We start from the raw sequence: 68,674 nt of genomic DNA on the forward strand, positions 1-68,674 counted from the left end.
AGTGAGGAATTTGCTAGACCTTGAGGATTTTGCTGAGTTTGACTTCCAGCAAATATCAGGATAGTTGAAGTCGCCCATCACTACTACATCTCTCTTTTCTGACTGTGTGGTCATCTGTTCTAGAAAGATATCATCCAATTCCTCAGTCTGACTTGGGGGTCTGTAGTAGACTCCCACCGTAACACCCCTGTTGTTTCCCTCCCCTTTGATTCTTATCCAGATGCTCTCCACCTGGCTTCCATGACTGATGTCCAGGATCTCTTCACTGGTGTAAATATCTCTGGCATATAGTGCTATTCCTCCTCCTTTCCTATTTCTCTTAATAAGGTTATACCCCTCTATTTCCACATTCCAATCATGAGACTCATCCCACCAGGTTTCAGTGATGCCTATTATATCATATTTGCTTTGTTGTACTAGGAGTTCGAGTTCATCTTGCTTATTTCCCATGGTCTGTGCATTAGTGTAGAGACATCGCAGACCATGGTTCCCTTTTACTCGCTGCCTGTGCAAGTTTTTTTGCCTCCCACTGTTGGGTCCTTGCACTGTTTGCCTTGTTTCCTCTATGTCAGTTTGACTATTTTCGCCATCCCTTTCGCCTTCCTTAATATTGTCTCCCTTCCCCTCGGAACTCAGTTTAAAGCTCTCCTGATCAAGTTCTTGAGACTGTTGGCAAAAACATTTCTTTCAACTGGCGTGAGATGCAACCCGTCTGTTGCAAGAAGTCCCTCCTCATGGAACCGCAGCCCATGATCGAAGAATCCAAATCCTTCTTGGCGGCACCATCTGCGAAGCCAGTTGTTAACATCTGCTATTTTCCTCTCCCTTCCTGGACCATGCCCTTCAACTGGCAGAAGAGACGAGATGACAACCTGTACATCCATTCCTTTCAGCTTCCTACCAAGCGCCTCGTAATCCCTTTTGATGTTCTGAATGCTGTGTCTTGCAGTATCATTAGTTCCCACGTGGACCAAAAGGAAGGGGTATTGGTCAGTAGGCTTGACCAGTCTTGTCAGCCTCTCTGTCACATCACGGATCTTTGCACCTGGAAGACAACACACCTCTCGAGACATCTTGTCAGGCCTACAAATCACTGCTTCTGTACCCCTCAGCAAGGAATCCCCCACTACGACCACACGCCTCCTCCGAGGCTTAGCAGCGACTGTTCCCTCGGGTGGGACTCTCAGGCTCCCCTGCTCTGTCCCTGAAGTCTGTCCATGCTGCTCTTCTTCATCTTCCTTGATAAAGGAAAGAGCTTCGAATCGATTCTCTAGCTGCAAGCTCCCTGAACAATTCCTTCTTGGCTTACTTCTCTTTGTGACATTCCTCCAGCTGTCTGCCTCCTCTGTTTGGCAAGTGACCTCTTCCACCCTAGCATCTTCCTCTGCGTGGTACTCATCCAAGATGGTTAGTTCTATTGTGTCCAGGAAATCCTCTTGTTCCCTAATCTGCTGAAGTGTAGCTACTCTGGACTCCAGCTGCTGCACTTTCTCCTCCAAGAGTGCTACCAACTTGCACTTGGTGCATGTGAAGTTCTCCACTTCTGTAGGCAAGAAGAGAAACATCCCACAAGAGTTGCAGGTGACTGCGGCAGATCCCTCGTTGTCCATACTGCAAAGTCTTTAGTAGTAAATATAACAGTCAATCTACTGGGAATACTTCTTTAAAGGAATGTACTGGCTGCTATCTTACACTTAAAGGGAAGGTTCTGTTTCAATATCTGATTCTAACCTGATGCCACTTGAGCAGAGTTGTTGAGTTAAAGAAAATGAATGGAAGGTGGTATATAAAGCTAGTCTGCTAGCTCCGCCCCCTTGTGACTCACAGATGTGACTCACAGAAGCTCCGCCCCTTCAGCAACGAGCACACGGTCTCAAGCACACGGTCTCAAAAAGGCTGCCAAGCAGCTCCTCTCCTTCTCCTCTCTCTGGCTGGACTGGTAACCTTGGCTTCTATTTTGCCTTTGCTTCACCAGGACCTTTGGTTTGCGACGGTGGACTTAAAGGACGTTTATTTCCATGTGGGGATAAGGGAGCCCCACCGCAGATTTCTCGCCTTCGCCATCGGTTCCGTCGCTTACCACTACAATGTGCTCCCATTTGGCTTGGCCACAGCTCCACGAGTCTTTACAAAGTGCATGGCCCCAGTGATAGCCTACCTCCATCGGATGGGCTTCAGCGTTTTTCCGTACCTAGACGATTGGCTGCTGACAGCCCCGTCAAGACAAGAGCTCCAGAACGCAATTCATTTCACTCTGCGCCTCTTGTCAGACTTGGGACTGGTAGTCAATCTAGAGAAATCCCACTTGACCCCATCCAAGCAGGTCCGTTTCATCGGCTCCGTTCTCGACTCCGAAGAGTCTACCGCCTACCTCCCTCTGGACCGCTTCCAGACTTTGTTGACTGCGGTGCGCGCCGTCCACTCGCACAGGAGAGTCAAGGCCAGGGACATCCAGGTTGCCTTGGGCCACATGGCGTTCACTATGTTCGTGACTCCTTGGGCACGGTTGCGTCTCAGGCCGCTTCAGTCTTGGTTCCTGTCCGTCTTCGACCCCTTGACAGACTCCCCAAACAGATGGCTCACTCTGCCGAGGCCCATGACTGCCTCTCTCGGATGGTGGCTAGACTCCCAAAACGTGTGCGTAGGTATGCCCTTTGTCCAGCCTCAGCCGCAAATGACCCTGACGACGGATGCGTCGATGGAAGGCTGGGGCGCTCATCTCCTGGACTTGTGTGTGAGGGAAAAGTGGTCACAACAAGAATGTGCTCTCCACATCAACGCACTGGAGATGCTGGCTGTTGAGAAGGCTTTGAAAGCTTTCGAATCCACCGTCACAGGCAAGGTGCTTCTGCTCAGGACCGACAACACTACGATGATGTACTATGTCAACAAGCAGGGAGGCACCAAGTCCAAAACTCTCCTGAACATCACTTTGAGCATCTGGGACTGGTGCATTCAGAGAGACATCCTCCTCCAGGTGATTCACCTGCCAGGGGACGAAAACACCTTAGCAGATCAACTCAGCAGAACCTCAACCTGCCACGAATGGAGGCTTCATCCAGAGACAGTCGGAGACCTGTTCTACCGGTGGGGAGCCCCCCAGATCGACCTATTTGCAACAGCCTCCAACAGACATTGTCCCCAGTTCTGTTCTCGGATGCGACACGAGAGTTCCCTCGGAGATGCATTCGCCTTCGATTGGTCCCGGGAAGTGATCTACGCCTTTCCCCTGTTTCCGTTGCTGACCAGAGTGGTGTCCAAGATGTCGAGAGATGGCGTCGATGCGATTCTCATCACCCCGTGGTGGCTGAGACAGCCGTGGTTTCCGCTGCTCCTTCGCCTCTCCAACAACGAGTTTCTCCGACTGGAACCGAGGCCGGACCTTCTCACCCTCCAGGAGGGGAGAGTTCGGCATCCCGACATCGACTCGTTGCCAATGGTGGCTTGGAGGCTCCGGCGTTGACGTCGTTGCCCCCTTCGGTACAGAGGGTGATCCGTGCTGCGCATAAGCCTGCAACCCAGAAGTCCTGTGCCTCCAAATGGAAAAGGTTCCTTTCGTTCCTCGCTGAAAGGGATCTGTCCCCACATTGCATCACTGTGCCAGTGGTGCTTGATTTTTTGATGTCGTTGGTGGATGCAGGACTGTGCCTCGCATCCATCAAGTGTTATCTTTCTGCTATTTGTTCACATTTTCAGTATGATGGTTTGCCTTCCTTTTTCAGGGACCCTCTTGTAAAGAACTTTTTAAAAGGTTGCAATAACCTACATCCCCAGGTTTCGGCCCCTGCCCCGGCTTGGAGCTTGGAGGTTGTGCTGTCTGCCCTCCAGTCCAAGCCCTTTGAGCCCTTGGCCACAACGGACCTAAGACTTTTAACTTGGAAGACTGTCTTCCTGGTGGCCATCACCTCTGCTCGCCGGGCAGGAGAACTTTGTGCCCTGCGGAGGGATGAACCTTTCCTCCGGTTCCACAAGGACAAGGTGGTGCTCCGGACTGATATCACCTTCCTCCCTAAGGTAGTTTCCTCCTTTCACATGTGTCAGGACATTGTGTTGCCGACCTTGGCTTCGAACCCATCCACTGTGGAGGAACGCAGCCTCCATACGCTGGACGTTCGGAGAGCTTTGACTTTCTACTTAGATAGAACTATGGGTTCGAGTCATTCCGAAAGACTTTTTCAGTGCTATTCGGAACCAAGAAAGGGTTTACTGGTGTCGCCCCAAAGACTCTCGAAATGGGTGGCTAACACTATCCATCTCTGCTATGAACTGTCAGGGAAACCGACACCGGCCAGGGTGCGCTCGCATGCGACCAGGGCGGTTGCAGCATCCTCTGCCTTTCTGTCTGGCATCTCCCTAGCTGATGTTTGCAAAGCGGCTGTTTGGTCCCAGCCATTGACTTTTATAAAGCATTATAGAATGGACAGCCGTTGGGAGGGCTGTGTTGGTTTCTGGGTTGCATTGATTGCTTTATTACTGTGTGTTGTGCCATGTTTATGCAGAGGGTACTGTGTTGAATTGGTCTATAATGTGTTCACTTGTGTTCACTTCCAGTGGGGTTGGTCTTGCATGACCTTACATTCCCTCCTCAGGTTCTGCAGGGTTATTATTCAGTTGAACTGTGATTTATGCTTGCACAATGCCAATGGGTATGGCCGTGCGTGACCTTACATGCCCTTCTTATGCCTTGCAATGTTATGCCTGCATTTGATCTGCTGTGCAAAAAACAGGACTGACTCTTTTATGGTTCAGTTTTATTGTTATAATAAAATTACCTTTGGTTTACCATAGCTTTGGTTTCAGGACACTCCCTCCGCTGCATACCTAAGCTTGTCAGTCTAAACCCATTTGTATGATTCACAGAGACCACGAAGAAGAAGGACAGGTTACTCACCTGTAACGGTATTTCTTTGAGTGGTCATCTGCGAATACATACAAATCCTGCCCATCCTCCCCTCGGTGTCCTGCTCACTTTGGCTCTGTCTTGCATTGCCTACTTGGCGGGAAAAATTTTTGGAACTGGGGAAAAGAGCGGGAACCGGGGCTTTATAGGAGGGGGGCGGGGTTACTGCCAAAAAGTTTCTATAGGTTGCAAAGTGTACTTTGCCCAGTGATTCTAGAAATATCCAAACAGCACTGCGCAGGCACAGTGAAACCCATTTGTATGTATTCGCAGATGACCACTCGAAGAAATACCGTTACAGGTGAGTAACCTGTCCTTCCCAGGATTCCCTAGGGCAGTTAAAGCAGTCTCAGACTGGAGTATTTCTGCAGTGTGTTTTGGACTTTAAGTCTACTTCCTGAGATGGAAACATTTGGATTCGCCTGAGGAAGTAGAGTGAAGTCTAGGAAAGCTCCTGCTGCTGCTGCTCACTTCTTGCTTTCAGTCTCAAGGTGCTGCAAGATCTCTCTTTTTTAGTGTCTTGTTTGTGAGGGATCCCTGCCTGACTGCTATCTCTCAGAGCAATCACTGCAACAACTAGGTGTGTGTGTGCCTGTGTCTCTGTGTGTGTGTCATTGAGAAACCCACAACTTCCAGGGTTCGGGCTCCCATGATGGGGGCAGACCCTGGCTACTGCCTCCGGAGGGCCCTTAGGTCAGCCCCAGACAGTGGGGCAGCTGAGCATGTGCAGAGGGCCCTTCGCGCCCCACAGGAGAGGGGCCTACATCATCATCATCATCATCGATTTATTGATGTTCCGCTTTTTCCTGGTGGAATCAAAGCGGACGAGAAAAGAAAGGTATCAGATACAAAAAGCTAGCCTCCCGCCAATTGCAGCAGAACAGACAGAAGGACAGACGATTACACCAGAAGCAAGAAGGAAGAAGGAAGCAGAACCCGAAGCACAGGACTGGGCAGGAGAGAGAGAGAGGCCTCTGCCTGGCTTTATATAAAACCTCCCAAAATAGGCCGACCCGCCTGCCCTCCGAGGGAGGATGGAAGCCCTTCCTGTTCGGGGAGGAGGAGGAACAAGAGGGCGCCCGGGGGAGAGGGAGGGCTACCAGGAGGACCTCCTCCTCCTCGGGTCCCGGGTCCGGCGGGGGCCCTTCTTCCAGGGAAATGGGGGCCAGGCGGACGAGGCCTGTAACGTGGGAATGATGGGGCACGCAGCTGGGAAACAGACCCCCCGGGAACTGTCTGGGGAAGGGGCTTTGGGGGGCCTCCTCCGCGGCAGGAAGCGCCATGGCCAGAGCCAGGTAAGCAGCCAGGATGACTTCGGGGGGGGGGGTTGTTATTACTGTTATTGTACTTTACTTATATGGCGCTGTACAGACAAACAATGAAATCGATAAACAATTAAACCTGCCAATGGCAGATCTTCCACAAAATACCTAGAAAACACTAGATAATAATACAAGAGAGAATGAGATACAAAGAAGCAGATACAAAACCATCAAAGATCCAATCAAACCTCAGAGAAGGCCGAGACAAACAGTCCGAGCCCCTTCTGCTCCCGGACTTCCCTTTCCCCTTTGGGAAAATCCCTCCTGAAACCCAAGAGCTGCTTCAAGGATGGAGAGACTTGTCGCTGGGCATTTGCTGCTGATGCTGCTCCCGAATGGAAAGGAATGGAGCCCTGTTTTCATTTCATGTGTACTTAATTTAAATGGTTCATTATAATAGCCAGCCTTTCTTCCGCAATGGGATTCATTCAAGGCGGGTTGCTGCTGTCGAAGCCAGCAAGAATGACAACAAGGACAACAACACAACAACAATAATATTAGCAGTAGATGATGATGATGATGAATATTAGCAGTAGATGATGATGATGATGATGATTAATATTAGCAGTAGATGATGATGATGATGATGATGAATATTAGCAGTAGATGATGATGATGATGAATATTAGCAGTAGATGATGATGATGATGATGAATATTAGCAGTAGATGATGATGATGATGAATATTAGCAGTAGATGATGATGATGATGATGAATATTAGCAGTAGATGATGATGATGATGAATATTAGCAGTAGATGATGATGATGATGACCCACACTGAGGCGGGGAGACATCTTGTTGTGGGCCTTCAAGCCCTCTACAACTTTTGGCGACCCTCTCCTACGGTTCTTCTTGGCAGGATGAGGATGAGAAAGTGTAACTTGTCCAAGGTCACACGGTGTGTTTCCATGGCCAAGCTTGGGATTTGAACCCTAGTCTCCAGTCATAGTCTAAGACTCAGATGGAAACAGACCAGATGTTTGGGCAGACACACCTCTGGGAGGAAGCCATCACATGTGGCCTTCCGTGACCCTGGGGGTCCTATGAGGGCCATGGCTAGCTCTGCCAGTGCCACCTTTGCCCCCAGGTGGGTTATTGGCCGCTGTGGGCTTCTCTCCCTGCCTGTCCACCCAAAGGGCCCCTTCTGCTCCTCACAGCCCCGTTGGCACTATGGAGTCCATGATGAAGCAGCACAGGAGCATTGGACTGGCAGGGTAGTTTTGGCCCAAAGGTGGGCATGTACCTGGTGGCTTCTGGGCTGACAGTCAGGCTGGCTTTTCACTGACAAAAGCTGCACAGTAGGCAGGTATTCATTGGTGTAGGTATTCACCCATGAGACTTCTTCTTCTTCGTGGTCTCTGCGAATCATACAAATGGGTTTTACTGCGCCTGCGCAGTGCTGTTCGGAACCTTCTGGAATCACTGGGCAAAGTTCACTTTGCAACATATAGAAACTTTTTGGCGGTAACTCCGCCCACCCGTTATAAGGCCCCTGCCTTCCCGCTCTTTTCCCCAGTTCCTTTTTTCTGCCACGCTAGTTGCTGTTTGGAACTTCGCTCTTGCTCATTTCGGATTTCACTGGTACTTTGACTCGGACTGTTTGACTTCGGCTTTTCCGTCTTCCTCGTTAATCTGACCTCGGACTGTTTTTGGACTTCACTTCTTCCTTGACCCCTCAGGATGTCTCCGCCGTTTAAAAAGTGTGACATCTGCGGAGGAAAGGTTCCTGTTCAGGACCCTCACTCTTCTTGCCTCTTCTGCCTGGGCCGGGACCACGACCCCAGGGTCTGCAGCCTTTGTAAGTCGATGTCTTCCCAGGCCCGCAAAAATCGGGAGTCGCGGCTGACGTCCGCTATTGCCCAGGGCAAGATTCGGGAAGGGGACTCTCGGCCTGCCTCGGCCCCTTCGGCCTCTGCTCCAGCTCCCCAGGCTCGTAGCGGCCCTTCAAGTGCGCTCCCTTCTACTTCGCTGGTGCAAGACTTGGAGAGTTCGGACGCTGCTCGTCTGCCGGTCCGTGGCTCCACTAAGCCCAATGCCGCTCCCAAACCCTCAAAGCACCCCCGTCTACCGGGGTCGGTGGGTTCAGATTCTGCTCCCAGCCGCAACGAGGGAGTTCCCTCCGAAACATCGGGGAGGCCCCGGGCGTCTTTGGAGAAGAAGTCCTCCTCGGGATCCTCCAGCTCCAAGAGGGCCAAGTCCAAGTCCGGATCGTCGGACCAATCCAGGCCGGTCGGGTCCGATGACCCCGCACCGAGGAGCTCCGTCTCCGAGGAGCCCTCGGGCTCGAGGGACTCCACCGCTCGTACCAAGGATCGTGCCGGCCGTGCGGCTACCATCTCGGAGTCCCCGATCCAATTCTTTCCTCCGGATGCGCCGTCTCATCACAAGTCTGCCAAGAAGAGGCAGCCTCAGCCGGACGCGGCTTCATCTTCTTCGGCTAAGAAGGCTAAGTCAACTTCTAAGCCCAGCTCTCACTCAGGCTCCCCCTCCAAGAAGCGCTCGGACGACGCATCCGTTTCCCGAAAATCCCACCGTGAGTCCCGCCGTGACCGCCCGCGTCCCGGCTCTCTGAGACTCACTGACCCTTTGGCCACACCAATGGTAAACAACCATCCGCCCGCGAGGGACCTTGACCATCCTCCGGCGAGGGCCCACGACCGGGACGCCACCACCCAGGCTGTGCCAGCCCAGGCACAATTGGCTTCGACAACGCTTCCCTTTCTTCTTTCGGATGACGAGGACGTTGCCGACCATCCGCCAAGATCTCCCTCTCCAGCTTCGCTGGCTTCACGTTCTCCGGCTCAAACCCTTGACCCTCAGTATTACTATGATTCGGAGACTGATCAATTCTTTCTTCCAGTCCCTAGAGAGGTGGCTCTAGCCAAGCCTGCCCGAAGTCGGGACCGTCCTCGTGATTGTGACCAGCCTCGGGACCAGGAACGCCACCGCCATGGGCACACCGATCGACCAGGCCCATCGATGGCGATTCCATCTCTTGGTGCAAACAGGCCTGCGGAACACCCCAGACCGTATGCCACTGTGGACCTGATGGCGTCAGATTCTGAACCCGAGCCCGTAGCCTCAGAATATTCTTCGGGTGAGGACGACCGGGCCCAGAACTCTCCACAGCTTCTGCATCATCCTGAGGCAGCCTCGCCTACGGACGACGTTAGGTCGTTTCTTGAGCATGTCATCAAGATGTCCAGGGCTCTGGACATTGACCTTGCATTCCCTGAAGAAGAGGCCAAGGACCCCCTCGAGCGCAGGGTTCGCAGTCGGGCCCATTCAATACCTTTGGTCCCATTCATGCCGTCCCTAGAGGCCCTGGTCAGACGCTCGTGGGACTGTCCTTCCTCACTCTTAGGCCCACCGCGCAAGATTGAGTCCCTTTACAAGGTTTCGGCTCCGGCGGCACCATGGCTCACCTCCCACCCCCGACAGAATTCAGCCATTGTTGAGGGTGCTCAACAAACCGCAACTCAACGTCAGGCGGCGGTACCGTTTGATAAGGAGGCCAAGAAGATCGATGCCTTAGCCAGGAAGGCATATGCGGCCGCGGCTCTCGTGGTGAAAGCAACCAACTACACCGCGTGTATGGGGGCCTATATACAAACCCTTATGGAGGGCATTTCCCCTATCGTGCCCGACGTTCCGGACGAAGCCCAGCGGACCCTCACTGAAATTAGAGATGAGACCCACTCCATCGGCGCATGGCTCATCACTGCATCCAGGAACGTTGTAGAGTGCTCGGGCAGAGCCATGGCGGCTTCTATCGCCCTAAGGAGGCACGCCTGGTTGTGGGGATCGGACCTCAATGCCAGCGTCAGGTCCACCATCGAGGACATGCCGATAGATGATTCGGGCCTCTTCCATGCCGAGACGGATGACAAGCTGAACCGAAAGTTCAGGCTGAAGGCGGCGGCGAGAAAGCATGGTATGTCTGCCCCCGCCCCGGCTCCCTTCCGTAGGAGGTTCCGCCCTTGGCAACAGCAGCAGGGTCAATTCAACAGGTCCTCCTACCAGGACCGGCAGTTTCAACAACAGGGCTCTCAGCGTCAGAGATATCCGTCCCAGTCCCCATCATCCTCTGGCCGCCGCAATCAGTCTTCCCGGTACCGCAGGAACCGACGGCAAGACCCTGACCAATCCAAAAAGAGGGCATGAAACCTCCCCACGCACTTCGCCTCTCCTAGATGCTTCTTGGACATTCTTAGGCCCTTTGTCAACATATGGGCTTCCATCTCCTCCGACTCTTGGGTGCTAAACATCATCCGTAGGGGCTACACCCTCGAGTTCGAAGAGCTCCCGTCCACCGGAGCTTTCATTTCCACCCCACCCTCGGACACCCTTCTCGACGAAGTGCGCGCCTTAATGGACAAAGGGGCTATCTCCCCTCTATCCCCTGATTTCTTCCATACGGCCTTTTTCTCCAGGTACTTCACGGTACCGAAGGCCGACGGTGGCATTACACCAATTCTGGACTTGAGAGACTTAAACCTCTTCCTCCAATATCGCCGGTTTCGTATGGTAACCCTGGCCTCCATTTTGCCTCTTCTACACCAGGGCCTATGGTTCGCGACGATCGATTTGAAGGACGCCTACTTCCACATCGGAATTCGGGAGTCCCACCGGAGATTCCTCGCCTTCGCCGTCGGCGCCGACGCTTACCATTACAATGTGCTCCCGTTCGGTCTTGCCACAGCTCCACGGGTCTTCACAAAGTGCATGGCCCCGGTGGTAGCTTATCTCCACCAAAGGGGCTACAGAGTCTTCCCTTATTTAGACGACTGGCTGTTTGTCGCGGACTCCCAGCAGGACCTCCAGGAGGCAATTGCTTTCGCCACCCGGCTGCTGGACTCTCTCGGGCTGGTGATCAACAGAGAGAAGTCACAGTTCACTCCGTCCAGACAGGTCAAATTTATCGGAGCCATCCTCGACTCCGAAAGATGCTCCGCCTTCCTTCCGGCAGACCGATTCCAAGCACTGGTGACATCACTGAGCCCCTGCATCTCCCACAGAAGAGTGAGAGCCAGGGACGTCCAGATCGCCCTGGGACACATGGCGTCGACGACCTTCGTGACACCGTGGTAGAGACTTCGCCTACGCCCACTCCAGGCTTGGTTTCTGTCGGTCTTCTCTCCGATGGAGGATTCCCCGTCCAGATGGTTAACGGTACCGAGGCCGGTGGCCGCCTCCCTGAGTTGGTGGCTGGACGAGCACAACGTGTGCGCGGGGATGCCCTTTCACCAACCGCAGCCACAAGTGACGTTGACAACCGATGCGTCCCTAGAGGGCTGGGGCGCCCATCTCCTCGACCTAGTTGTCAAGGACAAATGGTCAGACTCAGACAGTCTCCTTCACATCAATGCCCTAGAGATGCTCGTGGTCGAAAAGGCTCTGAGAGCTTTCGAATCCGCGGTGACAGGCAGGGTGGTACTTCTGAGAACGGACAACACTACGGTGATGTATTACATCAACAAGCAGGGTGGCACCAAGTCAAGGACTCTCCTCGAGATTACCCTGCGCATCTGGGACTGGTGCATACAGAGGCAGGTCCTCCTTCAGGCGATCCACCTGCCAGGGGAGGACAACGACTTGGCAGACCACCTCAGCAGATCACCCTCGGTGTGCCACGAATGGAGGCTCCATCCGGAAACGGTCAGCGTCTTGTTCGACAGGTGGGGAACCCCCCGGATCAACCTCTTCGCTACCGGCTGGAACAGCCACTGTCCCCAGTTCTGCTCCAGGAGGCCAATGACCGGATCCCTCGGAGACGCATTCGCCTTCCTGTGGTCGGGGGAGCTCCTTTATGCCTTTCCCCCCTTCCCCCTCATCATCAGGGTGGTCTCCAAGATGATGCTAGACCATACGGACGCGATCTTGATCACGCCATGGTGGCCGAGACAGCCTTGGTTCGCATCCCTTCTGCATCTTTCCAGGAGGTACTTCCTTCGCCTCGAGCCTTGCCCGGACCTGCTGTCGATCCGGGACGGATCCTTCATCCGGACATCGACAGCCTGCCGCTGGTGGCTTGGAGAATCCTACCCTGACCGCCCTCCCGGAGGCTGTGAGGTCGGTAATCCTGGCTGCAAGGAAACCTTCTACTCAGCGTTCCTACGCCTTCAAGTGGAGGAAATTTTGCCTCTTCCTTGAACAAAAGGGCTTGTCTCCTGCACAGGTGTCCACTCCAGTAGTGCTGGAGTTTTTGTTGGCGCTTTTGGATGGAGGGCTTTCCCTCACATCCATCAAATGCTATCTGTCTGCCATCTGTGCCAAATACCAGTTCGGGGGGAGGGTGTCTTTCTTCAAGGATCCCTTGGTGAAGGGGTTCCTGAAGGGTTGTGCCAACCTTTATCCTCCTGTCTCGGTACCAACACTGGCTTGGAGCTTGGAGTCGGTACTGTCCGCCCTCCAATCCAAGCCTTTTGAACCGATGGCCACAGCGGACTTGAGACTATTGACTTGGAAGACCGCTTTTCTTGTGGCCATCACCTCTGCCCGCCGTGCGGGCGAACTCTGTGCTTTACGGAGGGACCAGCCTTTCCTGAGGTTCCACAGGGACAAGGTGGTTCTCCGTACGGACATTACCTTCCTGCCTAAGGTGGTGTCCGCTTTCCACATGTGCCAGGACATTGTGTTGCCCACTCTCGCGTCCAACCCGACGTCGGATGAGGAGCGGCGCCTGCACTCTCTTGATGTCAGGAGAGCACTGGCATTCTACCTTGACAGAACTGCTGCCTCCAGTCGGTCCGAGAGACTTTTCCAATGCTACTCGGAACCAAAGAAGGGGTTGCCTGTGTCTGCGCAGAGGTTGTCCAAATGGGTGGCTGGTACCATCCACCTCTGCTATGAACTGTTAGGCAAGCCTCTCCCTGGTAGGGTTCGGTCCCATTCCACGAGGTCGATGGCAGCATCCTCTGCATTCCTGTCAGGGATCCCCCTGGAGGATGTCTGCAAGGCTGCTGTCTGGTCCCAACCTCTGACTTTTATAAAACATTACAGGTTGGACACCAGAGCCATCCGAGACGCAGCTTTCGGGAGGGCTGTGTTGGTTTCAGGGCTGCATTGATTGCACTACTGATTTGTGTTTTATACTTGTACAGTTGACACTGTTGATATTGTTGAATGTTGGTATGCACAAATCTTAAGGGTTCGGTCTTGCATGACCTCTGTTCCCTTCTCAGGTTTAGCAACGTCGTTGTCATTTGCTCTGTGCATGAACTAAAAGGACTGACTTTTATGGTTCAAGGTGTTTATTGTAATAAATATACCTTTGGTTTACCATAGCTATGGTCTCAGGACACTCCCTCCGCCGCATACCTAAGCTTGTCAGTCTAAACCCATTTGTATGATTCGCAGAGACCACGAAGAAGAAGGACAGGTTGCTTACCTGTAACGGTATTTCTTCGAGTGGTCATCTGCGAATACATACAAATCCCACCCGTCCGTCCCTTCAGTGTCCTGCTCACTTTGGCTCTCTTCCATCGCCTGCTTGGCGGAAAAATTGCGGAACTGGGGAAAAGAGCGGGAAGGCAGGGGCCTTATAACGGGTGGGCGGAGTTACCGCCAAAAAGTTTCTATATGTTGCAAAGTGAACTTTGCCCAGTGATTCCAGAAGGTTCCGAACAGCACTGCGCAGGCGCAGTAAAACCCATTTGTATGTATTCGCAGATGACCACTCGAAGAAATACCGTTACAGGTAAGCAACCTGTCCTTCTGATGGCTACTTCATTTCCCCCCCCCCCCCCCCAGTCCAAACAGAACCAAAACCCACTTCAGTGCCAAGGATGCCTAGGTGGTGGGTCTCTGCCCCTTCCCTTCTCCTCTTCTCCAGTTTGCCTCCTGGCTTGGCCTCGGAAGAGAACGTGCCTCTGACCATGCACAGAGTGTTTAGCAGAACAGAACACGTCCTGGCAGCCTAAAAATGCTCCCAGTGCTGATAAACTTCACACCCGATCAGCACCACAGTGCCAGACTCACTTTTTCCGTCTTTGCTGTCCCAGAGCAAATGAAGCCTGAGGAGGAGCCTCTGCCCTAGAAGACCTCCAGGCTCCATTTACACAAATGTGGTTCATACAGAGGGCTCCAGGTTCTCATAAGCATTGCCACCCAACAGCCCTGGAGGGTAGGACTCTCCTGGTGTGCTCTGGCCTGGGGGGGGGGGGGAAGGTGTCTTTCCCTAGCAGGAGGTTGGCACCCCCAAGAAAAAAAAACCGGGCACAAGCAAGAGGCCATATCCAACTTTCAGTGCAGTTTTAAGTAATACTGAGTTTCACTGTTTTTTTTACTGTCAAGTCCTTAAGTTCATCTGTCAGTCAGTCTTACTGGGAGTGCCAGTTTGTAAAGAAAAGGAGGGTATAAAACAAAATGTTTATTTATTTATTCTTATGTATTTATTTCATTTGTATGCTGCCTTTCTCACAGAAAGGGGCCCAAGGCAAATAAAAATACTGTGCTTTAGAATATTTATTTATAGAAATGGACAAATAGATTTAAAAAACAAATTACAACAAAAGCAATGAAAAAGATCAAATAAAAACAATATAAAATCACATACAGTACCCACCCCAAGGAAAGCAGCCCTTTCTTCACCTGGTGTTGGCCTTTCGAGGGTCAGTGGCAAAGGCCAGACTTCCCAAGCCTCCCCCCTCCACTGCTTTTGCCCAGCTTCCAAGCCTCATTTCCAGCCCCCAGCCCCAGCTATTACTCTCTCTTGCTTCTGTGCCTCCCTCTCTCCCCCGCCTCTCAGTTCCCTTTGGGGGGATGTGGTGGACTTGGCCATACAAGGGCTGGTGAGCCACCATCCCACCATTTCCTGGGGGATGGATCTGATTTCCACCAGCCGCTTTCCTGCCAGGACTCTGCTCCCTTCTCAGGCCTCTCAACTATTGCAGCCAAAAGGACTGGCTGGCCGGCCAGGGGACTCCCCTTGTGCCTGGGGGACAGTGTCCCTCCCCCCAGCTTCTGGGAACAAACCACATTCATCCACAGCAGCAGGTAGATGTTTGATTTACTCAGAGAGGCCCACACTAAATGCTGTTCTTGTTCCTTGCCCCCAAAGGACAGATACAACACTCCCCCCACTTCGGCTTTACTGAGGAAAGGCCTTCTTGGTGGCTGCTCTGAGCCTTTATTGGGACTCCCTTCTCCATCGTCCTTTCTTTCCCCATTCTGGGGAATTCTGGGCTAATAAGGATGGAGTGTTCTCTGAAGAAGGTGTTTTGAAAATAGTTTTTTGTGGGTTTTTTGGGCTCTGTGGCCATGTTCTTGAAGAGTTTCTTCCTGTTGTTTTGCCAGCATCTGTGGCTGGCATCTTCAGAGAATGCAGGCATGGAAGAAAGTGGGGTATGTGAAGTCAAAAGCATCTCTGAAGATGCCAGCCACAGCTACTGGCAAAACGTCAGGAAGAAACTCTTCTAGAATATGGCCACAGAGCCCAAAAAACCCACAAAAAACTATGGATGCCGGCCACGAAAGCCTTCGACTTCACATTATTTTGAAAATGTTTTACACTGGGATCTTAATCCTGTTTTAATCTTGTTTCATGCTTTAATTGTAATATTTAAAGCTATAAAATAAATAAACCAACCAATAGTCATGCCCATCAAGACATTCTATCAGAGACTCAGCCCTTCTTGCTTTCCAAAGTATGTGTGAGCAGCTTACTCCCTGAAATAACTTTGCGAAAGCTCAAAGGTGCGTGTCTGCTCATGCATCCTTGTTCTGGGACTTGGATCATCGTTTGCAAACTCCTTTTGCAATTCTTTGCAGGTGCTGCGTAGACAAAGTCTGGTGTGGCAGCACTTTGCATGTACAAGACTATACAAATGTTTGGGGCAGGATTTGCCAGTTGATAAGGATCCCAGAGAATGAGAAGAGCCACGTGGGTAAGAGGCGAACCACGAACCACGACAAGTCTCCGTGGCAAAGGCAAGCAGCCACGACTGCTGTGGTTAAAAAAAATACCTAATCATTTTGGGAACTTGTTGCATTTGGCTTTTCCTGGAAGAGTTACTGGAAAATAAGAAGGGAGGGGAGTATAGCTGTTTGGAAAGCGCTTTTCAATTGGAAACCACAAGGGGTGGTTGAAAAGCACAAGGAAGACCATAGAAGAATGGACTGGGAGTGTCTTTCCCCTCCCTGGGCTTTTGGTCCCTCAGGGCCACTAAGGCCTATTCCAGGTGTCCAGGGGAGGAGAAGCTGCCCCATCGTGGCCTCCCCAGGGTAGGGTCGAATACGATAGGATAAAATAGGATAGGGTAGAATAGGAGCTTCTCCTTCTGGGCTGAACAATGCCTGGCGGGCTTTGCCTCCAGGTCAGGCATTCGCTTTTGCTTCTGCCCAAGAGTTAAAAATGGAAACAGCGCTTTTCTTTCTTTAAAGAAGCCAAGCCCCAAATAAGGCCATGCCCAAGTGCTCCAGATTCCTCCTCTGACTCGGCTTCGGCTTATCTCTTGGGAAGGTTGCCTGCCAAAGGCCTGGGGGGGCACGTGATGGCCACTCCTGGTGGGGGGCCCCAATCCGGGAAGGGTTTAAAAGGGGCCTGCTGAGCCCAGAGCCCCATTTGCCTGCCTGATAGTTGGAGGCCACCTTCCTCTTGGGTCTTCTTGAAGTGACGTACAGTTCCTTTCTGCGGCAACGATGGAGGCCATCAAGAAGAAGATGCAAATGCTGAAGCTGGACAAGGAGAATGCCATTGACCGCGCCGAGCAGGCCGAGGCTGACAAGAAGGCTGCTGAGGACAAATGCAAGCAGGTTAGGGGGTAGAAGGGGGCATGGGGCACAGGGCCACTAGGTGGTATGCCTATGGGGCATTCGGCTGGCATTCTTGATGCCGACATAAATATTGGTCCCTGTTAATATCCACCATTGATCATTCTGAGTGTGCCTGGAAGGCTTTCCCTGCATGCTGCTGACACTCCCCCTGTAGTCCTCAGAGCAGCCCTGCAGAATAGGACAACATAATTAGGAGAGCCAGAGTGGTGGAGTGGTATGGACATGGGACTATGAGAGCAGAGTTTGAATCCCAGCTTGGCCATGGAAACCCACTGGGTGACCTTGGGCAAATCACACTCTCTTAGCCCCAGAAGAATGACACAGGGAACAAATCTTGCTAAGAAAGCCCTGTTGTAGGTTCATTTTAGGGTCTCCATAAATTTGAAATGAAGGAACACACCGACAAACAGATTTGGGTTTGAGGCTTGTGTAGATCATGTCCCATCTTGAGATGTTCCTGACACAGTCCCTGGGCCCCCACATTGTCTGGTGTCAAATCCTGAGAAGTGATCTTTGGTTACAATGCCCCATGAGATGGGCCACAAACTCCTGAGCAGCCAAAGAATGTCTGAATTTTAAATACTGGCTATGAGAAGTGTCCTATATGGGCAAAGACAGATGTCGTGCCAACATTACGAGCTTCCTCCAGTACAGTGAGCCGGACAGCCCAGAGAAGAGAGTCCTTACAAAATTGCCCCCACCCCATTTCCCCCAAAAGAGGCAGCTGGAGGACAGAAGAGGAGCCTGGATGAAGTCATGCATTGAATAGGCCCAAAAAAGATTAGCAGGTGCTTAGCTGGACTCCCCAGAGGGGGACGCAGGGCATGGCTCCCCCACCTGGGCTTAGCGCTGACCTTTTGGGCATCGCTCAGGAGCGGATGTGTGCTGGGCAGCCTTCTTTCTCCTCTGGGCAACTCTCCAACCTCCAAGAATTAGGGGTAGGATAGTCTTCTGGGGTTGCCCCCCATGTGTTGGTGGACTGCACTTCCCAGCATTCCTTCCAGATGCCATAGTTACAAATGAGGAATGCTGGGAGCCAGAGTCCACCAGCACCAGGGCTGAAGGGGGCTGGCTTTGGGGGCCCTGGACAGTTTGGGCCCCAGAGCTGGGAGATGCTTCTCCGGTCTCTGGGCCCCTCTCTGTCAACAGGAGAGCCAAGGGCTGGCTCTCATCAGCCTATTCCGCCCCCCACCACCCGCTCGGGATCATTCTCCCAGGAGGACAGTTTCCTGGTCATCTGCGTGGATATAAATAACCGAAAGAGCTCAGGATTTATATGGGGAAAGGGCCAGAGAGCCAGCCAGGCATAGAGCTGTGAAATTCCTGCCTAGCTGAGATAAGGGATGAGCCTTGGGGCAGCAGAGAGCCTTGGGGCAGCAGAGCCTGGGGAGGGGGAGGGACACAGGAGCCCTCCCCTCCCCCGCTGTCCAACATCCATTTTGAGAAGGCTTCCCATGATGCCCAGGAAAGGATGGCTGGCTGGGAAGGATGAGGGACCCAGAAACTCCTCAGATTTTCCAAAAGAGGCCAGCCGCGAGGGTGGAGAGCGGCCTCCCCGATGGGGTATTGAGAGGGCCTTATTCAGGGGGCACCCATGGTGGACATAAGCCCCCCTTCTCTCTTTCTGCCACCCTTCAGGTGGAGGATGAGCTTGCGACGATGCAGAAGAAGCTGAAGGGGACAGAGGATGAGCTGGATAAATACTCAGAGGCACTGAAGGATGCCCAAGAGAAGCTCGAGCAGGCCGAGAAGAAGGCCACTGATGTAAGGATGGATGGGGGGAGTGGAGAAGCCCCCCAAGACTGAGAGAGAGGGAAGGGACGCTGAGTCCTCAAGCAGGAGGAGGAGGCTGGGCTGGTTCTCTGTTCATACTCAGAAGCCCTCTTGCCATTCCCCAACAAGGGGCAGGGTGGCTCCTTTTGAGGGGTCATGGACCCTACCTGCCCAGGCCCAGGAGGTGATGGAGAAGGAGGAGGATGGCTGTAGGCAGCTGCCAAAAGAGGCCAAGGATCACAGGTGTGGGAACTGCATGCCCGTGGGTACCTCCCTCATCCAGGACATTTTGGGGACTACAGGTCTCATCCATGTGCACTCCTTCACTCGTGCCCAGCGGTGTGCCAGGCAGTATCTCTCCCTTCGTTGGGCAGGTGACGGTGGCACAAGATCTGCCCAGACGGAAGAGACTTGTTCCCTCCCCCCCATTCACTCTCCTCCTCCTGTCCTTCACTATATCTCCCAGGTTCTGGGGGGTCCTGCTCTTGGGATCCCCTCCCCCCGGGCCTACCAGGTGAGGTTGGCTTTGGATCCAGGGGAGGGAGGATCTCCTGGATGGGATCTTCCTGGGGTCTCCCCCTTGACCTCTCATCCTCCAACTGGGTCTTCCTCCTCAGGCGGAGTCAGATGTGGCCTCGCTGAACCGCCGGATCCAGCTGGTGGAGGAAGAGCTGGACCGTGCCCAGGAGCGTCTGGCCACCGCCCTCCAGAAGCTGGAGGAAGCCGAGAAGGCAGCCGATGAGAGTGAGAGGTGAGATCGGTGGGATGGGAGAGGAATGGGATGCAGCAGAGCAAGGGTGGGGGAGATGAGAGTATGCTTCTTCCTGGCCAGGACCTGGACCCTCAACTCTCCCCATCTGTCCCCACAGGGGCATGAAGGTGATCGAGAACCGGGCCATGAAGGACGAGGAGAAGATGGAGATCCAGGAGATGCAGCTCAAGGAGGCCAAGCACATCGCCGAGGAGGCTGACCGCAAGTACGAGGAGGTGAGCCTCCACTTGAGCAGTCAAGGCCTTTGCTAGGCATCCCTTCTGCCTCCCTCCTCCTGGGCAAAGGGGGCAGACTTGGAGAGCTCTGGGCCACTGAGAGCCATACGCAGATGAGACAGTCCCCTGCCACTCCCTGTCTTGAGGGTCTGAGGTTTGAAACACAGGAATTGCATCTCTTCCTCCTCCTGTGTGAGCTTGGATAGAGGTGCCTAAGCCTGGTTTTAAGTGGAGTACATTTCCCTAACCTTACACTCAAGCTTTTCCCAAATCATTTTGCCTCCCTAATTTAGTCCAACCTACCATGCATCATGGACCTGAGGAAGCAGGCTCCAGTCAAAGGTGCTAACTAAATCCCTTTCCATACATCAGATCTAGTTCAGTAAATACACTTTTGGAGCAGCAGATTCATGAATTCAGCTCAAAACCAAACCCATAATCCAACAGATCAGCAATCTGGGCCCCAGGTGGCCTCTCCCTGGATTTCCCTCCTCCATCCTTTGCATTTCAAGCCTTTCCTTTGCCTATTCGTGGCCTGAAGCCTCTGGATGGGCACGAGGAATGGAGACGGGGTCTAAAGTGGGATTTTGCTGGATTGCTTCTGTTCACTCGTTGGGAAGTCCCACAGATTCCCCCTTTGACAGGCTGTCTGCTAACTCTTCTTGGCTCTCCCTGCAGGTTGCTCGCAAACTGGTAATTCTGGAAGGAGAACTGGAAAGAGCAGAAGAGCGGGCTGAGGTTTCTGAATTGTGAGTGACCATTGTTGCTTGAAAACTGCCTCCAAACATCCTTCTGTGCTGCAAACCACCTGCACCCCCGTGATGTTGTTTTCCACCAGCAGAGCCTTCCGGAGAGAGGGATGAGATAGGGTGGGCGATTTATAGAGAGGGAGGCCTGGGGGGCAGCCACATGCAAGATTGCTGGCAATGCCCTTTTTAAGGAACAAAGTCCCTTTCCTGCTTAGATTGAGGGAGTTGGTAACCACACAGCTCCCTTTTTCTTCCTCTAGGAAATGCAGCGACCTGGAAGAAGAGCTCAAGAATGTCACCAACAACCTGAAGTCCCTGGAAGCTCAGTCAGAGAAGGTGAGCAGCAATTCATGTTTCAGCTTTTGGTCTTCAGATTGCCCTCTAAGCTGGGAGAGAGACAAAACCCTCCCTCATCCTCCAGGGCCTTGTGCTAAGTGAGCAGCAGTTATTCCTGCAGCAAGCACAGGGGCCATGAAAGAATACCCCTTACCTCTACATCGCCTGTTTCTAAGAAAATAACTGTTTTTGATGCTGGTTTTGCAGTACTCTGAAAAAGAGGACAAGTACGAAGAAGAGATAAAGATTCTGACAGACAAGCTAAAGGAGGTGAGGCGGCTGCTTCTTGGGGGTGCTGGGGGTGGCAGGGCAGAGATGTGTGGAGGCCACAGCCTTTTCCTTCCTTTCCTGTTTTGTCTGCAGGCTGAAACACGAGCAGAGTTTGCAGAAAGAACAGTTGCCAAACTGGAAAAGACAATAGATGACCTGGAAGGTACAGAATGCCATTTAGTCAGTCTTCAGGGCCAGCCCCCCTCCCCCTATTCTGGGAGTGACATGGCCTGGCGCAACTGCATTGTCATGGCTTCTGGAAGACTTTCTGACCATGAAGGGGGGGGGGGGGTGTGAGCTGCGCAGGGGGATCCTGTTCCCCGGCAAGGCTTGGCACAACTGGGTGAGGCAGAAAGCAGGTGGGTGGCCAGAGGGCTGGACAGCCTCTGCTTCAGCTCCCTTATCTGTGTCATGAGCTTGTTGGGTGTTTCTGGTCTCCACCTGTAAGTTGTGTTGTGTTACCAAGACAATGGAAGGAGGGTCTTTAAACACTCCATTTCTAGAGATTGCTTCAGGAGTCCATGTGTTAACGTGTGAAACATGCACCTGCCTTTTGGTTGTCTTACTCCCCCCCCCCCCCTCTCTTGCACCTGCCATTCTTCGCCCTGACATCAACCTGCCTGCGGCCTTTGCCTGCTTCTGTCCTGTACTTCTTTCTGTCCTCTGTCCGGCAGATGAACTCTATGCTCAAAAGCTGAAGTACAAAGCCATCAGTGAGGAGCTGGACCACGCGCTCAATGACATGACTTCTCTGTAGGCATAGAGGCCAGGGTGGTGGCCGGGCTCTTTCACTGAGCTGTTTCACTAAGAAGAATCTCCTGCTCTCTTTGTCTTCTTCATGTGCCTTTACACGCTGTCTATTCACACTCTCTCTCTTTGTATAAGCCTAGCTTCAATTAAAGAAAGTGCTACCCCTGGGTTCCTCTCCTCTTGCTTTTTTTCTCTGCTCATAAAGCTGTCTTATGCACTACTAGTCTGCCTAACTGGAAGGAATAGTACTTTTCACACAGAGTAGATTGTCTCAAGGGTCCATGTTCTGTGCCATTGTCTTCAGACTTCTGAAGGCCAAAAGAACATCTCCAGAGGTGCTCTGACTTGGCACTTCTTCTGGGAATCCCTCCTTCTCTCACACATTCACGTAAAATCACACAAAGGCCAAACCCCTGTTCTGCTTTCAAAACAAAACTTAAAGCAATCAACAAATTGAATTAGCTATGAAAACGAAAAGTTGTATACTGTATATTTATATGTGTTTATATATTTTTAAAAAGTACATTCACTCTTCTCCCGCTGCTTTAGCACACAATCCCGCACAAGCCAAAATTGTTGTATTTATTCCTTTTGATCTGTCATTAGCTGCTGTACATCTTATTGATTAGGTTCTTTACCCAACTGTGCATAAGAAACAAGACAATAAAGAGTTTAGGAAAATAAATAGTGCTGGCCATTTATTTGAAGCAAGTTCAGTCATGCAGGATGCAGATGCTGCATCTACTTCATGAGCTTAATGGAAAAGAAAGATGAGAAGTGAAGCCAAGGGAGATCTCCAGTCCAGAATGGAATGGTCTTAGAAAAGACTCGGGAGGAGTGAAAAGATGTTCATTTGGTCCAGCTGACTTTTGGGATGTCATAATGTTCTGTTAAAGTGTCCAGATGCCAATTAAAATCCTAGGGAAAAAGAAAAGGCCAGTAGTAGTAGTTTCTGAACAGAAAAAAAAACCCATAATACATCATTAGAATATACTTACTGTGTTGGAGCCAGATTTAGTCATATTTACTGTAGATTAGACCCACTGAAACAGAGTACTTATGAGTAACCCCAGTCACATTAATTTCACTTCTTAATTATGGCAAATTCCAGGTCTGATCCACATAATTTTAAATATAAAGAACAGTATACCAGACACAATGTACCAGCCTGATCCTAAGCATTTTAGCCAGAAATGTGATGCCTGAGAATTGGCACAATATGTCAGCCCCTACTGCTCCAGCCAAAACAGCCTACCCTGCCAGTTTGACTGCTCCTGATCTTTCAGTAATAAACGAAGCATCTCAAGGGATAATTCTGAAGGTTAAAAAAGGATTCCATACCCTTTAAACCTTCCTTGTCTTTATCCAAAATCCACTATAACTCACATGTGACTGTGGGACAAATGGGCATCTTCCTTGTTCTGATGCCAGGGCCAATAAAACCCTGCCCCTCACTTGCCCAACCATAACCTGTAAGAAATTCCCTTGGCATCTGCAACACTGTCCCCTCCTCCCCATCCACCCAAGTTCTTGCAAATCTCACTATTTCAACTCACCTCAACCCTCTGTTTGTGGGTTTTAGATGCTTTCTTCAGGATCCGTTCTATTTGCTATAGGACAAAAAGAAAAGACCAGTTATTCCTATTCCCCCAGGACGCTCCATGCTTGGTCTACATCCCATGCCTCTCAACGAGAGGAGAGGTAGGGAAAGAGGACCTGAGCAGTCCAGCCTGCTCTCTGAACCTGGCCTGTTCTTTTCTCTTCCTAACATTTCCCTAGGAGTAGTACAACCTTTCAGGCCCAAAAAAAACCCAGGGATGACCTTCCATTCATGTGGAAGGCCATTGCCATCTTTGGCTGGGAAAACAGCAGCCAGTATTTCAGCTGGCGACTCCATTCACTTTGTTCTCACTGCTCCTGGGACAACAGAATGAAGCAGGTGAGCCCCCTGTTCAGCTAGTGAAGAAGGCACTGCCCTTGCTTCTTAGAGACAAGAGGGGCAGGAGAGGGCTAAAGGGCAGTGCCTTGCAGAGGCCTTACTGTATGAGCTGGGGGCTTCCCCCTCCCTGACCCACCCACTTTTCCTGGATCTTCTCATAGGCCAGTTGCGCTGGGGTCCACTTGTCCAGGGCACGCTTCTTCTCCTCCTCTTCTTCCTGCTTCTTGCTGCTCACAATCTGGTCTATGATCTTACTTTTCTCTTTCTCCTTCTTCTTCTTCCTGCACAGATTGCATGTATAGCGTGTGTAAATTTACAGCGCTTCATAAATAATAATAATAATAATAATAATAACAACAACAACAACAACAACAACAACAGCAGCAGCAGCAGCAGCAGCAAGACATGGCACATCATACACTTCCATACAACAAAAACACTCAGTAGTTTCATAATGTGTAGTAGCAGGAGCTTCAAATAAATTACTCTTTTTTGCCTATGGCTCTGAGAATCTCTCTTCCCCCCCTCCTCCCAAATTAACACTGTCACTCCATTGCTGAACTGGCTAGACTGAGGGAACTTGGGAGGCCCCTTTTTCTACACAAAATCATAAAGAATTGGAAGGGGCTTCATGACTCATTGAGTCCAACCTGGTGCTCACTTCAGGATATCACATTAAAGCATCCCCAACAGTAAGGAGCTGTCCAGCCTCTTCTTTAAGACACCCAGAGAAGGAAATCCCATCATGGGTCCTGCTGCCGAACCAGTCTTACTCTTAAGGTGCTCCTTCTAATGCTCAATTGCAATCTGTCCTCCTGGAACTTAAAACCACAAGACCTGGTCCTCCTATCTGGGGCAGCAGGGGTGGGCTCTTTGGGCCCCTGGCTCTGTCCATCCCTCTTTAGGGCAGCCCTTGAAAGGTATATAGAAGGCCATCATGCCATCCCTCAGTGAGACCCATCTCCTTGTATGTTTTGTTCTCCACGCCTCTTATACAGTTGGCCCTCCACATTTGTGGCTTGGACTTTTACGACTTTGATTATTTGTGTGTGTCCTCTCTGGGAATCTCGAGGTCCTCCAGTGCAACTCGTCAGAAACTGACCTTAGAGTTGTGCTGGAGAACCAAGAAGCTCCTAGAGAAAACACTTCTCTAAGCATTTGTGGGTCCTCCAGCATGATTCTATGATCAACTCCTGGCAGATGTTGACTGTAGATTGGTGTTGCAGGACCTGGAAATTCCTAGACAGGTGTCCTCTCAAGTAAAAAGCATGGTGTGTTTTTCATTTGTGCTTTTCCTACATTCATGGGGGTCCTTCACCCCTAACCCAAGCGAAAGTTTGGAGGGGAGCACTGTAATCTTTCCCGTCCTTTTCTGATCCTGCTTCACCTTGTCTCTATCTGTCCTTCCCAAAATGAGGCACGCAGGACTCCAGATGAAGCCTGGCCAGCGTAGATTACACTGGGATTGCTTCTTCCTTCGATTTATTCCTATCAAACACATTCAGGGAGAGCAAAACACACTCATCCCCCTATATTTGCAGCTTTGATATTTGCAGCTTTGATACGTTCCCTCTAGGAATCTCTAGGTCCTCCAGCGCAACATTAAGTAAATGTTGCACTGAAAGACCTAGAGATTTCTAGAGAGAACACTCTCCTAGGCCTTTGTAGCTCCTCCGGCGCAGTTCAATGGCCAGTGTCTGTCAGACTGTCCTCTGGGGCAACTCCATGGAACTTTCTTTGGTCCTATTGGGAGGCAGTACGTGCAGCGAAGACACGTTTCTCCTTAAAAAGGCTGTTAAGATGGATCTCTTCTGGCAGGCCTTCCCAGAATAGAGAACCCGGCTTCAGAAAAACATCTGGGAATAAGATACTGCTGCTCCCATTGATTGTTGGCTGATGTGATGTTGTTGACCTTCTGGTCAGTTTTTAACCTTGTATGTTTTTTGTTTGTTTGTTTTCAATTCTGCATTGGATTTAATACCTTTTTAAGGAGGGGAGGGCACCAGGGATTTTATATGTTCTGTATGTTTAAGTTTGTTAGCTGTCCCGATTGTTCTCAGAGGGGCGGGATACAAATAAATCCAGAGTTGCCCCAGAGGACCTAGAAATTCCTAGAGAGAACACTCTACTAGGCCTTTGCAGCTCCTCCAGCGCAGGTCTATGGCCAATGTCTGTCGGATGTTGACCACAGAGCTGCCCTGGAGGACCTAGAGATTCCTAGAGAGAAGACTCTACTAGGCCATTGTAGCTCCTCCAGTGCAGTTCTATGGTCAGTTTCTGTCCGACGTTGACCACAGAGTTGCCCTGGAGGACCTAGAGATCCCTAGAGAGAACACTCTACTAGGCCTTTGTAGCTCCTCCAGTGCAGTTCTATGGCCAGTGTCTGTCAGACGTTGACCACAGAGCTGCCATGGAGGACCTAGAGATTCCTAGAGAGAACACTCTCCTAGGCCTTTGTAGCTCCTCCAGTGCAGTTCTATGGTCAGTGTCTGTCGGACGTTGGCCACAGAGTTGCCCTGGAAGACCTAGAGATTCCTAGAGAGGCGTCCTCTCAGGTACAAACGTGGCCTTTTTGTTAGTTGCGGTGTCTCCACATTCTTCTTCGTGGTCTCTGCGAATCATACAAATGGGTTTTACTGCGCCTGCGCAGTGCTGCTCGGAACCTACTGGAATCACTGGGCAAAGTTTACTTTGCAACATATAGACACTTTTTGGTGGTAACTCCGCCCACCCGTTATAAGGCCCCTGCCTTCCCGCTCTTTCCCCAGTTCCTTTTTTCCGCCACGCTAGCTGCTTGAAGGAGCTTCTCTAGCTCTTTGGAATCACTTAGACCTCGGACCGTTTTTGACTACTCTTTGTCTCTCACCCTTGGTAACTTTGGACCTTCGGACTGTTGACCTCGCTTTGAATTCTCCTCTGGTTTTGACGACTTCGGAAATGCCCGCACCTTTCAAGAAGTGCGACGTTTGCGGGGGCAAGGTGCCCGTCCAGGACCCGCACTCCTCCTGCCTGTTGTGTCTCGGCAAGGACCATGATGCCAAGGCTTGCCCGCTTTGCAAGTCCCTCTCGGCGCAAGCCTGGAAAAACCGTGAGTCCCGGCTCACTTCGGCCATCGCCCTGAGCAAGGTACAGGAGGGAGGTCCCCGCTTGTCATCCGTTCCGCCTTCCGCGCCGCCCGCTTCATCCTCCAGGGCCAGCGTGTCCAGTGTGACATCTATCAGGGCCAGTGTGTCCAGCGTGGTGTCTGTCCCAGCCGGGACAGTGGCTCCCACCACCTCCGATGTGGCCCGTGGCTCGAAACCGCCCAGCGCCACCAACGAACCCTCCAAGCACCCCCATAAGTCATCGGGGACTGAGGGTCTCGAGCCGAAACCAAAATCCGGGAGGAAACAGGACGGCTCGCACGCGAGGGAACGGACTGAGGCGGAGGTCCGGCTCGCTTTGCCTTCATCCTCGAAGGGATCCAAGGCATCCCGACACGCCTCTAAGCCGAGGGAGCCGGCTTTGTCTTCGGGAGTGACGGCCGACAGGGCTAGGTCTCCAAAGCCCTCCTCGTCGGGAGCTGCCGCTGTCCTCCTGGACTTTCCGGAAAACCCCTTCTTCCCACCGGAAGAGACCCCGAGATCGGGAAAGAAGAGGCACCACAAGGAGGCTGACCGGGACCCTGCGCCCAAAAAGCCCAAGCGGCCGAAGGAGCATGCTGGGTCGGACTTGCCCTCCGAGCCTAGAGACAAGAAGCGCTTCTCCTCGAAGAAGGCCCGCGCCCCTGCAGTTTCTTCTGGTACGGAACCTGCTCCTGAGGTACAACCGGTCCCGGTTCCGGACACGCCAGCTCAACCCACCATGGACTTCGTCCACGAGGTGGAAGGCGCCACCCCCCTCCTCCCCTCCTGGGGAACTGCCCACGCTGTTCCCCCACTCCGAGGATGAGGAAGACGGAGATGAGGTCCGTAGTCACGAAGCCCCGGACCTGTTCTTCGACTCTGAGACGGGCCGGTACTTTATGTCCGTCCTGAGGGATGTGGCCTTCAAGGAGTTCACCAGACTCAATCCTCGCCCTGCTGATCCACGGGAGAGCACGTCTGCCTGGTCGATCCCGAGCGTCTCGGTTATGGAGAAGCCTCCATCGTCACCCCGCCGGCGCTCTTAGTCCTCGGCATGCCCCATCCCGGCTCGTCCGAGATCCCAGGTCAGGGTTCTGGACATACCTCTCACCTCTGACACGGACTCTGAGGACGAGCCTCTGCCTCCATCCGACGTCCCCTCGGACGACGACAACCTCTCCGCGTCTGCTTCCCCGCAGAGGATGCACCACCCGGAACCATCTTCCCCTTCGGATGACGTGCGCTCATTCAGTGAGCACGTCGTGAAGATGGCCAGGGCTCTTGACAGCGAGCTCTCCTTCCCGGAGGATGATGCCCGCGACCCAGTGGAGCGTCGAGTGCACGGACGGGTGCCCACACCACCTTGCATTCCCCTGCTTCCGTCCCTGGAGACCATAGTCCGGAGGTCCTGGGACTCCCCAGCCTCCCTGTCCGGCTCCTCCCGCAAGGTTGAATCCCTCTACAGGGTCGCCCCTGCAAGCTGCACCTGGTTGGCCGACCACCCCAAGCCGAACTCGGCAATTGTGGAAGGAGCCCAGCATAGCTTCGTCCCAAAGCAGGCGACCTCCCCTGTTGACCGGGAGGCTAAGAAAGTGGATGGCCTGGCCAAGAAGGCCTACTCGGCAGCGGCCCTTGCGGTGAAGGCCATCAACTATAACGCCTGCATGGGGGCCTACATACAGACTCTTATGGAGCGGATCTCCCCCCTCATACCGGACATCCCGGACGACGTCCAGAGACAGCTGGTCGAGGTCAGGGACGAGGCCCACTCCATTGGGAGTTGGCTTATCACCGCCTCCAGGAACATGGCTGACTGTGCGGGGAGGGCTATGTCGGCATCGATGGCACTCCGACGACACGCCTGGTTGAGGGCTTCGGACCTTAACCCTAGTGTCAAGGCGGCCATCGAGGACATGCCGCTCGACGGGACTGGGCTTTTCCATGCCGAAACCGACAACCGCCTGAACAGGAAGTTCAGGATGAAGGCGGCGGTGAAGAAGCATGGGATGTCCTCCGCATCCGTTTCACCATTCCGGAAGCGGCAGCGCCCGTGGCAGCCACAAGGTCAGTCACAGGGGACCTTCTCTCAGGATCGGCAGTCTCAACAGCAGGGCTCCCAGAGACTCGCTACCCCTCACAGTCTTCCTCCTCCTCTGGCCGTTGCAACTTCCCGCCTCGGTACTGTAAGTCCCGCCGGCAGGACACCGACCAGGGGAAGAAGAGAACCTGAAGGGACGCAGCGCGCTTCGTCTCCCCTCCACACTTCTTTTTTTTTGGACATTTTGAGGCCCTTTGTTAACACCTGGGCCTCGATAACATCGGACTCGTGGGTTCTCAACATCGTCCGTAGGGGATATACCCTCGAGTTCCAAGAGCTCCCTCTACGCCTTCCCTCTGTTCCCTCTCATCATCAGGGTGGTGTCCAAGATGACAACGGACCGTTCGCATGCGATCCTGATCACCCCGTGGTGGCCGAGACAGCCCTGGTTCACATCCCTTCTCCACCTCTCCAGGAGATGCTTTCTCCGCCTCGACCCTCGCCCGGACCTGCTGTCAATCTAGGACGGACGGATTCTGCACCCGGACATCGAGAGCCTACCGCTGGTGGCCTGGAGGATACAGCCCTAACTGCCCTGCCAGAGGCGGTGAGGACGGTGATCCTGGCTGCGAGGAAACCTTCCACCCAGCGGTCCTATGCCCTGAAATGGAGGAGGTTTAGCCTCTTCCTTGATCGAAAGGGCTTGTCTCCTGCTCAAGTGTCCACTCCAGTGGTGCTGGAATTTTTGATGGCGCTTTTGGATGAGGGGCTGTGCCTCGCATCCATCAAGTGCTATTTGTCTGCCATTTGTGCCAAGTACCAATTCGGGGGGAGGGCTTCCTTTTTCAAGGACCCCTTGGTGAAGGGGTTCCTTAAGGGATGTGCCAACCTGTATCCTCCTGTGTCGGTACCGGCGCCGGCTTGGAGCCTGGAGGCAGTATTGTCCGCCCTCCAATCCAAGCCCTTTGAACCGATGGCCACAGCGGACTTGAGACTATTGACTTGGAAAACCGCTTTTCTTGTGGCCATCACCTCTGCCCGCCGTGCGGGCGAACTCTGTGCCTTGCGAAGGGACCAGCCCTTCCTGAGGTTTCATAAGGACAAGGTGGTCTTCCAGACAGACATTACTTTCTTGCCTAAGGTGGTGTCTGCCTTCCACATGTGCCAGGACATTGTGTTGCCTACTCTCGCATCCAACCCGACTTCGGATGCGTAGCGAAGCCTGCACTCTCTCGATGTCAGGAGAGCTCTGGCTTTCTATTTGGACAGAACTGCTGCCTCTAGTCGCTCCGAAAGACTTTTCCAATGCTACTCGGAGCCGAAGAAGGGGTTGCCGGTGTCTGCGCAGAGGTTTTCCAAATGGGTGGCCGGTACCATCCACCTCTGCTATGAACTGTTGGGCAAACCTCTCCCTGCCAGGGTTCGGTCCCATTCTACAAGGGCAATGTCAGCATCCTCGGCATTCCTCTCGGGGATTCCCTTAGAGGATGTTTGCAAGGCTGCTGTCTGGTCCCAACCTCTGACTTTTATTAAGCATTATAGGTTGGACACCAGAGCCATCCGAGACGCAGCTTTCGGGAGGGCTGTGTTGGTTTCAGGTTTGCATTGATTGCACTACTGATGGTTTGTGTTTCAGCATTTATGTACATAATGCCACTGTTTTTACATTCTGTTGAATGTTGTTCTGCACAATTTCATTGGGACTGGTCTTGCACAACCTTGTGTCCCCTTCTCAGGTTTAGCAATGTTGCTGCTATATATGGATTTGTGCATGAGCAAAAAGACTGACTCTTTTTATGGTTCAAGGTGTTTATTGTTCCAATAAATATACCTTTGGTTTACCATAGCTTTGGTCTCAGGACACTCCCTCCGCCGCAGACCTAAGCTTGTCAGTCTAAACCCATTTGTATGATTCGCAGAGACCACGAAGAAGAAGGACAGGTTGCTTACCTGTAACAGTATTTCTTCGAGTGGTCATCTGCAAATACATACAAATCCCACCCGTCCGTCCCCTCAGTGTCCTGCTCACTTTGGCTCTCTTCCATCGCCTGCTTGGCGGAAAAATTGCGGAACTGGGGAAAAGAGCGGGAAGGCAGGGGCCTTATAACGGGTGGGCGGAGTTACCGCCAAAAAGTTTCTATATGTTGCAGAGTAAAACTCTGCCCAGTGATTCCAGTAGGTTCCGAACAGCACTGCGCAGGCGCAGTGAAACCCATTTGTATGTATTCGCAGATGACCACTCGAAGAAATACTGTTACAGGTAAGCAACCTGTCCTTCTCGGGGGTCTTGTGCCCCTGATCCTGGCAAATATGGAGGGACAAGTGTATTCCAAACTCCAGAAGGCCACAATCCCAGCAGCCCACAGAGGGAGGCTTAGCCCGGGAACCCCGCAGTCCCTCGCCTCTGAGCGCCCTCCTCACCCACCGCTTCCCCGCAGATGCCACCGACCCGGAGCCCCCCTTCAGGCGCAAGGGGCCCCGCTGGACGGCCTCGTACTCAGACGACGCCATCAAGCCTCTGCTCCTCCGCCACCTCTCCCTCTTCCCGGTGGCCTGGCAAGCACTTCCGGGCCAAGGGGCTGGAGAACTGGAAGGGGCCTTAAGGGGCGTGGCCAGAGAGACATCTAAATCATACCTCTCTCTGTCTCTTCACCGAAGAGATTACCGCGCTGAACAACTACAGAGAGATAACCCGGTTTGGCACCGCTTTAACACTTTTCTGGCTGAAGGCCATGGAATTCTGGGAGTTGGCGTTTGTTGTGGGGCCCAGAGCGGAGCATTTTCCTGAATTGCTCACTTGGGATCCACACAAGGATCAGTAGGCTCTCTGGCGCTCTGGAAAACAGCCTTCAAGGAAACCTCCACAGCAACCTGGAGGCCGAAAGCGCTAGAAGAGGCCCCAAAAAGGGCCATCCAGTCCAGACCCGTTCTGCCACGCAGGAGCAGCCCACCGGAGCCTTCCTTGTGATGATCCAGGCCAGGGGCCCTCAAACTCCGGCCCTCCAGGTGTTTTGGACTTCCTCTCCCAGAAGCCTCAGCCAATCACCGACCACATGCAAATTTCCTTCCTACCTCATAATGCCCCCCCCCCCCCACAGCTTGGCCAATGGTCTGGGATTCTGGGAGTCCAAAACATCTGGAGGGCCAGAGTTTGAGGACCCCTGATCCAGGCTCTGCTGAAAGACCTCCAAAGGAGGAGGCCCCGCTGCTTCCATTGAGGGAGCGCCTTCCTCAGGTTGAGCTGGAATCCCCTAGAGCCTGTTGTGAATCTCACCTCGTTTTCCTAAAGTCTGCCCCTATAAGGCTGCATCCACACTGCAGAAATAATCTGGTTGTGCATAGAATTCTGGGAATTGTAGTTTTTTATGGCACCAGATTCTGATAAAGAATGCTAGATGTCTCACAAAAGTACAGTTTCATGAATTCTGTAGCATTGAGCCATGGCAGTTAAAGTGGTGTCAAACTGGATTATTAGAATATTAAAACATTTCTATTAAAATAAATATAAAATGAAATGAAATGCGGATGAATAATATATATATATATATATATTACATATATTTTTATTTTAGTTGTCATTTTATTATCGTAAATAAATAAATAAATAAATAAAATTACAGTATTTTTATTTTGTCTTACTCTATTCAGCCACTAGGGGGCGTGCCATAGAGCTGGTGGGGGCCACACAACCTTTCTGCAGCCAGAGGGAAGCGGGTGTCGTTTTATTAAACGGGCATCTTTTATCTCTTTAATTGGAATTCATTTTTATTTGTAATTTTATTTTATTAATTTATATTTTATTTTATTCTAATTTTATTTTATCACATGGAGCTTTGAAAGCTTGCAACAAGTACATGGTGCATTTTGGTTGGCCAATAAAGGTATCGCTGATGCATTTTTGTTTGAGTTTGTTAAATGGCCAACACAGCTGCCCTGCATGTTTTCATCCAACTAGATTGTGGTCTTGCTAGGATTTCTATTTCCCTCCACCTTTCCTAGCATTATTTTTTCCAGTGAGTCCTCCCTTCTCATCAAAGTATTCTTGGCTTCCAGGGAGGTTTTTGGCTTGATCTGCTCTAGAACCCACTTGTTTGTCTTTTCGGCTGTCCAGGGGATCCTGCACCACTACATCTCAAATGCATTAATGTTTTTCCTGCCTTCTTTCTTAATTGTCCAGCTCTCACAGCCATACATAGTAACATGGAATACAATGGCTTGTATGATTCTAACTTTTGTGCTCAATTATATATCTTTGCATTTTAGGATCTTTTCTGGTTCTTTCATAGATGGTCTTCTCCCCATTCTTAACCTTCTTCTGATTTCCTGACTGCAGTCCCTGTCCCTGTCAAGGTTTGATCCCAGGTATGATAATTTTTACTATTTCTATTCCCTCATTATCTAGATTGAAATTGTGTGGATTATTTGTGATCATTATTTCTGGATTTTTGTAAAACATTCAACAGTAAGCCTGCCATTGCATTTTCTTCCTTGATCTTTCTCGGTAGTTGTTCCAGGTCTGTGAGGTTTTCTGCTAGTACTATAGTATCACCTCCATATCTTAGGTTGCTAATAGTCCTTCCTCCTATTTTCACTCCACCTTCTTCTGTGTTCTGCTTACAGTTGAACAGGTAAGGCAATAAGATGCAGCCTCGTCTGACTCCTTTGCCAGTTGGAAACCATTGTGTCTCCGTATGGATACATTCTAGGAATCCCTCTCAGAGGGCTGGCCCTCCAAATGGAAAGGGCTAGAGCATCCCTACGGAGACCTTTCCAATATGGGCATGGAGATAAGTTCACCAGTTCTAGATGGGTTTGCACTTCCCCTGAAGGACTGCGTCTGCAGCTTGAGGGTACTCCTGGATTCGTCACTTTACTGCCTGCTATCAGCTTCGGCTGATACGCCAGTTGCATCCCTACCTGGAGCAGCAGGACCTAGAAACGGTCGTACATGCTCTAGTAACCTCTCGTCTTGACTTCTGCAATGCGCTCTACATGGGGCAACCTTTGTGCCACGCCTGGAAGCTCCAATTGATACAAAACATGACAGCCAGACTGGTCGCCGGAAAATCCAAGTTCAACCATATTACACCTATTTTAAAATCACTACATTGGCTGCCTATTAGCTTTCGGGCTCAGTACAAGGTGTTGGTTATCACCTATAAAGCCCTTCATGGCCTGGGTCCAGTCTCCTTGAAGGAACATCTCTTATACAATCCTTCCCATACACTCTGATCCTCCGGGAAAAACTCTTACAATCTAGAAAGACCAGACTGGCGGTGAAATTCCTGGAGGTCCTTCTCTGCCACCGCTCCAAAAACTTGGAATGACCTGCCGGAAGAGATTCACCAATTATCCTCACTCGAGGCTTTCAAAAAGGTGACAAAAACCTTTCTCTTCCGGCAGACCTTCCCTGAGTGATATGTCCAGAACCAATTGAATCCCCCTCCTCTTATTATTTTTTCATTCATGAATTGTTTATTAATTTCAATGTATTGTTATATATATTTTTAACCATGTTTTGTTTAAGTTTATACTTGGGAGGGAGGGTTGGGCTGGGGTCTTGTGGGGCTTGTTGTTTTTATTGTTGTGTATTGTACAAAATTTGTTGTTACCCGCCTCGATCCCCAAAACAGAAGAAGCGGGATATAAATAAATAAATATATTATTATTATTATTATTATTATTATTCTAGGTGAGTGTTTTATAGCCTATAAGTAAAGCGTTTGGTTGCACAGATCATGAAAATCTATGGATGTCACTAAAAACATGGTAGTGGCAACACATTTGATAATCCTGAGGAGGGATCGGGAGGCGGCTGTCCCCTTGATGTGGTCTTCAAATGACCTTATTGAGGTGGTACTCAGGGCAGACACAGGGCTCTTCTCAAGTCAGGTGCAGGAAACACATCTCAGGGCCTCATCTGCCTCTCTCCCTCTCAGCCTGACCCACCTCACAAAACCCACATAACTGGGAGCAGAAGGCGAGTCAAGAAGGGAAGTCAGGGTGGGAAGAGCGTGTCTTACAAGATTAGTGAAACCAAGGAAACCCAAAAGCCAGATCATGTGTGCAGAAGAGACCAATTGCATCGGTGGACAGAGACAGGGAACTCCCCACCCCAGAAGAGACTCAGGCCTCGCAGGCAAGAGTGCAACACTGGTTTATCTACAAAAATATTTATTTTCATCTTGAGGCATTGTGCAACACTACAACAGGAGTGTCTAGAAGGAGTGCCAGGAGCACATCATGAATAGACCAAGAGGCCTTTCTCTGTGAAGGGGACAAAAAAGCTTTCTGGCTTCACAGTGAGGCTGGGGGCATTCTGCTACAAAATCCAGTGCTTTTAGCTGGCTGTAGAATTCAGCCCCATAAAGATGACTGTGCCCCACATCCTTACTTTCACCAATAGGGAAATCAATTAGCATTACTCTGATTATAACTTATTTCTTCTGATAAACTGAGAACACATACATAGAAAAAACAAATCCCAGAGAGAGAGAGAGAGAGAGAGAGAGAGAGAGAGAGAGAGAGAGAGATGTTTGTAATGAAATATTCATATTTGTCAGATCACATTTCTCTTCCTCATGCTAGATGATGCATTTTCAGAAGTGTTGAGAAGAGAGTGGATTTCTGTAGCACAGAGTCAATCACCAAAAGAAGCAGCTGCTTTCTCCATTCCATTACTATGGGCATAGCATGGTTGGTGTGTTGCAAGGGGCCAGAGAAAGAGCGAGAGAGAACAAGAAGGCCACCCTTGCAAACAGGCCAAGTCCAGGAAAGGTGTTGAGCCAGGCTCATGTTAAGGGCTGGGCCATCAGAGGAGGACACATCGGAAGAAGCTGACTTTTTTCTGCAGGTCTGGGCTGATTTTCACCCCTTGGCTGCTGGTGCTGCTGGTGCTGCTGGTGCTGCTGCTTCGTTGAGGACTATTGCCTTCCTAAAGATATAAAGAATTACTGAAGAGAAATTCTTGGATTGAAATCTATCAGCTGAGGGGCTACATGAAGGAAGAAAGAAGCAGAGGCTCTGCTCCACTGAATTTCCTAAATGGATCAGTGACCAAAAACAGTCTTCCTGCACAGTGGGTGCTGCTAGGGAGGTTAACTGCTTTAGCCTGGGCTCTTGGCTCAAACCCACTGCTTCCCTGGAATCATCAGATCAAGTGGGGTTTTCCACTGTGAGGTGGTGCCCCAACCTCTCAAGGTGGGCAAACTAGCCCCTTGTGTGTTTGACAGATTTGGGGGGAACTTCATACAGTTCTGCAATGGCTCTATATCTGTTGTAATTCAGCCGGCTCATTTCCTCAAGACCCCTGAAACATTTAAGCAAGTTGCCCATCAACTCACCAGCTTTTTATCCATTTTTGTTTTGATATCTCTGGCAAGCATAAAAAATGCCTACAATTGAACCAAGAAATACAGTCATGTAAGAGGATTGAAAAATGCTTCCCTGCTAAAAGATGCATCTTGTGAAGCTTCTGGACTCTGTTGACTGGTACAAAGGAAACCTAAATGTACCCCATGCTCAGTAGAGATTACCCTTTATTCTTTTCTGTTCCCCAAATAGAATTATAGAACAGAATCACACAGTTGAAAGAAACCAGTCCAATCCCATTCTGCCATGGAGGAACACACAAAGTACCCCTGACAGATGGCCATCAAGTCTCTGTTTTAAAACCTCTACAGAAGGAGACTCCACCACTCTCTGAGGCAGTGTTCCACAGTTGACTAGCTTTTACTGTCAGGAAATTCCTGCTAATGTTTAGGTGGAATCTCTTTCCATGTCCTAGTCTCGGGAGCAGCAGAAACAAACTTGCTCCATCCTCAATGTCACAGTCCTTCAAATACTGAAACAGGGCTATCATACTAATTCTTAACTGTCTCTTCTCCAGGCTAAACATACCCAGCTCCTTAAGTCTGTCCTCAGAAGTCATGGTTTGCTGATCCTTCACTGTTTTGGTTGACCTCCTCTGGACATGGTCCAGTTTATCAACATTCTTTTTGAATTGTGGGGCCCAGAACTGGATACAGTATTCCAGGTGAGGCCTAACCAAAGCAGAATAGAGTGGCACTATTACTTCCCTTGATCAAGACACTATACTTCTGTTGATGCAGTCTAGAATTACATTAGCCTTTTTAGCTGCCACATCATACTGTTGACTCGTGTTCAACTTGTGGTCTACTAGGATCCCTAGATCTCTTTCACATGTAATCTTGTTAAGCTAGGCATCCCCCATCCTATATCTATACATTACATTTTTTCTGCCTAAGTGTAGTGCCTACATTTATCTGTTTTGAAATTCATTTTGTTAGTTTGGGCCCAGCTTTCTAATCTATTAAAGTCATTTTGAATGACTTTAATACCCTCTGGGGTATTAGCTACTCCTCTTAATTTGGTGCCATTTGCAAATTTGATAAGGATGTCCCCATTTCTGTCATCCAAGCCACTGATGTCGAATAGCCCTGGGCCCAGGACAGAGCCCCACTGGACACCCCACTGGTCACTTCTCTCCAGGATGAAAAGGAGCCATTGTGGAGCACCCTTTGGGTTCAGCTGGTCAACCAATTACAAATCCACTAACTATTGCATTATCCAGTCCACATTTTACTACAGGTAGTTTGTTTACAAGAATATCATGGGGGACCTTGTCAAAGGCCTTACTGAAATCAAGATATGCAATAGCCAGAGCATTCCCTTTGTCTACCAAGCTGGTATTTTATATTTTTTAAAAAAGAGAGAGATCAGATTAATCTGGCATGACTTGTTTCTCAAAAAACCATGCTGACTCTTTGTGATTATGACATTCCCTTCAAAATGTTCACAGACTCTCGGTCTAATGATCTGTTCCAGAATCTTTCCTGGTATTGATGTCAGACTAACTGGGTGGCAATTGCTGGTATCCTCTTTTTTGCCTTTTTGAAAATGCGGGCAATGTTTGCTCTCCTCTAATCTGCTGGGATGATCAAGTGCCATATTCACCCTGTGATGTCCCCTGTTTATGCACCCTAGTCCATTAGTATATGCAGCACAATTCCAGAATAGGAAAAGCAAACTTGGACAACAAATACAGCCTTATGCAGATTTTGTGCATTGAGAAGGATCGCAAGTGGGTTGGTTCAGAATGGTGGGAGATAGCCTGTCCATCATTACACCTCTGTGTAAGAGGATTGGATTTATGTGTAGGATGATGTCCCTTGGCAGTTTGGGCTGAAATGTTGCTTAATGAGATGAAAGAGCTGCACTTACATTTTCTATATTGATGTTTGCCTTTGCACTGGTCTCCATAAACTTCACCCCAAAGCTACTGGCCAGCTGAACAAAGAAGAAAAACTGGGTCAGTTGCACAGGCAAGAAATGTGTGTGCTGGTGCCTTTTGTACCAGATTTCCTTTAGAAACAGAACTGCCCCATCAAGGCAAAATTCTTATGATGTGGGAATCCATATTCCAGTCACACCATCTGGATGCAAATGTCCTAGCTACAGCTCACTGACCCGGTTTCTTGTTCTGTTTAATTAATCAATAAAAATGTATTTCACAGACTCTCTTGTGGCAATGGTGGCCCTCCAAATAAAGAAGAAGAGCCTAGCCAAAGGCCTTTGGAAATCAATAATCTCCACAAAGAACGAGGAAAAGCATGGCTTCCGTTCTTACCAATTTCTTTGCTCATATTTTTGTCTATATTTGTTTGTTTTTGTAACCTCCCTGTTACTTTTCTAGGACCACAACTCCCACAATACCACTGCTCAGCTAGTCCAGAAAAAGTAATATTTCCAAGCTCTAAGCTTCCCTTGCATCTCCATCCTGCTCTCAGCCACATAGAATCATAAAGTTGGAAGAGACCCCAAGGGCCACCCAGTCCAACCCCCTTCTGCCATGCAGGAACTCTCAGTCAAAGCATCCCCATTGACAGATGGCCGTCCAGCCTCTGTTTAAAAACTTCCAAGGAAGGCGACTCCACCACAATCTCCGAGGAAGGAGTGTGTTTCACTGTAGAACAGCCCTTACTGTCAGGAAGTTCCTCCTAATGTTGAGGTGGAATCTCTTTTCCTGTAGCTTGCATCCATTGTTCTAGGTCCTAGTCTCTGGAGCAGCGGAAAACAAGCTTGCTCTCTCTTCAAGCCAGAGTGGCAAGCAGACAGAGGGTCTCTCTGCTGCTCAAGTTGTACTAATGTGTGTGTGTGTACAGATGTATGTAGTCTTAGAAAGAACGTAGCCTCTGATTGCTTGCTCGCTCTGCTCCAACAATCCAACAGAATGTCTGGGCTGCAGAACAACCCAATGGCCAACCAGTTCTTCATCCAGCCCTTCCACTAAGAATCCAACTCCCTGGGCCCAACTCCCTGCCACAGGCCATTGCCCCAGCTAAAAGACAAGTGAGACAAACATGCACTCCCTCCCCAAGACATTCAGGGACCTAATGTAACCCACATAGTGGAGTGTGTGTTTGTGTACAAACAGCAAATTAAATGTGGGCTACCCTGAAAAAATAATAAATGGAACTTGGCAGTGTTTCTTTGTTGGGACAGGAACTGCCCATACTGGCTGCAGGAGTTGTAGTCCAGAAAAGTAATTCTAACTTCAATGATAGTGAGATTGGCTGGGCCTGCCTGGTATGCCTACCCCGATTCCATTCCTGCCTCAACAAGCCTCCTTACTGAAGATGCCCCCATGCCTCCCTTCCTTGCAGGCAAGTACCCTTTGGCAGAGAGCCCTCAGGAGGCCAGTGCCACCTGCTTGGCCTCACCTTCTCTCCTTGTTCTCGGGACACTTGCCGCTTGTGGTTCATGTCACATTTGTTTCCAAGGATCATCTTTTCCACATCTGGGGACGCATGCTGGCAGAAGTAAGAGAAGAGAAAGGTGTTAACTTGGCCTCAGCCAGGAGAAACAATCTTAAGCATAGCTAGCATGCTTAAGGAGATTTCTCTATCCTGTGATTGTTACAGAAAAATTTCAATTTTATAATAAAAACTTGGGAACTCTTAGTAACCTGGGACTTTCTCTCACAAAGCCACAGGTCCTGACGAAACAGGATAAGCCGGGGACCCAGAATGTTGAGAATCCCAAAGTTTTATTCTTAAGAATAATGTCCTCAGTGGATTAACACTCCAGAGACTGAGGCAAAGAAATAAAACAAAATGGTTCTTTTTATACTATTTTAGACAAAGGAGCTTCTTCAATACACCTTATTGGCTAATTTAAAATCTATAAACATACAGAATTCTTACAATCAGGACAGAGATACATGCATACATTAAAACTGCATTCTTTACTCCTTACCCCTCCCTTAGTTATTCAGTAGCCTTCCTTTAGCCTTCAACAGATGCCTCCTTATCTTAAGTTATGTCTGCTCGCTGGTGCCAGCTTCCTACCAGGTCAAGATGCACTTTCTACTCCTTTGCTCTAATTTTCAGGCCTCACTCTAAAAACTACCGTATTTATTATTGACCAAGGTGACTCCATCTTTTTATAGCTTTCTATTATAGCAGAAAATTCATCCACTTTCTCCCTCTGGGTTGAGGAAAAAGCCATTTTTTGTGGGATGGGGTGGGGGTGGCTGCTGGCCTTCAGAAGCTTTTCCCTGTGATGAGGTTCTGCTGGGGCCTTGACTTGGGAGTTGGGGCCTTATCAGGCCACTCCCCACTCAAATACAATGCAATACTCCCTGGAAGGGGGAGATTCATACTTTGAAAAGTTACCTTTTGGGTCTACAGCTTCCACCCTCCCTCCTGATGGGTTGTAGACCCCTCCTCTCATAACGCTTATAAACTGGGATTAATTGCTGAACTCTTGGATACATCATTTAAATACTGCTGGTACCAACATCATTTATGGTGACACTTCCTGCTCAGAGAAAACTGGTCTTGTCAAGAGCATGGCCCAGAAATGCTTAAGGAAGGGGTGTTGCCTTGGACCAGAATAACTGACCAATTTGGCCCACAATGGTCTCCGCTGCGCAGCCATATGTCTCCAGACTCCCAGGAATGAAACTATAGTGCGCCTGCACCAAGGTTAGGGTTGCCATAAGTGAGGACCTCCAAACCGGGACAAATGTAGGACAAATGCAGGACAACATTTTCAAATGTAGGACACATTTTTTTTAAAAATGGAGGACACACAAAAAAATTGAGGCTTTTTTAGAAATGTTAATATAAATGCATGTTTCTTAGGCATGATCAAAATGGAGGACATTTTGACATTATTCCTAGACAGATCACGGAAATGTACTTCCCTTTCTGGCCACCCCCTCTCCCCATTCCAAACAGCACATTTGAGCATTGAACATGGCTTTATTTTAACATTGCCTCTTGCATATTTCAGAGGCTTATTCCACAACCAAACCCTTTGGTCAAGGGACTTTGGTTTTTCTTCATTTTGACTTGTTTTGTCTGTATTCCTCCCCACTAAATAAAGGAGACATGAAATGGAGTTAATGGGTACAAGTTGTTAAACAAAAAAGTCTTGTGAGACTCTGTAGGCAAGAGGTGCACCATCTTAAGAAATGCATTAAGCACACTTAGGCTGCTGCCACACTGCTTTCACTCTCATCGCTCCATCCTATGGAATCCTGGGATTTGTAGTTTGTTGTGGTGCCAAGGCTGGGCTTTGAAATCTCAGGCATAAGAGAGGCAAACGGCTTGGGCTGCATCTACACTGGAGAAATAATCTGGTTTGAGACCACTTTAACTGTCTTGCCTGAATGCTATGGAATTCTGGGAATGGTGGTTTGTTCCAGCACCACAGCAGAATGGCAGTTAACCCCAGGAAAGCTCTCTGACCAAGGTGACCAATGCCCTCACCCCAAAATGTAGGGCACCCAAGCAAAAAAAATGTAGGACATGGCCAAAAATAAAAGCTAAAAACACCCATGTACTTATAAATCCATGCTTCTTAGCCATGATCCAAATGGAGGACATTTTGAAATTTGACAGAAGAGGACATGTCCTGGAAAAGGAGGAGGATGCCTGGTCACCTTGTCTCTGGTCCAAAATACACTGCAGAAATAAAACAATGCTGGACTGAAATGCCCAGAGTTCCACACTGAGGAAATAATCCAGTTTGAGAGTGACTTAACTGTCCTGGGTTAGTGCTGGGGAATGCTGGGAATTGTAGTACACTGTGGCCCCAGAGCTATCTCTGACAGGGAGTCCCATAACCCTCCAAACGTAGTTGAACTGCAGTGCCCAGAATTCCTCCCCAGGTGCATCCACACTGAGGAAATGGTCCAGTTTGAGACTGCTCAGTGCTGGGGAATCCTGGGAATTGTAGTCTATTGTGGCCTCAGAGCCATGACTGACAGAGAAGTCTCAATGTCTCCCAAACACTAGCATTCCCAGGATTCCCTAGCACTGAGTTAAAGCAGTCTCAAAGTGGGTTATTATTCCTGCAGTGTGTGTGAGAGATATAAAAGCTAGGGACTGGATTCATTTGGAGGATCTCTGTGTCCAAAACACACTGCTTGGACTGCCAGGGCTCAGTGCTATGGAATCCTGGGAATTGTAGTTTATTGTGGCACCAGAGCTCTCTGACAGAGAAGGCCAAATGTCTCACAGACCCCAGAATTCCAGAGCATTGAGCTTTGGCAGTTAAAGGGGTCTCAAAGTGCAGAGGGGGGGGGGGGGGGAGAGAAAAGCCAGGGAGTGTGAATGAGCTCTGAGGAGGAGGAGGAGGAGGAGGAGGAGGAGGAGGAGGAGGAGGAGGAGGAGGAGGAGGAGGGAGGGAGCCAAGGGAAGTGGCCAGGACCACCAGAGGAGCCCCTGCTTTTCCTCATCATCGCAGCCTTCTCACTGCTGGCAAGAGGCTCTGCCCCCAGCCAGGCAACGCCTCCATTCAGTCTCCTTTTGTCAAAAGAGCTCTGGTGCCACAAGAAACTACAATTCCCAGAATCCCATAGCACTGAGCCATGGATGTTTAAGGGGGGGGGTCAAACTATTTCTGCAGCCTTTTGCAACCCCAAAGCCTTCTATTATTTACCAGCAGCTTGCAAGGCAAAATCTCTTCCTTCCAAGCCATTGAAAACCAACGCAAATGGAGGGCTGATTGCTTCTTTCTCATTGGTCAGCTTCGGGAGAAATTTGCATATTACAAGTAAAGGTGTTTAGGGCCTCAAAAATGACCCTGTGATAAAGAATTACAACAATACTGAGTGGCAGACATTTAAAAGATGAGGCATTTAGACTCCCAGGGAAACAGGAACGATTGATGGCCTTTTTTTCTTTGCTCACTGTAACCTGAAAGTAATGCCTTTTGCAGGGTATATATACCAAGTGGGCTGGCAATAGCTCTGAGTGGCAGATGTCTTTAAGACCTGCTCTCTAGGCTAAGCCAGGCAGGGAGGCACACAGCCATGGGGAGGGCTGGAGCTGCCTCCAGGGCCTTGCTGGGGGGGGGGGGAGGTCCCGGGGGAGGGGCCAAACCGGGGCGGGACCGTGTGGCCCCACCCCAAACTGGGAAAGTCCCGCCCCCAGGCGGGATATGGCAAGCCTAACCAAGGTGGGCTTGCCATCTGTGGATTTGAGCTCCTGCAATGGGCGTATGTGCATGTGGTGGCACAAAGAACAGGACTGCGTTTTTTACTATCAACGGAGAGGGGATCCGGAACAGATCCTGTGTGGATAGCAAGGGCCCACTGTATCCCCTTCCCAATCTCATTGGGGTCCCATTTTGGAAGAATGCTGGGATTCAAATGAAAGAAAAACACCATCCCCACTGGAGATACCAAAGGCTGAAGCAGGGCTCTCCCGCAGCATAGAATCATAGAGCTGGAAGAGACCCCAAGGGCCATCCATTCCAAGCCACTTCTGCCATGCAGGAACTCTCAATCAAAGCATCCCCACTGACAGATGGCCATCCAGCCTCTCCTTAAAGACTTCCAAGGAAGAAGACACCACTCTGAGGAAGGAGTGTGTTCCACTGTCGAACAGCCCTTACTGTCAGCCACAGCCCAAGGGGTGCCCTCCTTCGATGCTCTCAGGGAAGGCCTGCGTACATTCAGAGCAAGGCCCTCCGGGAGGTCTGTGCTCAAGAGGCACCTGAGAGAACCAGAGATGAACCATCTGAATAGCGAGGGCTTTCCTAATTAATGACAGGTATGGGCCTGATACCTCTTCGATGTTTCTGACCCAGTTCTGAATGTTTTCAAAGGATTTCTCGTTGGTGATGTCGTACACCAGCATGATGCCCTGAGGAAGAGAGAGAGAGAGGGGGGGAATGGAGGTGGACGGCTGCCGGTGGGTTTGAGAAGCCATGTCTCAGGGGAGAGAGGGCTGACCCGGCAGGGAAGGGAAGGGGGCTGCTGGGTGGAAATCCTTAAACAATCCAGAAGCAAAAGGGAACCCCTGAGGAAGAGCCGGGGAGGAGGGCGAAGGGGGAGCAGAGGCAGCAGCAGAGGAGGAGAGGAGGGGATGCTGGAGCCCACCCCACGGAAAAAGAAGCCCCCGGACCCACCATTGCCCCCCGGTAGTAAGCCGTGGTGATGGTCCGGAAGCGCTCTTGTCCAGCCGTGTCCCTGCAGGAAAGACAGACAGAGAGACTAGTGGGCACGCGATGGGTGGCTTGAGCTGCTTCTACATTGGGGGAATAACCCGGTTTGGCACTGCTTTAACTCTTGTCTGGCTCAGGGCTATGGGATTCTGGGAGTTGGAGTTTGTTGTGGGCCCAGAGCAGAACACGACAAACTCCAACTCCCAGAATTCCATAGCCTTGAGCCAGAAAAGAGTTAAAGCGATGCCAAACCGGGTTATTCCCCCAATGTGGACGCAGCCTGGGTGGGTGGGAGCCCCTCAGGCTGGCTGGCAGGCAGGCAGGCAAGCCCCCCGGGAGGCGGTTCTCCTTCCCTCCCTCCTCCTCCGCCGGAGGAGCCCCGGGGACCCTGCCTCGGGACCCCAGCCGCCCGCCCCTCGGCCCTACCAGATCTGCAGCTTGATCTTCTTCCCATCCAGGTCGATCGTCCGGATCTTGAAGTCGATCCCTGCGGAGGAAGGGGAGGAAGGAGAGTGTCAGCCACTCCCCCCGGGTCACAGCCGGGGTCTGCTTGGCTCGGGGACGAACTAAACAAAGGGCAGAGCTCCTAATGACTTCCTCTGGGCAAGCACTGCCTTGTGCTTCAGTGCGCGCCCTTCAGCCCGGGTCAAGATTCTAACCCAGGCCTCGCAGCCGGAGCCTCGTGGGGGAGGGAGCGGGGTTGCCATGGCATCGTGATGGGCGGCGTTGCCAAGGCGACGGGGCGGAGCCGGGGCCGCACCGATGGTGGAGATGAAGGTGGCGTTGAAGGCGTCCTCGCTGAAGCGGAAGAGCGCGCACGTCTTGCCCACGCCGGAGTCGCCGATCAGGAGCAGCTTGAAGAGGTAGTCGTAGGTCTTCGCCATGTTCCTCGCCTCGGGGGGCTGGGCGGGCGGGGAGAAAGGCGGCTCCCCATCGGGCGCCGCAGCTGTCCATCCGCGCGAGCCGGCATCTTATTGGTCGATATGCGCGCAGCGTCATCAGGACCCGCCTCCTCAAGCCGAGGAGGAAGCGCTGGGACCGGAAAACTTCCCATTGGTTGGTAGGCGCTGACGTGAACGCGGCGAAGGAGCAGGCTTTTCGTATTGGCTGTCCTGCTTTCGTGTCCCGCCTCTTCCACGAAGGGCCCCTTCCCAGTCTATGAACCAAGATTGGCGTCCTCTCGCCGGAAGTGTAGCTTCGGGAGGAAGCGGAAGTGTGCTTGAGGAGGACTGGTTCTCTAGCGGCGGTGGCTGAGAGGAGCCATGTCTGCCAGCGCCGTCTACGTACTGGACCTCAAGGGGAAGGTGAGGCAAAAGGCTCCGGCCCAACGGCTGAGGGCCTCCGGGAGGAAGGGCGGACGCCCTCCCTGCTTCCATTCCTGAGCCGTCCGGAGGGAGGAGCCGCCTGCTCCGCTCGGCCCTCCATATTTGCGGCTGTGATAATTGATTAATATGTCCTCTCTAGGAATCTCTAGGTCCTCCAGTGCAACTCTGTGGCCAACTTTCAACTAAAAGTTGCACCGAAAGACCTAGAGATTCCTAGAGAGACCACTCTACTCGGCCTTTGTAGCTCCTCCAGTGCAGTTCTATGGCCAGTGTCTGTCGGACGTTGACCACAGAGTTGCCCTGGAGGACCTACAGCAGTGGTTCCCAACCTGTGGGTCGGGACCCCTTTGGGGGTCGAATGACCCTTTCATGGCGGTCACTTAAGACCATTGGAAAACACCTATTAATTACAGTTATGAAGTAGCAATGAAAATAATTTCATTGGTTTGGGTCACCACAACATGAGGAACTGTATTAAGGGGTCGCGGCATTAGGAAGGTTGGGAACAACTGACCTAGAGATTCCTAGAGAGGACACTCTACTAGGCCTTTGTAGCTCCTCCAATGCAGTTCTATGGCCAATGTCTGTCAGACGTTGGCCACAGAGTTGCCATGGAGGACCTAGAGATTCCTAGAGAGGCGTCCTCTCAGGTAAAAACACAGTATTTATTCTTTATGATTTTCCATATTCACAGGGATATTGTGCCTAGCCAATATGAGGAGCCCCGATGGTGCAGTGGTTCAATGCCTGTCCTGCAGCCACTCACTCACAAACCATAAGGGGGCGAGTTCAATCCCAGCTAAGGGGGCTCAAGCTCAACTCAGGCTGTCATCCTTCCAAGGGGTTTGCTAAAAAGAGGACCCAGATTGTTGGGGGCAATTAGCTTACACTTTGTAAACCATTGAGGGAGTGCACTGATAAGCAATATAGAAATGCACTTGCTATAAGTCTAGAAATTTTAGTCAAAAACTTGGCCTTAGAAACCTGGGTCAACTTATCTGCAGGTAAATATAAGTAGTGTGCTTTAATTTTTCCTCCCAAAAAAGGAACCATCCTTTGGTAAAAGGCAAAAATGTAATCTGTCCTGGAAGCACTGACCCCTCCTCTGCTCTCTCACCTATCCAGCCTTTAGTGTGAATGTAAATAATTGTGCCTGCTGGAATTTTGTAAGTTCCTTGGCATTGTTTTCCTTTGCTTCATATTTTAGATTCTTTGTTGTGTGCCCCAGGTTTCACCCTTGACTTAGCTGCGGGTAATATCAAAATCCATAATTTTGCCTCCAAAATATGCCCTAGACTTATATATGATTTAAATTTATAGTCGAGTATATATGGCATTTCCTCTTGTGCTGCTGACGGTGGTCCTCTTCCTCCTTCTTCCTTGTTTTTAGGTGCTCATCTGCAGGAATTACCGCGGGGATGTGGACATGTCGGAAGTGGAGCATTTCATGCCTATCCTTATGGAGAAGGAGGAGGAAGGGACGCTTTCGCCCATCCTGGCCCACGGAGGCGTCCGCTTCATGTGGATCAAGCACAACAACTTGTACTGTATCCTTTGCCAAGGTGCCCAGGAAGGGGGTTGGCAGCGGGACATTTTGCCGTCAAGAAGAGGAAGAGGACGAAGAGTCTTCTGGGAGTGTTATAGATTAATTTAAAACAAGAACTTTATTTTATAAAGAGCAGGGAGGCCTGGAGATTGGAAACATGTTTATTTTTGCTACAGCGTTTCCAATAGAAAATTCATCCAAATTACTGGGACCCCGATTCTAAAGTGAACCAAGTTTTTTATAGTACTTTAAACAAAGGAAACTACAATTCACATTTCATTGGTTACAATTGAATTAAACATTACATTCATTGGATGTTCAAAGCTTATGTCTCTTGTGGCAAAACTATTATCTATATGTTTTCCTTTTACTGTCTCCAACTCTCCTGTATTTTTTCCTTTTGTTTTGGATAATAACAAGTCCTGAGCCATTCCAGAATTGTTTACATTCCAGAACAGAGGATTTGACATGACCTAGACTAACAACCTTTGCTCTCAATACATTTCAACACTGTAATTTTTAACTACTGAGCATATTAAAATTCTCAATTTTAACCATTCTACCTCAGGTGGACACCAGGTTGTGCTGACAAACATTTTTGAAGGGACCTTTTCCAGCCAGGGCTCCTCTTCAGCACCTTCTTTTAGGATGGTGTGACTCAAGAAATAGCTACAGTTGATGATTCCTCCTACAATCATGGCAGCCAGCTTCTCAGAGCCGTCCAATTCAGCTCAGTTCTTGCTTGTCACTTGCCTCCTCTTTGGAGGGAAGAAGAAAATTCCTGGTCAGACATAAATAGCATTTCTTGAAGATTTAGGCCACAGCAGGAAAGGCTGCACAGGTTTGCCCTATTTCTCTTGGCCACTTTAATTTAAACAGAGGTCCAAAACACACTGCAGAAATAATCTAGTATGAGACAGCTTTAACTGTCCTGGCTTAGTGCTAGAGAATCTGTCAGGAAATTTTTCCTAATGTTTAGGTGGAATCTCTTTCCGTGTCCTAGTCTCGGGAGCAGCAGAAAACAAACTTGCTCCATCCTCAATATCACAGCCTTTCAAGTACTTAAACAGGGCTATCATAGTAGTTTTGTGAGACATTTAGCCTTCTTTGACAGAGTTCTGGTTGCCACTATAAAATACAATTCCCAGTATTCCCTAGCAATGAGCCAGGGCAGTTAAAGGTCTCAAACTGGATTATTTCTGCAGTTTGTTTTGGACGTGAGTTTTCAAGGAAAACATTGAGACTGCTGAGTACAATACATAAAGCCATTGGGCCAGAAGAGACCTCTGAAGTAGTGTAGCTCCTCTGAGGAAGCAGGGAAGCCACTGCTACAGCATCCCTGAATAAGTGGTAGCTCTTGAAATAATACATTTTTTTTATTATAAAGATCATTGTAATAAATCAACAAGGAGATGTCAAACAGCTCGTGTCACCAGGAATTTAATCCAAAACATCAGTTCTTGATATTTTATTTTCTTGTTCCAGAGAGCAGAGACATGATCCAACAGCAAATATTTTTGTTTCCTAGTCTATTTGATATTTGAAGATCATTAGAATATCAGTTTGAGTCCTATTTGGGAGAAGGGCAGGATGTGAATAAAATGAATAAACAAGCTACTGTCATTGTCTCTTGTCCAGGGTGACCATATCCAACTCCTTCAGTCTTTCCTTGTACGTGTTGGCCTTCAGGTTTCTATTATTATTATTATTATTATTATTATTATTATTATTATTATTTATATTGATGTGTATTCTGTTCTTTTCCCACATGTGGGACTCACAATATTAAAAGAATAGTATTTTAGTTGTTCTCTCCTGGGACACATTCTACTTTGCTTATTTTTCTCAGTCAACAGTATTTAGAACTGGATGCAGTACTCCAAAGGTTATTTGTCCAAGTAATGCTATTGCTTCTTGTTTTTGGACATTGTTCTTTTATTCATGCTGCCTAGAATTGAATTAGTTCTGTTAGCTGTGGCAGTGCCCAGCTGGCTTGTTTGGCTTCTTGACTACCCAAATCTACCTCATGTTTCTGCTGCTTAAACATACATTTTTAAATAGTTTTCATAAAATGGGGTAGATGCTTCTTTTTAGGACAAGATGACTAAATTTAAAATTTGAGTCAATAAGAAACAACTTGAAAACGTCCTGGCTTTTACTAGTTCCTGAACCTGATCTCCAGTGGTTGCCACTTCTAAGAAGAATGCCTGCATCTCTTTGGTATTCTCGTTTCTCTACAAGATTGTTCAGGTTAGTGTGGCATGCTGATAGATACTGACTGGTAGGTTTTGGCTGTGAGGGCCTCCACCTTCTGCCTGGAATTAGTTGTCCTTCACTGAGACAGCCAAAGGCAGAAAAGAGTCTCAAGGGAGGGGCACTGCTGATTGGGGTGGGGGTATATCGTGCATTTCCCTCCTTGAAACATCTTACTGTGGTGTCAAAGCAGTTTAAATTTCAAGAAAGGGTGAGACAGCTTTTGGGGTATTAGGAACCTTATGCTATTTTCTGATTTTGTATTTTTCCAGGTATTTTCTGAATATTTCAAAGAGCTGGAAGAGGAGAGCATTCGGGATAACTTTGTGATAATTTATGAACTTTTGGATGAACTCATGGATTTTGGCTATCCACAGACCACTGACAGCAAAATTTTACAAGAGTGAGTGTTGGTCTGGTTGCTTACAGGCAGCAGTTAGTGGGAGGGGACTCAGTGCTAGAGGAGTCCAGTTGAGCAACAGGGTGGGCAGAGTGGAAAGCACAAGGGCCCTTGGGGTACAGGTGGATTGTGGGTAGACGATGGTGATGCCTTCAGCATCATGAGACCATTGCAATTGTCAAGATCTTTTTTTTACTCTCTTGAGCAGGGGTAGGCAACCTTTTTGAGCTGGGGGCCGGGTTGCTGTCCCTCAGACAACTGGGGGGCCGAAGCCAGGGGGTGGAGCTTCCACTCTCTGGGGTTGGGGCCGCATGCCGGGGGCGGAGCTTCCACCGAAGCCCCGCAGGGAGGAGGAGGCGTGTGCCCGCCCTCTCCTCCTTGGTCCCTTTCTGGCCAAACACCCCCAACCTGCATTCCAAAACACACACAACAGCACGTTTGGGTATGTCACATGGCTTTACTTAACGTGGCCTCTTGCATATTTCAGAGGCTTATTCCATAACCAAACACCTTGGGTTTAACACTTAGCATGGTTTAACATGGCTATGCATATTGAACATGTCAAGGTGGTTTCACCGTTCTTGCACCAAGTGTACTTCTCAGAAGTGTGTACTTGGTCAAGGGACTTTGGTTTTTCTTCATTGTGCATGAGTTTGTAAAAATCACAGCAATTTACACTGGCCTTGCCTCAGAGGCTTTCTGATATCAATATCACCATTAAAGAACCAAAAACACAGAGAAAAGGCACTTTGGAAAGTCACATTCTCTCGGCTTCAGAAACAGTGCCTGCATGCCTCTCTAGCTGACTCATATCATCATCATCACACTATCACTGTCAAAGCAAGGGAGACTTGTTAGCATTAAAAGCACCCAAAACACACTTTGGAAGGTGACACTCTCTCGGCTTCAGAAACAGTGCCTGCATGCCTCTCTAGCTGACTCATATCATCATCATCACACTATCACTGTCAAAGCAAGGGAGACTTGTTAGCATTAAAAGCACCCAAAACACACTTTGGAAGGTGACACTCTCTCGGCTTCTGAAACAGTGCCTGCATGCCTCTCAAGCTGACTCATATCATCATCATCACCACACTATCAATGTCAAAGCAAGGGAGACTTGTTAGCACTTAAAGCACACAAAATAAAATTTAAAAAACCTTGAGGCCTCTGGCCACTCACCACCTCTTCCTTCCTCCTCTTCCTCCTCCTGCTCCTCCTCCTTCTGCTCCCCCTCTTCCTCCTCCTTCTGCTCCCCTTCCTCCTCCTCCTCCTTCTGCTCCCCCTCCTCCTCCTCCTTCTGCTCCTCCTCCCCTCTCCTCCATGCGCCATGCGGCCTGGGGGTGGGGCGGAGGAGGCAGAGGAGAAGGAGGTGGGCGGCGCGGGCCAGGCAGGGAGGGTGGCGCAGGACCGTGCGGGGAGGGCGACATGGGCTTCCCCCTTTGCCTCCTCTGCCCCAGGCCACGCAGCCCTCCTCTTCCTCCTCCCTGTGGTGGAGGAGGAGGAGGGCAGCGTGGTCAAGCGGTTGTGCGGCCGAGGAGGAGGCGGCGGCGGCGGCAGAACCGGGCTGGGGCCGGTCCTGCTGCCTCCGCGGGCCGCATCCGGCCCGTGGGCTGGGGGTTGCCGACCCCTGCTCTTGAGGGTTACTAGTTTTGTGCTCCCTGGGAAAACACATATCAGTATCTACTTCTGGGAATTGTGAGAACAATGTGGCTGGACTTCCTTAGCAGTATTCATTTGATAGGCCTATGTGCATGACACTTAGCTGTTCATCTTTCTAGAAGATATGCATGTTTCACCAAGGCCTGACTTACAAATCCATTCAGTTTTATACACATGAGGTGCTAAAATGCACAGAAAAGCTCTGAATTTTTTTACCTCTGATTGAAAAGGTACATAACACAAGAAGGCCACAAGCTGGAAACAGGCGCGCCCCGTCCTCCTGCCACAGTTACAAATGCTGTCTCTTGGCGGTCTGAGGGGATCAAGTACAGGAAAAACGAGGTCTTCTTGGATGTCATAGAATCTGTCAATCTCTTGGTATGTGCATGCTTTTTTGGTTTTTTAAATATCAGCAGGCAGTTAAGACATGAATGCAAATATTTTGGAAGGCCCCTGAGAAAAGGATGGACAGTTGGTTCTTCTATAGCCTTTCAGACTAAGGGCAGAGGACCCTTTCCCAGCCCAGGGTCGCTCACCCAGTTTAAGCAACATGCAGAGGCCTTTTCTTGTCATTAGATCTTAAGCTGGTGTGCCAAAGTCTGAAGAGGACCAAAGGCAAAGGGATGGAACCTAAATCCATCTGCTGGTTTCATTTTACCTTTTTAGAAGGGGGAAAACCTTTACAAAAGCTGGGAAGCCATGAAATAATGCTGTAATTGCAGAGATGGCAGGGATGACAGCCAGGGGTAGACCACCGGGGCTTCACTTGCTATTTTAATTAGAGCTGTGGCTGGGAATTGAATGTGGGCTCTTCCATTTCTGCAAAAAATTAGTTTCTTTTCAAAAATCAGTTAAAAATAAATACAGAAACAAAGCAACTAGATCACTTGTATTCCATGAGCTCTGTAGTGGACTTCAGGTTTTTAAAAGATTGTGAGAGCAGGATGGGTGCAGAACCTGGAGCTGGTCCACAGCCCTGTTCCCTTCTGGTGTCTGGGCACTTGAAACACCAGAGGACAAAGAAACAAGTCTAATAGTCCAGGCAAAGCAGAGTGACTGCCATGAGAACACTGGCCTTTTGGCTGGCCTTTTGAGGGGACCTGCATTAGGCTTTGAGGTACCAGGTTCTCCAACCTGATACACAGAGAGTAGTGTAGAGGGAGTAGTCCACCATTAGAAGCAGAATCATCTCAGTGTCTCGGTCCTGGATTGGTCCCTTCTTCCTTCAGGTGAGTGCCAATGGGAACGTCCTGCGCAGTGAGATCGTGGGGTCCATCAAGATGAGAGTTTTCTTGTCAGGGATGCCTGAGCTCCGCCTTGGCTTAAATGACAAAGTTCTCTTTGACAACACTGGCCGTGAGTATGTTTACTGCAGCTTCCCACATGGGAGTTTCTTGCCCATTCTTGCCCTCCCTCTTGTAGGACAGCCTTTGAGGAGAGTGAAGTTGGGCTGGGCAGGGTTTAGGGTGAGTGGGGGTGTTTTTAAAAGTCAAATGGTTAAAGGGCATTGGTTGGTGGGCTGTCCTATGAAGCCACGTGGCGTGTTGACTCTGCTCCTGTGTGAAGGTCTGCTTTATTTTCACCTGCTGTTGGCATATTTTCCAAGCCAGGATCTTTTTTTCTCTTCTCCGGTCAGGTGGCAAAAGCAAATCTGTAGAACTGGAGGACGTGAAATTCCACCAGTGTGTTCGCCTTTCCCGCTTTGAAAATGACAGGACCATTTCTTTTATCCCACCTGATGGGGAGTTTGAGCTGATGTCTTATCGCCTTAATACTCATGTAAGTTTCTAGTGATCTTAGGACGCAAACAGTCTCTTTTCTCAGTGCATGCTCTCTCCCCTCCCCCATCTCTCTTTGAGAGCAACTGCTTTCAGGTGTTTTCTTATGCCAGGAATGGATCATGGTGGGAATGGATCATGAGGAATAAAATAGTGTTCCATTGTGTTCTTGTGAGTAGTGGTAGTCATGAGGGTGAGGCGATCCAGAGATCTTTGGATGAAAGCTGTGAGGCCTGGTTGCCAGGTGTCTCCCCGCTGCCTCCAGTGAAGAGCTCTCTGTGATTCAGGTGCTTGCAAACTATCTCCACTTCCATCCCCAACCCCTGCTCTGCTCTGCCACAGCCACAGACTTTGTCGGTGTGGGATTCTGTTGTATTTCTTTATATGTAGGTGAAGCCTCTGATCTGGATTGAGTCAGTCATAGAAAAGCATTCCCACAGCCGCATTGAGTACATGATCAAGGTCAGTGGAAACCTGGGGGGGGGGGGGGCTTGTGTTCCCCACTTGCCTCTGCTTTTCTGGGCAGTGAGGTGTCAAAGCCTCTTAGGCAGGCTCCCTTGAACCCAGGCAACTCCTTTCTGCTGGTGAGCAGTGGCTCTTGAAGGGCCATGAAATTTTGGAGGGAATAGTGGCACCTGTGGTGGAGACACCCTGTTTCGGAAGGCCTAGTAAAGGTGCCCATGAAGGGCTGTGTCATCCACTGCTGAGCGTACCACAGAGAGTGTAAAGGATCCCAACCATTCTTGAATAGGATGAGAATGTAGGATGTCAGTTATGTTGTTCAGCTGAGATGTCAGATGTCGTTTATATTGTTCAGCTGAGCTCGCCTAGGTCTGATCCAGAGCTCTTCAAAAAAGGAAAGGTTTAACAGATGACAATCTGCATATTCATGCTTGAGATTCCATCTCCAGCTTCAGAACAGAATGGTTCAGTAGTTCTGTGAATGAAGTGAAAATCCCTTCCCTGGCTATCTCGGGTTTTAAATGTTTACAGTGCTGAGATGTAGGGAAAGGGAGGTGGGCTGAAATGCCGATGGAGAGTTGAACTCTTTTTAGGCCAAGAGCCAGTTCAAGCGCAGATCCACAGCCAACAATGTGGAGATTCACATTCCGGTTCCAAATGATGCTGACTCACCCAAGTTCAAAACGACTGTTGGCAGTGTCAAGTGGGTGCCTGAGAACAGCGCCATCGTCTGGTCCGTCAAGTCTTTCCCGGTAAGCTGGCCCAGGCCCCTGCCTCCCATTGCAAGGGAGGGAAGTTTCTGTGGCAACATCTTGGGCAGCCCTTCTGTTGATAGGCTGACCACTCAAAATAGACCTCAGTTTTAATTTGCTGGTCTGAGAAGGGCCCAGGTGGGCTTTCCCTGTCCCTGATCTTAAAGGGAAGATTCATGCTCATTTGCTTTAACCTGCTGGGGACCCACTCTGGACTGTTTCCACAGTCCGAAGTGAGCTGGGTGGGTTTGGGGGCTCCATGGGACCATTTTTCTGACTCTTACCTGATAGCCAGGGAGGAGCAATGTCAGTGTCTTGCTCCCTCTTTCTTGCAGGGTGGGAAGGAATACTTGATGAGGGCTCATTTTGGGCTCCCAAGTGTGGAAGCTGAAGACAAAGAGGGCAAGCCCCCCATCAGTGTCAAGTTTGAAATTCCATATTTTACCACTTCAGGAATCCAGGTGAGAGAGATTTTTTATCTTTGCATTTGCTTTTGTCTTTCTGGTTCTCTTTCAGTGTTGAAAGGTCACATTTTTGGATTGCGGCTTGCAGAAATCTCTACACACACCCCTCCAACCTCTACTCAATGTATAAATAAACACCACTAATTTAGCTTGCTCAGGTAGTTACATATTGTTTTTCCTGACAAAGCTGTACAAAGAGTGTGGTAGAAATAATTTACTTCAGAGAACTGAACTATTTAAAATCAAAATGATTTTGGCCTTTTCGCATCTGTCCCCTTTTGAGAAGTAAATCTTTGAGGAAAATGGAGGCCACATGTTGCCCAGTGCTGATGACAGGCCTCTGAAAGGACTGCTAGATGAGTGGGGGGATTGTGAAAGGGGGAGCAGAGCGGGTCAGCCCCTCAAGGCAGGTCTATAAATCACATGCCGATTTTTTTCTTTTATTAGGTCCGCTACTTGAAGATCATTGAAAAGAGTGGCTATCAGGCATTGCCCTGGGTGCGCTACATCACCCAGAATGGAGGTGTGTTGACAATAGGCTTACTACTTTGTTGGCTGCAGCAGCCTGCTTCCCAACTAAGAAAGTACTGGGGAAATGGAACAGTGTCCTTGGGTGTGTGTGTGCATAGATATGTGTAGATGTTTTCCATGGGGATAGTACAGGCACAAGGGTCATGCCAAACTGAACTTCCATTGTGCAAGCAATGTGCAAGCAAGAGAGAGAGCAAGAGAAAGAGCGTAATTGTGAGGAGTCCATCCCTCCTGGCAGGATCAGGAGGGGGTACCTCTAGGTATCAGGGGCCGGGTGGAAAGTCTCAGAGTGAACCAGGGCAGCGAAGTAGGGAGGTGTCACGCTTTCTACATGAGAGCACAGAGTTTGAGGGAAGCTGTGCTCATTAAGCCTTCTTTGTGCCCTAGATTATCAACTGCGGACACAGTAATGTCCAACTACACTGCCATGAAAGCAAGTCTTCACTTCAAAAACACATTTGGTGCTTGGGTCTTAGTGGCCGGAGGAAGGACCAAGCTGTGTCCCACACCCAGCTGTGCCCGGGCTGGTGCTTCCTGCAGACCTTGTGAATGCCCCTTCCCCATCTGTGTCCTGTTCAGTGTTGTTGATGTTAGGAGTAGCTGTTACTTAGAAAGGAAGGCAGGAGCCAGTGTTGGTAGCCAGACCTAGCCTGTCTGATGTCTGTATTTTGGGAGGTTGGTCCATGAGTGCCTCCTTCTGAAGCATTGTGAGTATTAGCTTGAATATTTGCTTCTCTTGCAAGAGAAATACTTCTTGATGCATCTTAATTCTAGTAAATTCCAGATCATCTCTAGTCTAGGGACACCTTGAAAGTCAGCTTTGCTTATGTGTTTCTGAGCTCTTTTGTAAACTGCTAACAGTCCAATTTGGAAACTGACAACACCCAGCTCGAGGGAGAGAGGAGGAAGTTGGTGTGGTGGCATCTGCCACATGAGGGCAGAGAACAGCAGCTGGGGATATTGGCTCTTTTTCATAATGCTGCTGCACAAATGGGGAGATTGCAGCTGTGGAGTTCTTAGAAGCAGCAGCTCTGCCCCACCAACCCCCCCTACACAAGAAGATTCCTCATGCATAGAAGATTGGCCTTTTTCCTAGCAGGGTGGTTTACTTGGTGTAGGGAAACCTCTGAAGAAGTATTCCCTCCCCAAAGCAGCCCTGAGGCATGCCACATGGTTGCTTGTGAGGGCAGAGGGGCTGTTGTCATGACTGCAAGGGTGATTGCAAGGGTGATTCTAGCCAAAGAAGGCAAGCATCATCCTAGAAGAGGGGCAGGAGGCAAATGTTACTTCCTCCTCCTTGACCACCTTTCTGCTCCAGAGCCATTGCTGCTTTGAATCTCATTGACTGGTTGCCCTCTTCGCCCAGAACAGCAGTGACATGTGCTGCTCAGCCTTGTCACCTGTACAGTCCACCTACCTGCCTTTCCCTCTGAAAAACAGTGTTTCAACTTTGTGCCATGTTTTCAATTACTGTGCTAGAGTTTCTTTCTTAAAAGACAAGTTTGAGGGGAAAGGATTGGAAGAACCAGATGCCCCAGACATCCGAGGAAGGTTTGGGGGCCGATGCTTCTGTTGCAGGCAAAGGGTGGTTGTTACATTCCACGAGACTGAGGCAATCTGTGGAAAAGCAGGGGGGGAGGTGGGGGTGCAGTTGTGCTCTGGAGGTGTATGTGTGGGGTGCCTCACAGTTGTACTTAAGGTGTGTTGAGGTGGTGCCACCATCTCAAGGGTGGAGTGGCCTTTGAAGGATGAAGTTGCTTTGGAGGTGTCATGAGGTCATGGCAGGTTTCTCCCCTCTACCCCAAACATAATCAAGCACCTATCATGGCCTTTATAGCTGTTGCATAAGTGTCTGTTCAAATAAATCCAGTTTCTCTTAATCAAGACCTTGGGTAATCTTTGATCTGGATGGTCTAGACATGTTTTTTGGGGGGAGAAGGGTTAAGGGCTTACAGTTGCTGTGCCAGTTCTAGAGATGGGGCATGTGATTCAAGAAGTGTGTGATTTTGAGGGGCCCTTTTCTCTTCAGGACCCTCGTCTTGCCCACAGTTGATGCATGACATCCCAGAGCCTGGCTGATGGATAGTCCACCCTTCTCTACTGAACTCCCACATGGTGTTCTTCTGTCGGTCCCTCCTTTTACCCTCTGAGGTGGTTTCAGTTGCAAGAGGGTGACTGGCTCAAGGGCACGCAGGGTGGCTTGTGTGGCTGCCCAAAGGAACCACATTGACCACATTTGATAATATTTGGATGGTTTCTTGTTTTCACACATACCAGTGGGCAGTAAAAATTGTTTTGCTTTCTCTGCACATTGTGTCCTTGTGCCCAGATCGCAGTGGACCTCTGAACTGTTCATTTCAGGAGGCTGAGATGAGTTCAGAGGGGTCACAACCATCCCAAAACCTTTTGTTGGCGCTAATAAAATGGCCGCCACTTGTCGTCTTCGAACACGCCTTGCCGCTACGCCATTTATCAGGTACAGATGGGGTATGTTCCTAGTGTGACCACTAGGTGGAATGAGACGAGTTCACAGAGGGGTCACATTGTTATCAAGTTTGGTTCTAATAAAATTTTGGGTACATGCGGTCTGTACTATGACCCCTGACTGACCTCATAGAGCACCTCCCATTAACCTGAAGGTGAGGAGACCATGTAGGCAGCTCACCTTGCAAAGACAGAGTCCCTAAAAAAAGATGGAATTGGAAAGTCTCCGCAGGAAGTTTATAATAGGTTTTTATTTATATACCGCCCAATCACTGGGAATCCGAGCGGCTTACAACAGAGGTGATAATAGACGGTTCCCTGCCCTCAGGCTTACAATCTAAAAGACGCAACACAAAAGGAGAAGGAACGATGAGGGGGGAGGGGATCAGGTCCAGCATTCTTCTCTCCCTCTGAGGCTTGGACCAAGGCAGATGGACCAGAGGGAGGGCTCTTCTTCTTTAGGCTAGCCCTGATGGAGCCGAGCCAGCCTATTCTCTCCCTAAAGATGTTGGATGAAGGGAGGGTTTGTCGTCTTCCAGGCAGGCCTGATGGAGCTAGCCTGCCTCTCTCTCCCTCAAGATGGTGGATGAAGGGAGGGTTTGTCTTCTTCCAGGCAGCCCTGGTGGAACTAGCCTGCCTCTCTCTCCTTCAAGATGGTGGATGAAGGGAGGGTTTGTCTTCTTTCAGGCAGGCCTGATGGAGTTAGCCTGCCTCTCTCTCCCCCTCAAGATGGTGGATGAAGGGAGGGTTTGTCGTCTTCCAGGCAGGCCTGATGGAGCTAGCCTGCCTCTCTCTCCCTCAAGATGGTGGATGAAGGGAGGGCTTGTCTTCTTCCAGGCAGGCCTGGTGGGAGTCGCCAAACCACAATCGCCACTGCTTATCCAAGTAAGACAATAGACTTGGCCTCACACCAGATGAGCCCGTGATCAGCTTAACGATTCAGTAATCAAGTCGGATGCCCCTCCGAATTGTGTCCAGACCCAAATGCATTGTGCAACACATTACCTGCTCTTGGCTTAACAAAGCCCAAGCAATCAACACCTTTGTCTAGCAAGTCTCCCTAGCCTCCAGCTATGTTTCGCACTATAAGAACCCCGGGTTTTTGGACCCTCCTTGTGCTATCACCAGGTTGCAAGCTGGTCCACGCCAGTTTGAGCTCTAATCGTAGCTCCTGCAGCCCTCTTCCCCCACGCTCTGTGGCCATGATCCACTATCCATCCAAGCTTCATCAGACTTCCCGGAAAAGACTTCTAAGGTAGTATTCCCTAGTGGTGCTTCTCTCTCTCTCAAACCTATCTCCCTAACTCACCCAGAATACGCGAATTTCAGCACAGAATAAGTAAAGAGATAGTAGAGGAACACCTTGTTAATCTAGATATATTTAAGTCTCCAGGACCAGATGAACTCCATCCAAGGGTATTAAAAGAACTGGCAAATGTAATATCGGAGCCATTGGCAATCATATTTGAAAACTCCTGGAAAACCCAGCAGACTGGAGGAGGGCAAATGTTGTCCCCATCTTCAAAAAGGGGAAGAAAAAAAAAAAGAAAAAAAAAGGGGAAGAAAGAGGATCCCAACAATTATCGTCCAGTTAATCTGACATCAATACCAAGAAAGATTCTAGAGCAGATCATTAAACAAAGAGTCTCTGAACATCTAGATGGCAATTCCATAATCACAAAAAGTCAACATGGGTTTCAGAGAAACAAGTCATGCCAGACAAATCTGATCTCTTTCTTTGACAAAATTACCAGCTTGGTAGATGAAGGGAATGCTGTGGATATAGTATATCTTGATTTCAGTAAGGCCTTTGACAAGGTTTCCCATGACATTCTTGCAAACAAGCTTGTAAAATGTGGACTAGACAAGGTAACTGTTACATGGATTTGTAACTGGTTGACCGGCCGAACCCAAAGAAAGGTCAACAATGGCTCCTTTTCATCCTGGAGAGAAATGACCAGTGGAGTCCCACAGGGCTCTGTCCTGGGCCCAGTGCTATTCAACATCTTTATCAATGACCTGAATGACAGAATTGGGAGCATACTTATCAAATTTGCAGATGACACCAAATTAGGAGGAATAGCTAATACCCCAGATGACAGGATCAAGATTCAAAATGACCTGAATAGACTAGAAAGCTGGGCCAAAGCTAACAAAATGAAATTCAACACGGAGAAATGTAAGGTATTGCACTTAGGGCGGAAAAATAAAATGCACAAATATAGGATTGGGGACACCTGGCTGAATGAAGCTATGTGTGAAAGGGATCTAGGAATCCAAGTAGACCACAAGTTGAACATGAGTGAACAGAGTGATGTGGCAGCTAAAAAGGCCAATGCAATTTTAGGCTGCATCAATAAAAGTATAGTGTCTAGATCAAGAGAAGTAATAGTGCCACTGTATTCTGCTCTGGTCAGGCCCCACCTGGAATACTGTGTCCAGTTCTGGGCACCACAATTCAAAAAGGACATTAAGAAACTGGAGTGTGTCCAAAGGAGGGCAACTAAAATGGTGAAAGGTCTGGAAACCTTGCTCTATGACGAACGACTTAGGGAGCTGGGGATGTTTAGCCTGGAGAAAAGAAGGTTAAGAGGTGATATGATAGCCCTGTTTAAATATTTGAAAGGATGTCATGTTGAGGAGGGAGCAAGCTTGTTTTCTGCTGCTCCAGAGAACAGGACCCGGAACAATGGATGCAAGCTACAGGAAAAGAGATTCCACCTCAACATTAGGGGGGAATTCCTGACAGTAAGGGCTGTTTGACAGTGGAACACACTCTTTCCTCAGAGTGTAGTGGAGTCTCCTTCCTTGGAGGTCTTTAAGCAGAGGCTAGATGGCCATCTGTTGGGGATGCTTTGATTTGGATTTCCTGCATGGCAGGGGGTTGGACTGGATGGCCCTTGTGGTCTCTTCCAACTCTACAATTCTATGATTCTATGATCCCCTGTTGTAGCTCTCTCTCTCTCTCTCTCTCTGTGTGTGTGTGTGTGTGTGTGTGTGTGTGCTCCCCTTTTGCTGTGTGGTTTTCCCTGTGCTTTAATAAACGCTACCCTTTTAATTGGACTTAGTTGGTATCAGCATCTCTTTCTCTTGGGGCTTGCTGGCGACTTCTAGTATACACTGTTGGGACACGATTCTAGCACGTGGTTATGTTAGGGCCACCTCTTGGCTATATTTGAGTATATTAAAATTCCCCTAAGCGAGAGACTTCCTAACAACATGCACCCCGAAAAACAACTTTAGCAAAAAAACAAAATGGCCAACTTTTTGGGGTTCAAGGGAGGTTCCTATGGAAAACCAAAAGTTAGCACCCTCATATCTAGACCCCCAAAGTTGACACCCAAAACCTAGAACCACTAAGGTAGCACCCCAAAACCTAGAACCCCCTAACTCCTGCCACCCACAATCACTGCCTCTCCTTCCTCCTCTCCTCCTGGCCCACCTAACACTCCTCCCACTATTTGGAGTCCTGACTTTTGAAGCGCTGCCTCACTTGCTCCTCACCTGTCAGAACAGTCGGTTAGCTCTTGGATCAATTAATGCAAAACAAACAGCACTTTATTGATGATTTCCAAGACAGCCCTTGTGACTCCTTCAGCTTCTAAGCCAGTGGTTCCCAACCTTCCTAATGCCGCGACCCTTTAATGTAGTTCCTCATGTTGTGGTTACCCAAACCCATGAAATTATTTTCATTGCTACTTCATAACTGTAATTAAATAGGTGTTTTCCAATGGTCTTAGGCGACCGCCATGAAAGGGTCATTTGACCCCCAAAGGGGTCCCGACCCACAGGTTGGGAACCACTGTTCTAAGCGGATACTGCCCATCTTCAGCAATTGCAATACATAAAATCCCCAGCAACTCCACCTCCAATAGACCTTTCCCTCCTTTTCCATCCACAAATCCCCCTCTCTCCCCCCCCCGCTTTTATACTTAACCAACAGTTTCTAACAGCACTTTCTACTGTACTGACAATCCAGGCCTCTTGCAACATATAACAAAGAATTAGTATCTGCCCTCCCCCTAAGCTAGGGTTGCCATAACTGTCAAGCTCCAAACCAGGACAAATGTTTAAAAAAATGTAGGACAACTGTAGGAGAAAATTTACCCCTCCCTCCAAATGTAGGACATGTTTTTAAAAATGGAGGACACGCAACAAGAAGTAATACTTTAAAAAAGCTTTAATATAAACACATTTCTTAGGCATACTCAAAACAGGACATTTTGGCATTCTCTAAGATTACCACTATTCGCTCTGAGATAGCAGGGACATAGCCAGGATTTTAGGAAGGGGGGGTCCAGATTAAGTGCCACCATTATAATGGGGCTTGAGCGCGGCGGTGCAGCAGCATGCACCATTTTTCTAATGGAAGTGGGGGGTCTGGACCCCAAGAACCCCCCCTTGGCTACGTCCCTGGAGATTGTCTCCCCCCCCCCCCCCCCGATTCTTCTTCTGCTCTTAATCTTCTATTGCCCTCGCCTAACAAATTTTCTGTGTTTCCTCCTGCCTCTTTGGATGAACTATCTACACTTCTGAACTCTTCCAAACCTGCAACCTGTCCTCTTGATCCAATTCCTACTCGTCTTCTTATTTCTATAGCTTCCTCTTTTCTGCCCTCGCTTCTCCATATCTTCAGTCTCTCTCTCTCTACAGGCTCCTTCCCGTCGGACTTCAAACATGCTCTCATTTAAATTCTGAAAAAACCTTCTCTCGACCCCTCCTCTTTGTCTAGCTATCGTCCGATTTCTCTTCTCCCCTTTCTTTCTAAGGTTTTGGAACGGGTTGTTTATTCGCGCTGTCTTGAGTTTCTTGAAGCCAACTCCATCCTTGATCCCTTCCAGTCTGGTTTCCACCCAAGGCATTCCACAGAGACAGCTCTCACTAAGATCTCAAATGACCTTTTACAGGGCAAGGCTAATGGCCTTTACTCTGTTCTCATCCTTCTCGATTTGTCTGCAGCCTTTGACACCGTTGATCACTGTCTCCTAATTGACATACTCTCTGACCTTGGGTTCTCAGACACTGTTCTTGACTGGTTTAGATCTTACTTGTCTGGCAGATCTTTTTTGTTGCAGGCAGTCAGACTTCTTCTCCCGTTCCCTTATCTGTTGGAGTTCCCCAGGGCTCTGTTCTGGGTCCCCTTCTGTTTTCTCTCTACACACTATCCTTAGGAAAACTCATCAGCTCTTTTGGTTTTTCCTACCATCTGTATGCCGATGACACCCAGTTGTATCTTTCCACCCCTGACCTTTCTCCAAGGCTTGAACAGCAAGTCTCGTCTTGCCTTACAGCTGTCTCACAGTGGATGCGCCATCGACGTTTGAAGCTCAAGATGTCCAAGACGGAGCTTCTTGTCTTTCCCCCTAAGCCCACCCTTCAACACTCCTTTTCTGTCTCTGTGGACAACATTTCTATTCAACCAGTCCAGCAAGCCCGCAGTCTTGGTTTTATCTTTGACTCTTCTCTGTCGTGTATCCCTCAGATCCAGACCACAGCCAAGGCTTGTAGATTCTTTTTATACAATATTGCCAAAATCCGACCATATCTCTCCGCCTCTACTGCCAAGATTCTGGTCCATGCCCTAGTGATCTCCTGACTTGATTACTGTAACGTCCTCCTGGCTGGGCTTCCTCTCTCTCACCTCCATCCTTTAATCTCTGTCCAGCATTCAGCTGCACGCATTATCACTTCCACCCACCGCTCTGACCACATCTCTTCTGTGTTGGCATCCCTTCACTGGCTCCCCCTCCCTTTCCAGCAATGGAGATGGAAACATCCTATAACGTGGGTTGATTCCATCTCTTGCTCCGAAATAGGCAGGAAAAACAGACTTGAAGGCGTCGCCACCAGAGGGAGCAACCCCCTCCATCCCTCAGTCTTTTTCCTGCCTCACTCTGAGTAGGCTGTGTTTTTCCTTTTCTCCTTCTTTTTAAGACAAAGACTTTAATATTTCTTCTGATATTTCTTCTATTCTGCTTATATTCATGTTCTGTTCTCTCCTGCCTTGACAACTACCTGCAAAAACAGCTATGTTTTCTTTAGTCTTGCTCTATCAATTTGACTTTCTAACAGCTGAAACAAAGCCAGGCAGGGAGAGACAGTTCATAAGCTGCTGGGCTGTGAGGCCCAACTCCAGCGTTAAAGAAGAAGAAGACAGCCCAGCCATGTCTGGCTGAAGTCCAGGTGCGGCTGGAGGAGGGAGATCCCTCTGTCCTGGACCAGATGTGCCCCGCTTCAATCTCCAACCCCGGGAAGGGGTCTGCGCAGTGAGATGGACATCCTGAAAGTAATTGGCGCGGTGGAGGAGGGAATATTCCCTGTCCTTAACCAAAAGGCGCCACACCGCAGTCACCATCCCCAGAAGGGGTTTGGGCGGTGAGATGGACAACCTGAGAGGCCTTGGCGTGGCCAGGGGAGAGAACCACCTGTCCTTGGCCAGATTGCGCCCACTGCAGACATCAAACCTGGGAAGAGGTTTGGGCAGTGAGAGAAAGAGAGATGAGGCAGACTCCAAGAGGTGAGTGATGATCCTGCTTCTAATCCTAGGTTTGTGAGTTAAGATTTACCCCAGAAATTTGTTCCTGCCTTGCATTTCCAGTTTTCAAGGAGATTTCTTTTACCTCAATAGTGTGATTAGAGAGTTTGTTTCTGGCTTGCATTGCCAGTTTTCAAAGAGATTTCAGTTATCTCAGAATTATGACTGGAGAGTTTGTTTCTGGCTTGCATTGCCAGTTTTAAAAGAGTTTCTGGCTTGCTTTGTTAGTTTAATAGAGTTTCTGGCTTGCATTGCCAGTTTGAAAGAGATCTCAGTTGCACAGAAGTGGAGAGTTTCCCTCCAAAACCAACTGCCTCCTCCTCCTCCTCCTCCTCTCCTTCCTCCATGATGCACTTGGACTGAAGGGATCAGAGAGGGTTAACAAAAAGATTTGCCAGGTGCATCATCCCCTAGTTGGATTTTTCAATCACTCCTTTGGGAGAATTTGCCTAAACAATTTATTTATTGTGCTCCCCTTTCAAAAGAAGAGGCAAAGCTGCAACTTAAGGTGTGGCAGCCATTTTGATTCAGGACACCAAGTCAAAAGAAGAAAGGCCTGCTGCTGCTTCTCCAGTCTGCCTCTATTAAAACAAAACAAAATATTAACTGGAGTTAATTCCTCAAAAGAGGAATGTGATCTGAATATATATATATATATATATATATATATATATATATATGAGGGCCTTTCAGTAGCTCCTGAAATCTCTTAGACTTTTGTGGTCTGATGATTTTTTTATTATTACTGATTTTTTATTATTATGGTATTATTGTATAAGACAATTAATATATTGGAGTTTAATGACACCTCTGTGCAGTTAAAGCTGGAGGATCCTGATCTTCCTCAAGGGAAGGAATTTCCTCCCCCCTCCAAACCTGGGCCTTCAACACCAAATACAGCACGCCCGCAACATACGTGGGCGTGCCTTATGTGGCTTGAGCATACGTGCTCAAACTGCGGGGGCGCGCGCGGGGCAGAAGGGGCGGCATGTCCCATTCAATTGAATGGGCTCATGCGCCCATTGTGCCCCGTGCGCCGCCGCGCCACCATGCACGAGCCCCATTGTTTACAATGGGGCTTGAGCATAGGTGGAATTCGCCTTACGCGGCGGGATCCGGAACGGATCCCCGTGTAAGGCGAGGACCAACTGTACTCCATTTTCATACAGATTTTATGAAGGTCATAAGGCCTCCATATATTGTTATTGTGAGACCAAATCCAATAGCTCTGTGTGTGTTTATAGTTACAGCTCACCTCAATTTGTTATGGGAATCAGCAGATCCCACTTGTGATTGCCATAGTTTATGCTCAATGAAAGTTGTTTCTCCTGTTTTCATTTTTTCTAGAGCTATGTGTGGCCTACAGCGCTTGTTAAAAACAAACAAACAAATAACACTTGAGGACATAATAAAGTTCTGCCAGAACATTAAGAAAGGGTTTAAGATAGTGGCTACTTCAGGAGACACTAGCCTAAATGCGATTTGCTACAATCCAAGACCACAACTGGTTTAGTTCCAGTACAACAACAGATTTGAGCAAAGAAATTGACACATAGATGTCCATTACAAACAAAATCTGACATTTCCACCTCTTACTGGGGACAAATTGTTTACAATAAAGTCTCTTGCCTGAGTCTAAGGATAAAAAAAAAGACCTTACCATCTTTTATTAAAAAAAAGAAAAAAAGGTTCTTTCCTATAATACATTCCTCAAATGAAGAATGAAAACAAGGCCCTGACTTTCCTTTATTGTCTAAATATGATATTGGAGAGCCTTTAGAGATCAAGATCGCTCCATCTTTGTGACTGACCATTTTGCAGTGTTACTACACAATGGTTAAGATTTTTAAATAACATTTTCGAGGCCACTCCTCCACTCCAATTAGTCTACAAGAAACGGTCTTTTTGCCAGAAGGCAAAGGTGACTTTTCTTAGACCAGGGCCTTCAATCCTAGAGACACTCTTCAGAGCTGTCTTCACAATTTAACATTTAACATATAGCACATAAAAAACCATGAGAAAAAAAAATAGAAAAAAGAAGCAAAGACATACATACATACAGATATATAGATATATAGTAGCGAATTATATACAAGTTTTCCTATCAATACTTTGTAACAAAACTCGGTTTCCTGGAGGGGAGGGGACATGCTTATGTCAGGCTAAATTACCTAATACATTTATGATTCTAAATTATAGTTAATTCATACAAGCTTATTATAAATGTGTTTTAAAAATAAACAGTTTACTAAACCAAAGTTTGCTTCGGTGTTTTCATTATATAACTATAACGAATATATCATTTCATCTTTTTCTTTTTTACCATATAAATTTAGAAATTAAGTTTTCTTTATTCATATACAACATAAGAGGATTCCAAATCTCTTTGGTTTTATTCCAGTCCAGATTTTTCATAAAGCAAGTGAGTTTATCCATTTCCATATAGTCAAGGAGCCTCATGCACCAGTCCTCCCATGTTATTGTTGCGTAGCCTTCCAGTGAGTAGCAAACAAAATCCTGGCTGCTGAAATCATATAGAAAAGTAGCTTGCCATATTTCTTTTCCAAATTAACATTCAAAATCATATTTAACAAATACATTTTGGGATCTAGAGGAAATTTTTCATTCAGGATCAGTTGTATTCTATGATGTATCATATTCCAATATTTTTTAGCATAGTTACAAAACCACCACATGTGGATAAAGGAACCGGAGGCATCTTTACATTTCCAACAGGCCGGGTTCTTATTCTTATCTATTTTGGCTAGTTTCAAGGGTGTTATATGCCATCTATTCTGCATTTTATGGTAATTCTCTCTAATTGCAATAGAGGATGTATATTTTTGTCTCACATTTCAATTCTTTTCCCATTGCTCAAGCGGGATGGCCTCTCCAAGATCCTGCGCCCATTTTATCATTGTTGGTTTGATTAGGTCTTCATGCATTTCTAAGTTTAACAAAAATTTATATAATCTAGAGATTCTCCCTTTTGGTTTACTAAAAATAATTTTGTCAAAATCCGAAACATCTAGGTTAACTCCGACCATTTTATTGTCCAAAGCAAATCTCTCTTTTAGTTGTCTATACAGAAACCAGTTAATAGAAAATCGTTCTTTATGTAATTCGTCTATAGATTTAATATCAAGCTGATTGGTGGTAGGGTCTTTACATAAAATGTCTTTATACGTAATCCATCTATCGCTATGAATGGCGTCATTTCTGTGAAAGGCTTCGTTAATCAAAACCCAAAAAGGGAGTTTCGGGTATAGCAGATTTTTAAATTTTAACCAAACCTTATATAGAGATTTCCTTACGAAATGTGCCATAAATGCGCGATTAACTAAAACCTTGTCATAAAATAAGTAAGCATGTGTACCGTAAATATTTTCCATCATTTCTACATTTAACAATGATTTTTCATCTAGCTTAAACCATGGCATCATCCAGTCAAAGCAACAAGCGTAGAAATATAGCTTCAAATTAGGAAGACCAAGTCCACCATGTCTAGTTTCATCCTGCATAAGACGAAATCGGACCCTCGGTTTCTTTCCCCCCCATAAAAATTTGCTTAAGTCCTTATTCCAAGCTTTAAATGGTACATCATTAGTCAGTATAGGGATTGTTTGAAACAAAAAAATCATTCTTGGCAAAACCATCATTTTTATCGCAGCGACTTTACCCATCCAAGATAGGCCGACTTTATCCCATCATTGTAAGTCCAGCTTAATTTTTTGCCAAGTTTTATAATAGTTGTAATTAAAGAGTTCAGTGTTTTTTGTAGAAAGCCATATCCCTAGGTATTTTACTTTTTCAACAATTTTAAATCTAGATATTTCTTGCAGTTTCTCATTATCTGATTCAGAAAGATTCATTGTCATTAAAGCAGTTTTATCCTTATTAACCACCAGACCTGAGGCATTACCAAAAGAGGCTAGGCAACATTTAAGCTCTCTAATATCTTCAAACGGATTGGAAAGGGAAACGACCAAATCATCCGCATAAGCCCTTAGTTTCAACTCTTCCCCTTTAGACTTAACACCCCTGATGGAATTATTT

The 68,674-nt window shown here is 48.9% G+C and overlaps 4 protein-coding genes across 12 annotated transcripts; 2 read left to right on the forward strand and 2 right to left on the reverse strand.

Moving 5' to 3' along the window:
• The first annotated feature begins 16,772 nt into the window (after positions 1 to 16,772).
• Positions 16,773 to 22,033, forward strand: TPM4 (tropomyosin 4). Its single transcript, XM_089496606.1, has 9 exons — positions 16,773 to 16,979; positions 18,639 to 18,764; positions 19,391 to 19,524; positions 19,643 to 19,760; positions 20,439 to 20,509; positions 20,770 to 20,845; positions 21,053 to 21,115; positions 21,209 to 21,278; positions 21,790 to 22,033. Exons 1-9 carry the CDS (start codon positions 16,866 to 16,868, stop codon positions 21,870 to 21,872), a joined length of 855 nt encoding a protein of 284 aa, XP_089352732.1. The 5' UTR covers positions 16,773 to 16,865; the 3' UTR covers positions 21,873 to 22,033.
• A 525-nt stretch (positions 22,034 to 22,558) lies between these two features.
• Positions 22,559 to 31,509, reverse strand: FAM32A (family with sequence similarity 32 member A). Of its 2 annotated transcripts, none has more exons than XM_089496608.1 (4): positions 31,396 to 31,509; positions 23,941 to 24,085; positions 23,422 to 23,475; positions 22,559 to 22,783 (listed from the first exon to the last, which is right to left on the reverse strand). In XM_089496608.1, exons 1-4 carry the CDS (start codon positions 31,455 to 31,457, stop codon positions 22,715 to 22,717), a joined length of 330 nt encoding a protein of 109 aa, XP_089352734.1. In that variant the 5' UTR covers positions 31,458 to 31,509; the 3' UTR covers positions 22,559 to 22,714. The 2 variants fall into 2 exon arrangements, with proteins under 2 accessions (XP_089352734.1, XP_089352733.1); XM_089496607.1 differs by having other exon boundaries at positions 31,372 to 31,509.
• A 3,594-nt stretch (positions 31,510 to 35,103) lies between these two features.
• On the reverse strand, positions 35,104 to 45,322 carry LOC149284525 (ras-related protein Rab-8A-like). 7 transcript variants are annotated; one of them, XM_089496513.1, is made up of 8 exons: positions 45,187 to 45,322; positions 44,853 to 44,913; positions 44,391 to 44,451; positions 44,048 to 44,125; positions 39,689 to 39,778; positions 38,190 to 38,255; positions 36,290 to 36,340; positions 35,104 to 35,880 (listed from the first exon to the last, which is right to left on the reverse strand). In XM_089496513.1, the coding sequence occupies exons 1-8, from the start codon at positions 45,308 to 45,310 to the stop codon at positions 35,758 to 35,760; spliced, it is 654 nt and encodes a 217-aa protein (XP_089352639.1). In that variant the 5' UTR covers positions 45,311 to 45,322; the 3' UTR covers positions 35,104 to 35,757. The 7 variants fall into 7 exon arrangements, with proteins under 7 accessions (XP_089352639.1, XP_089352638.1, XP_089352645.1 ...); XM_089496512.1 differs by having other exon boundaries at positions 44,391 to 44,475; XM_089496519.1 differs by lacking the exon at positions 44,048 to 44,125.
• A 179-nt stretch (positions 45,323 to 45,501) lies between these two features.
• On the forward strand, positions 45,502 to 58,007 carry AP1M1 (adaptor related protein complex 1 subunit mu 1). Of its 2 annotated transcripts, XM_089496500.1 has the most exons (12): positions 45,507 to 45,730; positions 47,142 to 47,298; positions 49,480 to 49,547; positions 49,823 to 49,953; positions 51,843 to 51,990; positions 52,842 to 52,968; positions 53,249 to 53,391; positions 53,781 to 53,852; positions 54,446 to 54,604; positions 54,940 to 55,065; positions 55,516 to 55,591; positions 55,987 to 58,001. In XM_089496500.1, exons 1-12 carry the CDS (start codon positions 45,689 to 45,691, stop codon positions 56,007 to 56,009), a joined length of 1,272 nt encoding a protein of 423 aa, XP_089352626.1. In that variant the 5' UTR covers positions 45,507 to 45,688; the 3' UTR covers positions 56,010 to 58,001. The 2 variants fall into 2 exon arrangements, with proteins under 2 accessions (XP_089352627.1, XP_089352626.1); XM_089496501.1 differs by lacking the exon at positions 54,940 to 55,065 and having other exon boundaries at positions 45,502 to 45,730; positions 55,987 to 58,007.
• Positions 58,008 to 68,674: the final 10,667 nt, after the last annotated feature.

Source organism: Sceloporus occidentalis, unplaced genomic scaffold, assembly GCF_023333645.1.
Source record: "Sceloporus occidentalis isolate IW3139 unplaced genomic scaffold, rSceOcc1.0.p SCAF_91, whole genome shotgun sequence".
NCBI lineage: Eukaryota > Metazoa > Chordata > Lepidosauria > Squamata > Phrynosomatidae > Sceloporus > Sceloporus occidentalis.

Excerpts from the sequence above, each read along its gene's own strand:
- AP1M1 (XM_089496500.1), top strand. The coding sequence starts at position 45,689 with ATGTCTGCCAGCGCCGTCTACGTACTGGACCTCAAGGGGAAG. Across the intron at positions 49,548-49,822 it reads TTCTCTACAAGATTGTTCAG|GTATTTTCTGAATATTTCAA; the intron begins GTTAGTGTGGCA and ends GTATTTTTCCAG. Across the intron at positions 55,066-55,515 it reads TTACCACTTCAGGAATCCAG|GTCCGCTACTTGAAGATCAT; the intron begins GTGAGAGAGATT and ends TTCTTTTATTAG.
- TPM4 (XM_089496606.1), top strand. The coding sequence starts at position 16,866 with ATGGAGGCCATCAAGAAGAAGATGCAAATGCTGAAGCTGGACAAGGAG. Across the intron at positions 20,846-21,052 it reads TGGAAGCTCAGTCAGAGAAG|TACTCTGAAAAAGAGGACAA; the intron begins GTGAGCAGCAAT and ends CTGGTTTTGCAG. Across the intron at positions 21,116-21,208 it reads TGACAGACAAGCTAAAGGAG|GCTGAAACACGAGCAGAGTT; the intron begins GTGAGGCGGCTG and ends TTTTGTCTGCAG.
- FAM32A (XM_089496607.1), bottom strand. The coding sequence starts at position 31,457 with ATGGCGTCGTCTGAGTACGAGGCCGTCCAGCGGGGCCCCTTGCGCCTG. Across the intron at positions 24,086-31,371 it reads GTGGCATCTGCGGGGAAGCG|GAAGAAGAAGAAGGAGAAAG; the intron begins GTGGGTGAGGAG and ends CAATCTGTGCAG. Across the intron at positions 22,784-23,421 it reads CCCACAAACAGAGGGTTGAG|GATTTTAATTGGCATCTGGA; the intron begins GTGAGTTGAAAT and ends CTTTTTCCCTAG.
- LOC149284525 (XM_089496512.1), bottom strand. The coding sequence starts at position 45,310 with ATGGCGAAGACCTACGACTACCTCTTCAAGCTGCTCCTGATCGGCGAC. Across the intron at positions 44,914-45,186 it reads CACCTTCATCTCCACCATCG|GGATCGACTTCAAGATCCGG; the intron begins GTGCGGCCCCGG and ends CTTCCTCCGCAG. Across the intron at positions 39,779-44,047 it reads GGGTCAGAAACATCGAAGAG|CATGCGTCCCCAGATGTGGA; the intron begins GTATCAGGCCCA and ends TACTTCTGCCAG.